Source organism: Saccoglossus kowalevskii, chromosome 12 (genome assembly GCF_978046115.1).
Source record: "Saccoglossus kowalevskii chromosome 12, keSacKowa6.1, whole genome shotgun sequence".
NCBI lineage: Eukaryota > Metazoa > Hemichordata > Enteropneusta > Harrimaniidae > Saccoglossus > Saccoglossus kowalevskii.
The window spans coordinates 20,909,432-20,966,976 of record NC_140652.1 but is presented as its reverse complement, the minus strand read 5'-3'; the positions used below and the strand labels follow the sequence as shown (position 1 = coordinate 20,966,976).

The 57,545-nt window shown below is 37.0% G+C and overlaps 4 protein-coding genes and 1 long non-coding RNA gene across 7 annotated transcripts in view; 4 read left to right on the top strand and 1 right to left on the bottom strand.

The window, feature by feature from the left end:
• The first annotated feature begins 6,365 nt into the window (after nucleotides 1-6,365).
• Nucleotides 6,366-10,804, top strand: LOC102803458 (BMP-binding endothelial regulator protein-like). Its single transcript, XM_006819625.3, has 5 exons — nucleotides 6,366-6,486; nucleotides 7,274-7,540; nucleotides 8,725-8,972; nucleotides 9,765-10,057; nucleotides 10,427-10,804. Exons 1-5 carry the CDS (start codon nucleotides 6,408-6,410, stop codon nucleotides 10,434-10,436), a joined length of 897 nt encoding a protein of 298 aa, XP_006819688.2. The 5' UTR covers nucleotides 6,366-6,407; the 3' UTR covers nucleotides 10,437-10,804.
• Nucleotides 10,805-15,589: 4,785 nt separating this feature from the next.
• On the top strand, nucleotides 15,590-23,633 carry LOC144356721 (uncharacterized). 2 transcript variants are annotated; one of them, XM_085506177.1, is made up of 2 exons: nucleotides 15,590-15,685; nucleotides 21,726-23,633. In XM_085506177.1, the coding sequence occupies exon 2, from the start codon at nucleotides 21,780-21,782 to the stop codon at nucleotides 23,289-23,291; it is 1,512 nt and encodes a 503-aa protein (XP_085362303.1). In that variant the 5' UTR covers nucleotides 15,590-15,685; nucleotides 21,726-21,779; the 3' UTR covers nucleotides 23,292-23,633. The 2 variants fall into 2 exon arrangements, with proteins under 2 accessions (XP_085362303.1, XP_085362304.1); XM_085506178.1 differs by lacking the exon at nucleotides 15,590-15,685 and adding an exon at nucleotides 18,440-18,735.
• Nucleotides 23,634-32,129: 8,496 nt separating this feature from the next.
• Nucleotides 32,130-42,121, bottom strand: LOC146735621 (uncharacterized). The gene is made up of 3 exons (XR_014931142.1): nucleotides 41,981-42,121; nucleotides 36,063-36,195; nucleotides 32,130-32,451 (listed from the first exon to the last, which is right to left on the bottom strand). It is a non-coding gene; the product is annotated as an uncharacterized LOC146735621 (long non-coding RNA).
• On the top strand, nucleotides 34,760-47,655 carry LOC144356720 (uncharacterized). The gene is made up of 2 exons (XM_085506176.1): nucleotides 34,760-34,828; nucleotides 45,246-47,655. Exon 2 carries the CDS (start codon nucleotides 45,259-45,261, stop codon nucleotides 46,810-46,812), a length of 1,554 nt encoding a protein of 517 aa, XP_085362302.1. The 5' UTR covers nucleotides 34,760-34,828; nucleotides 45,246-45,258; the 3' UTR covers nucleotides 46,813-47,655.
• Nucleotides 47,656-57,370: 9,715 nt separating this feature from the next.
• LOC102803933 (uncharacterized) overlaps nucleotides 57,371-57,545 on the top strand; it is a 15,955-nt gene continuing 15,780 nt past the window's right edge. For both annotated transcript variants that reach the window (XR_013421499.2, XM_006819628.3), the window contains exon 1: nucleotides 57,371-57,477. The gene's annotated coding sequence lies outside the window, so the exon portion shown is untranslated. The remainder of the gene's footprint in view (nucleotides 57,478-57,545) is intronic.

The window sequence follows — 57,545 nt, the reverse complement described above, 5'->3', positions numbered from 1 at the left end:
AAAAACGAGACCAAAAACGAATGAAAATGTTAGAAAATCACATTGGCAATTACACTCTTAGGCTAGATGCTGGCTGGAGTTTCTGGTCTAATCCAAAAAATTATTTATTATTTCGATGTCGAAAACATATATAAAATATCCCCTTTTTCACATATATGTCAATGAAACATACTGAATTTTATTTTGTAAAACTATGGAATTTTCTTTTGTTTGCTACATTTGCCGGTCGGCAAACACTGCAACAAGCGCGCGTCTGTCTTCATTTACTTGTGTATAGAATGGAACGCCGGATTAAACAATCATTGGGCCAAACTGACTTTGAACAGGTCACTGCTGGCCATTGGCAAAACATGCCACGACGCAAAACTAGCCAAACTATCCCCGAAACGAGTCAAATAAATCGATAAATAGATAACAATCTCATGATAATATGAGTAAGTAAATAATTATAATATAATAAACAAATTAATACATAATAATCATAAGGTAAAAATAATAACAAAATAAACACTAAGCTACATAATTAATAAAAATAAAGCATCCCAATAATTAAATAAATACATAAATAAAATGTGAACCTATTATTTCCACGCTGTGTTAAAAATGGGAAAACAACAAAAAAATGTATCAAAGACACAAGACATTTTTTTTGGTAAGATTGAAACAAAACAACTGTATAATTAATTGAACTGGCGAGGGCGCCATTTAGCATTTTGCTTGGTATCGCTTGACGGGAATTTCTGGCAGAGAGTATCGTTTCTAGTTGCACTTCTTCCTCTTGTCACGTTTTTATAAAGTCAGTCCACATAATTCTCATTTTAATAGTGTCAGAAAGCAAAAATTCAGTCTTTAAATACACTCAAACTACAAAATTTCTCATTGCATTATAAGTGTTATAAATTGTATATATCGATGGGAAACGATTTTAAAGTCTCTTAGCCACCCGCCATTTTAGATTTTGTGCACAGTCAACTAGGATATACCCATAATGCTCTGTCTTTTTTTAATTTTTTTACCATTTTTTGTATTTATTGTAGAATATCTGTGAACATATTCCCCCATTTGTGCATTTGTTCGAACGGTGTTGGTTGGTTCAGTAAGTTATTTTGTTTGTTTGTTTGCTCATAGTATTATAATGCTGGACATTGTCTTTAAGTCAACATCTCACGTGGGCTTCTCTTAGGACTTCCGGAGTGTCTGTATAGAAATATTATACTGGAAGTTGACATTTTCTAGGCAGAGGCGGAGCACGAAATTTTGCTTGGGTTGGTTTCCCCTTATCCTTGGGTAAAATGCTAGTCGTCTATATCTGGCAGTGTAGTGCCTATTTCACTGTCAGTGTATATATTCCAATATATTACAAAGAATACCAAAGTATCCTAGTGTGGGATTCAAACCTAAAATCTTCAGTAGGGATCGAACTGAAATGATAACCATTGTACCGATAAGATAACTCAATAGGATATTGGGACTAGGGTATATGGGCTTACAGTTAGACTAAAAAACGATAATTGTAGATGAATGAACAGTCCATTGTACAAGTGTTGAATGGTGACACCAAAAGGTTATGAGAGAAAAGACGGTGAGTAAAATTGCGTCCCATGTTTAAACGGCAAGATTTAAATATTCATTTATTCAATCGGATGATCTAAAGGACGAAATCCCCAATTACATGATCCAAAAAATATAGAAATACACACAAAATTAGTTAAACAAACCTTACATTACACACAAATAAAGAAAAACAACAAGATTACTTGTTAAAAAAACTTCAATACACTACTCTTAAAAACGTTAAATCTATTAAAAATACCAATTGATGGTGACTCATTAATAATTTCATTACAAAGCGATAGGACTTGCGGGAAAAAGGAATATTTCTTTTACACTAGTCGTTAGATTATCACTGTAATTGATGTACAAAAAAATTTGTCTCTGCGGAGCGCTTACTTTTCTTGAATGCCATATGCCATATGGAAATGATAGTGAAGAACAGTTTTAAAAGATGTCAGATCGCCTCTCACACACTTCTTCACTTTTTAATCAGCTCCATGTACTAGATATCTATAAACAATATGATTTGCAAATGTCTTTGTTTGTTCATGATAATCTCAGTGGCAAGTTACCACCAGGATTTCCTCAATAATTCGTTTCTATCCAACACTCTTATCACACAAAATCAAAAGCATTAGGTAATCTTATTATTCCAAAATACCATACTAATTCGGGATAACATTCAATCAAATATGATAGGGCTAAACTCTGGAATAAACTCCCAGAAGAAATTCGTTCTATGAGCTCAAGAAATTCAATCAAAAATAGAAATGACAAGGTTTTTACACCATGCTTAAAAAAAAATTTTTTTTTAGCATCCACTTATTATTGTAGTTTGTATTTCACCTAGAAAAGGGGGTGGACTCAACTAGTGTTTTACACTATTTTCCAGCTTCCTATTCACTATGTATGTCAGTGTTGTTTGTATTGTATTCTTTTATCAATATTGCCTGTAAATTAAGTGAATAAATTCAATAAATTCAATTCAATAATATAAATCGAAATACAATGAATGAGGCATAATATTTGTATGTGGTTATATGGTGCGAGTGTGATTCCATTATCAGCAGCAATTTATGCTATCATGCTCGTGCAGCTGCAGAGGATAATAGTATCCGGGAAAAATATTTAAATTGGGTTGAGAATAAAGGAAAATGCCCTAATATAGCCTCTCTATAAACACATTTAATGCCGAGGAGAACAGTTGGAAAGAAGCTAAAAAAAAGGTATGCATTCCAGGCCAACAGAAAACATAAATGTGGAAGAAGTCCATCAACTTTACACTCAATATTATTAGAATGACAATACACTGTATATGGGAACTTTTTTTTGTAAAAAAAGTACTCAAAAGAAATATGTCCATCATACAATAATGGTTTTACCCCTAGGATGAGAATATCGATATTTGATGCAGCTTTGAAACATGGTGTATCCTAACACATCTTGGGAATGGGTATACATAAAGCATTTACTACTATTGCAAATTGAGTCAAAAACCGCCACCTATTCTACACAAAAGACTATGTGACAATGAAAGATGATGTCAAAGCTTCTTTGAATGAAAGTAAAATGTGTTGAACATGGTATGTACACTGTGTTCCATCGTGTGGTATATGTTAAATAAATGTATATTTAACATTAAAAATTGTTTTTTTCTTGCATCATTAATATAATCTGGTTATTAATACCTAATTTGCATATTGAAGTCAAACTAAGTTTTGATTTTGCATGGTCCAATATACCATTGCAGTCACTATTATGCACTTGCCACACAACAAATATAGTAACACGTTTCAACTAATAATCATTTTTGTCATTGATGATTTTTAATGAATAAGAATAGCTTCTATGCAGATCAGACAATTACACAACACTCCATGTTGCCCTAAAATAATTGATGTGAATTCATATAATTTAGTTTCAGGCTCACGAAAACTACAGGAGCTCTTTGGTGTTTTGCTTTGATACTACTTGATCATGAAAGTCAGTTTATAACATTTTTAGTTGTATATATAATTTGTTCTTGCAATATATATATATACAAACGTTTTGATGATTTTAAAAGTACAGTTTTACATTGAACATTCTAGGAATTCTAACCTCGATTGACATTTACCTGATATGATAACAGAAATGTTGGCAACCAAATAGAAAACCCGAAAAACTCGCCAAAAACAGAGAATTTGAAATGTTGGCAACCAAATAGAAAACCTAAACAACTCGCCAAAAACAGAAAATTTGAAATGTTGGCAACCAAATAAAAAACTCTGTATCGACTGCCCGCAGCGGAGGTTGATGCGACGGCGTACTGTCTGGGTGCATACTTTGAGGTATCCTCGTAATGACCTTATTGTTATACATCTTTTCCTTCCAAGGATACATCATGGGAATGCCGAAATCCGCAAAGTTTAGAACAGAATCAGTGAACTTCTTTGTGTGGAGTCCGGTCAAACCCTGGTGGCAGCCAACTCTACGTTATATTAAATACAATATATATACTTCGTTTGTAAGTGAATGTTAGATTTTGCAGGAGTGGAGAATACATTAGTGAAAAACCAAATCATATTAATTCCGCTTTAAATAGTGTTATATCCCGAATTATTCTGAATGTTAGTTTCGCATTAGCTTTCTTATCTTTAATTTCACATATACATTGTAATTAATTCAAAAAAATTGCAGTAATGCACTGTTTTATGCCACAATTATATATAGGGTTTGGAAGCACATAAATTATTTACAACAGGAAGAAGAATATCAAAAAAGAATATCATCGGGATGTGATTCGGGGAGCCTGCTTCATATCACTTTCTATGGGTAAGACTAGAAACTCTGATACAAAAAAGGTATTGGCGTTGAAAATCAGATTTGTGTTTCGCGTAACAAATGTTCTATGAATTTTGACTACTTACCAAATCACAAAAAAAAAAATCAGCCACAACAAATTACGAGAAAATATTGTTCATAATCGACTGACCACCTACCAGGTGCATGTCTTTATTGTATTATTATTTTGCCAAACTGGGGGTTGGTGTAGGTGAGTTTACTTCGCCAGTTTGAATATTTCACTCTTAACTACTTATTATGTTAACAATGTTCCAAATCATCGCGATATTCAACTAAAGTCCTTGAAATATATAGACCACTAAACAACACTACCATAACTTCTCTCCAAATTCTGATTAACTCATAGCTCCTACAATTAAAAATTGCGTTTCTAATACAGTACTATTACGCACCCTCATACTACACATATCGACTGACCCCCCATTCCCAGTTTTATTCACGGAGCAAATTCATTGTAGCAGCAATGCATTCCCAATGTGGTCAAACTTGGTATCCCTGTACTATACACATCACGGTATGAAACTTACTGTGTCAGAATAGCCTACTCGGGATAAATAAAATGTTGTCACTGATTCAAAACACCAGAGACATGACATAAGTCAATGTAATTACTCTGCAATACGAGCCTGAATCTATATCAACAGGGGGGTAATCCAGTCGGTCAAATTTGTGAGTAGGAAGTCAGTGCTATTCGTGAGGTTTCTCACACATAACTGAAATTGTTGGTTAACACACGCCTTCTACGTTGTTATGATCAGATAATTTTGTTTTTGTTGTTTTTGTATTCATTTTAAACATTTAGGCTTACGAACTAAATATACCAAGTATGTACATCATTCTCCGACGCCGTTCCCTGTTATGTCACACATAATGCCTAATAAATAATTGATATACTACAGATAAAGGCTCTCTCTATTTCCGAGCCGTCGGTCGGTATAATTTCAAAAAAAATGTGTAGACTTGTATGTCGTATGGCACTCTGTATCTGAAATAGCGGCTGTTCAGTTAGTACGTTTCTAGTACAACATTGAGGGAAACTGTCTGCGTTTTTCACATTTGCTTCATATTTTAATCATGTGATAGCGAGCCACAAAATCAGTGATATATCTTGGATACAAATTGTGCTATATATTGTAACAACGTCTGAGTCAACCGAAATGTAACTGTCCAGTTGTCTGTGAGCTGTTTGAGTGCATGTATTGAACATTTGCATATTGTAAGACATATGTATTCATTTGGTAGCCACATGCGTTTCTTGAACAATATGAAATATGTAGCTCATGTCTTTTCACATATAGTCCAACGTGAACGTATCCACCCCTAATGTGACACACATTAACATGTCAATAGCAGTAGAATATGGCATCAGATTAATATAATCATAAAATCAGCTAATAATCAATTGTAGGATTTATGGAAATAATACGCATTAAATCCGATATAGTGTATGATTTTATTGAACATCGTTTTCCGTTACGGCTGTTGTCCAATAAAATATTACACACCCTTTCTAATCAACAACATATTAAATGTTTTCGTGGAAATTAAACGCCTCAAAATAATACTGCCATATGTTCCACACTATTTTAAACATCGTCTGATCGCCGGTTAAATATCGCGTCGAGAAAGTGTACTTCAATGGTATTATTCGATTTTGAAAAACAGTCGAGGTCAACTAAATTCAAATTATAATATCTGTTCAATAAACTGGACCGGTCCAATTAGTTATGCAGGTTTATCAAGAATACAGTAATATGGATGACACATACTTCGCTGATTAATGTTGCGTATCCCGTACGGGCCCCCATATTCCATTATAATCTTATTGGTTTTGTATAGTGACGCAGGGTCCGGTGTTCCACCCAGTTAGCCGAACGGTCATCCGTAACATATCGCCCACCTACTGCGTTCAATCACTGTAATGTGACATGTTAACGAAGGTAATGTATATTCGGTAATTGTGACACATTCACAATTTTGTTTACCTCGTTGAGAGAAAGTCCTGACTGATGCTGAGTAGAGCCTCAACGATGTATACACGTATTGTTATTGCCATTGCCCTATTGATGTGCGGAATATCAGGTGCAAGTAAGTACAACATCATTATTTTCTACATATAATGTAATTAAATCAAAGTAGGAATATACTTCTGTGACTGGAAATCAATTTGAAATAATTAGCAAGGACAAAAGCGTGAATGTAAGAATAAATTCGTGATAAGTCAGAAGATGTTTGTAGATCTTGGCGACGTTAGAAAGCAAAGCAAAGCACCGTTTCTGTGAGGATGATGATAACATGAAACCAGCAATATAGTTCGGAGCAAATTATCAGATCAAGGCAATCCATAGTAAATGATCCATGAAAGAACATTTAAATGAATGACAATTTTTGCAATATTTTCATACTAAGTATGAAAAATGATCACGTCTGTATCCCTATTTTTCTTCTAAATGTAAAATATTTTTATTATTAATTTGTTATTTATATTGACTTTTGGCTAAACTGTTAAGCAAAAATTAAGCAACAACGCAATATCTCTCTTGTTTCATTCCGCTAACTACCAACGTAGCCCAGTCAATAACCTGACTAGGACCACGACCATCGATTGAAAAGCCGCGTTTCTTCGCCAGGGTGTTGCTGGTAGAAACTAACATATCATATATAATGTTAGATGGAAGTACTTTCTACTTCCATCACTAGAGCACAGATTGTTTTTCCTGCAAAAATTATAACTATTCGCTTCCTTCGTATGCCGGTTGGTCAACATAAATATAAATATAAACTACTAGAAATACGTTGTCAAACAATGTTATTGGTGTAGCGAATATATTGCGTGATCATTACCAAGCACTCACTGTGTTCTTTTTGTTCATAGGTGGTTACTCAGTTTACGCGTTTTGGGACACGTGCGAAGCGAAACAATTAAGAGTCGCCATCAGCGGTATCAGTGCACCGGTTACAATTGATCTGGCCATTGTTGCTGTCAATGATCCGATTCCAAATGCTTACACTGATCAAATGACGGTACAAAATCCCTCGGGTTCGCAATTATTTCCTCTTTCACCAAACACCATAGACCATGTTATTTACTGGACTGACGCAAACAGTCCTACACCCAGCAAAATACTCCGTGTTGACAAGTGTAAGTATGTTTCTTTAAAAGTTCCTTTTATTTAACATTTATTTAACATTTAGCTTTCTTGTTGGTAATACTCTAGTTCTACAAATTGTAGTCCCTAAAACCCCTTCGCAAATGTTATTAACATGAATTCCGTTTGTTATTAACCATCTCTTTCATCACGCAATTAATGACAAATACAGGGCCATGTAAACATCTCCAGTTACATGCATCTAGTAGTTTTCGAAGGTACTAATGCAGATCGCTTATACAAATTAGAAAGTGAAATGACGTTAAATATGTCGGCACTTTGCAAGCAATATACGACTTATCAGTACGTTAAATCAACATAATTTTTAAGAGCGGAGTTTTGATTTTCACAGACGTTACACTATGCCACTAAACAAAACTCACGGTGTGTTGAGTTGAATTTAGGAGAATGGAATTGGCCGCTCGAGGATTTGACGACCTTTAAAACATTTAGATAACTTCAAAAAACAATATTTAATATACATATTCAAATGTATGTGATTCCCCCACAATTATTGACGCATTCTGAGATTGTCATTAAAATGAAGGTAAATTCAAAATCTTTAGGTATTGACCACTAAGATTACCCATAATAGTATTACATAGTATGGTGATATAGACAATAATTAAATTACATATAGATATATAGAGAAAACATTTAAAAGTCAGCATGAATCATTTAGCTTATTAAATAAATTACATTTCGTGTTTCGCCTTGCCGTAAGGACATAATTACAGTATTTTTGTTTGAGCTAACTTATACCAAAGGTCGGCGGTTTCAATACCCATTGGTTGCCATTCATTTATTTAGTACATTCGGTTCAGAACCGTGTGAACTGTTCTATTATTCATAATACATCGGGCGCACTAAGGGAATAAGTGTGCTGACGCGCTGGTAACAGATGACAAATGTGTTTTTTTAATATTACATGTTTCGCATCTACATAAACGATAAATTCAATGTTTAATTGTTATATATATTTGATATGTATCCTGATAAAAATAGCTACAATAATAAAACTGATATCACCTAGCTTCACAATGCCGACAGTGTCAGCGTTGTACTGCAGTATTTCAAGAATGCTCGCATCTCGCCATCGACCATACATCACGCCATACTCCGTATGTCAGTAATCAAAAACCAAGAAAAAATAAATCGTATTGCTCATTTTATGCAGGTGCTTTCATCGAAGGAGACCCACATTTGCTTACATTCGATGGTTACAAATTTGACTACCAAGGCGTCTGTGCTTACATTCTTGTTCAAGACTGTGTGCAACAAAGTAAGCCCTCTTTCGCCATCACTGGGTACTTTCGAAGCAACAAAGAGAAGTCGCCGTATAAAGGTCGCACACGCATGGTTTCAATAAGTCTGTACATTGAAGGTGAACTCACGGTCACGTTGCTGGAAGATAACACATTCGAGGTAAAGTTGCAGAGAATGTCTTTCATTGAAGAATTTCTTTTCTCTTTTCGCTTAATCTCTCGCCGTATGCGGACTCGGATGCATAAAAAAACGTTTGTATCCACGAATGTCGACGAACCATTTTGGTTGGAGACCTGAAACATCATTTTGATCAATTTTCAAACATACGCTTTTATTTTTTACAGCTCAGTGCTTATCCATTATGCTTGATTTGACCAACATTCAGAGAGATTGTTCTAGTTTAAGACTTGCATTCATTCCGATCGTGTTGTTTGTTAGAAATTACTTTAATCCCAAACCATATTCCGCCATACCAATTCCTCATGACGATATGACCAAATTTGAGAAGCGTGCATTGACATTGAAATTGGATTGTTCTCGGTATTTTTGTTATAATGATCAGTGGTGCGAATGTGCCAATACGCTAAATTTCAACTAAAATTTAAAAAGTAAGTATTCAATTTTCAAACCAACGTTCGAGATAAATCAAGCAACTGCGCATGTCATATCATATCATATCACTCAAACCCGTCTATGGGAATTTAGTGTTAGTGCTCGTAAACTTACCCATGTATTACCTCAAGACAAAACTTTGCTGAGGTGTTAAGGGTCTGCATATAACAGCATTCAAAATTACTCGTGGTGGATATATAGTTTGTAACAGTCGTTGGTGAATATATGAAAACCCGATAGGTAGGTTATTCATTTTCATAAAGCTGCATTTTTAAATAGTCAGGGACCAATTTATATACATAATTCAATAATCTAACTCGTGTGGGGTTACTTTCACAGATTCGAGGACATCGTGTGTTTGATACGTCCGCAACAATTGGACACAAGATTGGTAATGTATATTCCGCCAATGGTACGACAGTGGTGCGACTGCGCAAACCATTCTTGACGATCACGTGGAATGGGAAACCACATAAAAATATGATTGCCATTAATGACGACAGTCTACGCGGTAAAGTGTGTGGCTTGTTGGGAAATGCTGATGGTATTCCAGACAACGATTTCGTCAAACCGAATGGCACCCCAGCCCACGACTCGGAGGAGTTTGGTAAAAGTTGGCAAGTCCCATATAGGTATTAGTTTATTTATTTATTTATTTATTTATTTATTTATTTATTTATTTATTTATTTATTTATTTATTTATTTATTTATTTATTTATTTATTTATTTATTTATTTATTTATTTATTTATTTATTTATTTATTTATTTATTTATTTATTTATTTATTTATTTATTTATTTATTTATTTATTTATTTATTTATTTATTTATTTATTTATTTATTTATTTATTTATATATATATTTATTTATTTATTTATTTATTTATTTGTTTATTTATTTATTTATTTATTTATTTATTTATTTATTTATTTATTTATTTACGTAGGAAATATAAATATCAAAAAATGAAATTTACATCATACTTGTATTTTTTTTCAGTTGCTTGTAACTAACGCCAGCATATAATTATGGTTGCTGAAGTGATTTTGACGTTGAAACGAATACCACCTTGGATAATATTGTGAATTTGAGTATAACAGTTGTCGACAAATTACGATCATATATTTATATATTTCGTTATGAAAATAATATTTCAACAAATTATATCAATTTCACTTATTTATACAATTAATCAACAACTTGACAAAAATGTTATGACGATCACGTTTAAAATTGAAAAAAAAAATAATGCCATATACATGCATATCAGTTATGAGAATTACATATATTATAGTTTAGTTTAGTTTAAATTTTAGTTTACGCATCTGTGCGTTATGTAGCTTAACAACTGCAAATTAAACACCTTACAAAAGGTAACTTATGTATGTTGAGTGTTTGTTGTGTTATATGTACGACCGTCCACTGAAATCTACGTGCATGTTGGATATATTGTATATTGTGTCATATAAGATAGTTAATAGTATATGTAGTCAGCATCTGGTGTGCTGATGTTTGATGTAAAACAATAGGTACTGAATTTGACATCCATGTTTATAATGATAGCAAGAATAAACATCTGCTTTAGGCAACAAGATGAACTTACACTACTTGTGTGAAGATGGACAACAACTGCCAAATTCTGTGTTTGTTCAAAATAATAAAGCTCGGATGCGCGCAACAACTAATAATTATATCACCTACAATTCAAGTGTGCCTTAATTAAAGAGCGGTGGTCGTCGCGCCACACATTCGCGGGATTTGATTTAATAAACGGTGATTTTCTCACAATTCAATGCGTTCTCATAGTGATAAGCATGAATGCGAACTTTGACCTGGCTGCGATATCGACAAAATGCCGACTTTGACTTCTTAGTGTCTTTTAATGCCTTCCAATCATCCCAGAAACTACCTAGTTAAATCAAATTCGACATCTTTGTTAATACGAGATCTTATCTCACGTGTTCGCTTGAATTGAATAAGGGAGGATGCCCTGCCCATTATTGTGCATGAACGGGGATATGCGCAATAATGAACGCGACACGAACAACATTCGTGCAGATGGATGAAATCGACAGTGTGGCAAGTGTGTCCATGATGCGTTGTAGACTCATCGCAGATTTCAGTTACGATCAGGACGTCCAAGCACATACAGCAAGCGAAAACACTTAATAGGTAATTTTCTAGATGAAAATAATGAATGTTTCTGGAGGATTTGTTGTTTCAACGACCCACACAAATGTGGTAAATCACAAATATGACCGAGTCAATCGCAACCTTGCCTGTATGTTTGTTTATTTTTCGCATGCCCAACTCTAAGAGAAAGCAGACAGAAATTGGCTGAACGCTGGTGGGGAGAAACAGCATCACAATTACACTTCTGAAATCTACAACATTGGATGTATAAAATACGACCCCGACATATATCGTCCCACATTGACAATTACTAACACAGTAACTGTTGTTTGTGCGGTTTGATAATCATAGCCAGACAGTCAACATGATACACTTCTGTTTCGGGAGTATTCATGAAACAAGTAATTGCCATCCATACCAATTAAACGTCCATACTATAAACTTATTTAGGCAGGCTAATAGAAAATCTCCTATTGCCAAGTCTGCATAACGTTCGCGATTTCCTGCCGTGGAGAGAAAGCTGTTTCTCGATGGTAATATTATATTTTTATAGCATATATCAACAACATAGATTTTGTGTCTGATTCAGTGATGGTGCCTTCGACCTTACGTTACATTCGCATTCAAATAATGACAACGCAGTTTCTACATCGAAAACGACTAAAAACTAAATCTACAGAGATGATCTAGAGGGATAACTATTCAGAGTGACAGCTTAGCGGTCTGGAACCAAGACAATATGTCAACCAGTTGCGTTGACGATAACATTAATAATAAATGTGCATTCGTCACTGGTGACGTCATTGGCTGTATACTTTTCACTCATCTTCTGTTCACTCTTGTTAAACGGCTCTTCGAACAATTGAGGTGATAAACTCATATTATTTTCATCTAAAAAGTGAAACGAGCATTCACGTAAATATCATGAGAAGCGCCACTACAACGATAATCAGCTGGGGAATCACACATATTAATATAACGTCTCGTAAACAAGAATGATCTGGCGTACACTTAATTTAACGACCACACGACTCATCAATCAGTGTTGTCGTAAAATTAATACTATGTCCGTAAAATATAAGATGTGTATGACTGACATTAAACGCTTATGTAAATGTAGTTACGTCAAAGGTTATCTTCCAGTCAGTCGCGTGGTTACCAGCAAGCAATGAATTGAATATAATGTGTTTATAAATGTTACCAAGAGTGATGACAATATTGTGATGACATGAACTGAGCACAGATGTTTTACTACGTCGTTGCTGGGATGTATAATAGCGCAGGACTATGCATTCGATGTATGACGATTACAGTGCCCGACAGCGGCTATTACTTCTCTTACTGTTGTGTATTAAATAATTTCATATACGGTAACTCTTCGCTAAGTCGCGCCTCCATTAGTCGCGGTTTCGGTTAAGTCGCGGGTAGTAGCCGCGGATGGCTGTCGGAAATTCTATTGTGTTTTGCTGGCAATTTTGAAGTAAAAGAACTAAAGTTTCGTCGCATCGGATATTTAATTGGCCGTAAACGAGCTGCCATTGGGGGAGACAACTTAACACCTACTGGTCATCAATTTCTGAGATACAACGGGTGGCGGCGGCCTGATTCAAGGTGTCGACGGGGGTATGGAGTCGTGACTTTACGTACTTATCGGCCGGTTCCCTTTAATAAAGTTCTATGAAACTCATTACAATGAAAACTGTGTTTTCAATAAACGTGTTCTTTCTTTTCGTAAATGTGCCCGTCAATTTACAACTTAGTCAGTTCCTTTGAACGACCTAACCTGAGAATTAGCTTCCCAGTGTGAAGAACAATCAGATGATTATATTGGTTCAGGTCACAGTAAAGACGTGGTTGATTATCGATTATCGATTCCCAATTATTTGAAGAAATTCTCCAACAACTAGTCTTCAGTATTCAACATCGTCAAAGCTATGCTCCGATACACAGTTCTGTTTTCAAGATATTGTGTTAATTTGGTCATTTTAATTGACTCTGTTAGATAAGAAATAAATTGTTTCTAATGAGTTGGAATAATTTAGTGATTGGATGAATGATACCACGTGACGTATTGGCTTTTACAGTATATTCATTTACTCCATGAGCTTCGTATCCTGTACAATATGACAAGAGATAGCAAACTACTTTATTCACGTATACACTACTCATGCTCTGAAGTTGTCATTAAGACTGCGTTAGAGGTACAGGTAACCGCGAAGTGCCAAAAGCGCCCTCAAGATCGGACTACGAGTAATTGTAGCGCCCTCACTGATTGGAAGCCAACTGACTCACTGCCTCGCAGCCAACTGCCTCTGTAAATTTGTCCTTGTAAATAGGTGCATTTATGAATAGTTGAGTTTTTCATAGTGACAACACTAATTGGCAAGTCGAGAAGATTATTTAGCAAATGCATTCACTTCAGAGGCGTCCTATAACACATAGCGGCGGCTATATAGATTTTGAGTAGTTAAAACAGTGTTTATAATATCTATAAAAACACCGTTAGTTGCCATGCATGCAGAAGCACAAGAAGCGCTATTATTTTGTTCTTGTATGTTTTACCACATACAAGGGCTTGTATGTGATTATCGATCGAGCGCCCTCTGTGTCGGAATTTGCTATTTTGAAAGCAACACCTCGTTTTTATCACGCAAAGAATGAGACACGCAGCGAAAAAAAAAAACGAAATCAAAAAGTTTGGCAGCTCAGTCAAATTATTAAACGACAAGAATTTTATCTACAACACTACATATTTCTGACAGTCTACGTGAATTCACGTGTATTCTATCTGTGTACACAGGTCTGTATTTACCTAATATACACATCAGTGATGAACGTTGAAAAACACACTGTGAACGAGGATGTGCCTGTTTGGCACCACATGTTAGATGATAAGGTGTTTTGTGTTTCTTATCGATTTTGTCTATAATTAAATTATCAAATTTTGCTAGTTTTCATTATCGCTAACTCGTGTAGGATATTGACTGTCCGTCGGCGGTGCTGTGCGAATACCAGAGTTGTCAAGAACGTTAACGTACGTCGTAGAAGCTGGTATCTGATTTATACTACAATGGAATGTACGAGGCCGTAGGTGGGCTGATTTTCGGTTTGTTGTTTCGTGGTTATTGTCCAAATGTTCTGGTGTAAGGTGTTAACGTAGACAATCACAATTTGAGATAAAAACCTGATTTATGTCCAAAAGTAGCTTTATGTCCGCTTATTAACTGTGAAAACGCCACGGTTAACTAACAGGTCTGACAAGTGTCCATCAATCACCGCTTAAATGCTTAGTTACAATATGCCGAGACAGTCACATTAGATCAGTCGGCTGGTCAACTAAGTCAAAAATGACGTCATGTTGGAAAACAGTTTGTAATCCGAATGGCAATCTATTTTTGAAAATTATGTTGTAGTAGTGAAAATGTCATTGGGGTCCTAAAGCCAGAGCGACTTCCGCAAAGTGTAACCTTTACGAATACGATTAAATCAGTAACAATTAAGTTTGTCTTGGTAGGAAAAGACGTTTTCCGCAGTCTTTGAACACGATTGGGCACGCTTTAATTTAGCTGTAGTACATGATTGGCAGCGTAGAGTCACGAAATCAGGGTCAAAAGTATTAGAAGTACGACAACCTCCTTTAAATATGGTGACCCATAAATGCTATTGACGTCTCTTTCATTTAAAGTCTCCCGGGGTAGACTGTTTAATAACGATGTAACGTGTTCAGAATCAAGCGATTCCATTCAGGCTCGATTCACCTGTTGTTGAGATCAGAGGTCGCACCATGCAGGGGGTCGCGGATATGATGAGAATGTCTTTCTTGAAAAGGCAGTTCGCGACACTTTTAATCTCTGAGGGGATTGTATTGAAGTTTGTAATCAATGATCGTGCCAAGCATTGTTGGCAACAACGTGGTTAATGTATCCTCGGTATTTTATGCATAACAAACAAGTCGATACCTGTCTAACTTGGATGTTTACAACTCACGGCGATATTTTTTGTTCCCGGATGTCTCATTGTCTCCGAGTTTTGTTCATCTATATGTCTCTATTTACACTCGCTAGTTTTAAACATGTGACTAATCAAAGATGAAATCGCAGCTAAAGAGTATATTGCTTCAGTGTCGTGAGTATTTTTCATAGATTATTCACATGCATGACGTCTATCGTGTCACATTGTTGGAAACTTGTACGAGTTGTCTAAGATTGGCACCGTAAAACACTCACCATTTATGATCACGCGAGACCGTAACTGCAAAACACTCATTCATGATAACGCGGAATTGTCATGGTAAACCTCTAATTTAGGATAACTTCAAATTGTCGCTGTAGAACATTCATTTATGATTACGCGAGATTGTCATTATAACCCTGTCATATTTGACATACAAATTCGTGATGAACGTTAAAGGTATTGTCTGGCATGACAATGTACATCCCCCTGAACTAAAATATTAAACGGTTACAGTGAAGGAGATTACATTTCCCCTATCACAAGTGAATTACAGAAACATCCCTACTCACCATTGGGTGGAGAAAATATTTTTTTTAATTGAAAATTACACCACTGTTTTTTTTAAATCGTCCCGACTGGAGTCAGTCTACGCATGTTCCTACATTTACAAATATTATTTGCTACAAATTTCTTCAGCGCTCTAGAAGTTTAGCTTGAGCCGTATTTTAAACGTTATCAATGAAACTTAGCATGTTGGCAAAATTTTATCTTGTTCTATAGATATTAGAAGATTATAGAAGTTTATTTTGAAGCGAGGATGGAAGATCATTTTAAAATGTTTAAGTCACACATCAATTTGAAGTTTGTGTTAGATACCTGGAAAATACTCTTAAGTCATTTAACTATTTTCTCTGTTATGAATATCATATTATGAATATTTGTGAATGTAACATATGTGTTAACATATACGCTTACTACTGCATCTTTACCGAACGGTGTTGTTTGGTTCAGTGGATTATATTTGAGGGATGTGTGTTGCATGAATCGCCACGTGTGTTGCTAGCTGCCCTGACATTGTATGACTGTGATTGTTGGTTCAGTGGATGCGTCGAGCCGTGCACGATGAAACTTAACAATCCATGTACTTGGTTGTATATTTAACACGTATAAAACTAATTTTTCTACCGCTTATGTGAGTGGGAAGTGGGAACGCTTTGCTGCGTTGTGCAGCCACATTGTTAGGCTGATTATGTCATTGTATGAAATTCTCTATTTCCAATTCACTAAAATTTAAAAACATTTTCAGCGTGTTTTATAAGATGTGGCGAATACATTATTATTTGATTAATCAGAACATTTGTACATACTAACTTCAAATTTTAAAATATGACGTCAGCTTCATTCTTGCACACATTATTTTACATCTTTTAATCTTAAATTTATAATTAAATGCGTTTTCTGAAGCAACGCTCCGTTGTATATGGTGTGTCATGTGCCACTAGTTGTCCAGTTACCATAGCGACCTGTGACTGGTAATCAATCGCTATTAATTCATAGCAGTGTGGTTACACTGAAGACTGGCGTATAGAAAACTCTCGGGAAATAGTGTCCCGTCACCAGCGGGCGTGTGAAGATCGTTGGATGGCGCTGTGTTTTCGATACTTGTCAGCGATAATGCGCATATTTTGTACCCCATATCAACATGTAGACATACTGCAAAGCCATTTATTTTCATGTTTTGAAAAGTTTCACTGGGATTTCAGTTCACGAACTTTGCAGAAAAACAATGAGTTGTATTGTAATTTTATATGTTCACGTAGGTTTAATTTAACGGGTTTTACTTTTCTGCGAAAATAGCAAAAATTATATGAAACCGGCGAACAACTAGTGTGTCTAGTTAACAGTAGTAAGACAGATGTGAAAAACATGAACCATTAACACGACCATGGTAACCTAAACTTTGTGACCACATACTAAATTTGTTTTAGTTCGCGCTATTTCGTTTCTCGTTGAAATACCCTAAGGTGTATGTGTACATTTCTAAATGGCGATGTCTGTAGCGACGCAAGCATGTGGTCCGACATTTATTGATTTCAGACTCATAACACGTAGTTAAAACTGACCCGTTTTATAATAAATGTCAAAGTTTCAAACAAAACTAACCCACCGCACTTCAAATAAGACAAATAATATATATTTAAAGCGTCATTTAAACAACAAATCGTGTTAGTTCTATTCTAACAGATCGATCATACAATAACGTGGTCTTGCGATTTTTAAGTCGATCACTGTGACGTAACATATATTTCTATTCCAATATATGATAATTGTTTTATGTTAATTGCTTGAAAACAGGTGTCGTAGTCGAGTCAGTTTTGGAGAAAATCCAAAATGTTTAATTTACGCTTAATTGGTTTACCTTTTTAGGATTAGTTCCCCCCACGAACGAAGTAAAATAGGTGTCTTGCAATTCATAAAACGTGACGGGGTAAAAAGAAGCCAACCATAATCTGAACAATGTAACTTCACCGCCGGTAGTCATAGCAACACATAATACATTCAAAAGAAAATGTCACCTCTGTCCGATGTTATTTAAAAGATACGACAACAAGGTGACAAATTATCGCAGTGATCTCAGCGAACTTTGACACTATAAATTATTATTTAAAAAACTAGTAACGATCGTTTTAGCTCAGTTACAGCGAATTTAACGAGTAAGACGTATTTACAACCCCGACCGAAGTTCATAATCTGATCGCAAATTCAACTCACGTCAAAAAATCAATAAAAGTCACAGCGTCGACAAGAAATGTGACGTTGTTGTTCTCCCAGTGTCAACATTTTAAGTACTAAGTTGGTAAACAGCAGACGAATGTCGATTACACTGTTAATGTTCAACTAGACACGATCATGTAGTCCAGTCAGTTGTCCAGCACGCAATGGTTGATTAACACTGTCGCTTTGTACGGTCATGCACGAGTACAGCTACTCAACAGACTGAGAACCATTTCTCGAGCTGTTGACGGAAGAGAGGACTGAATCAGAAAATTATTGCGTGTTGACTATCACGGAGCAACGCGATTGTAATGTGTTACTCGGATAAACGTAACAACACCGGCTGCCATAGCTTGATTGTTCCGAGTTGAGGATGTCACTCGTTCCACTTTTTGGTTTTACCAACTTACAGAGGCGTTGAGCAGGTATTCAACTCAAGCGTATCGGTATGTATTTTGTTTTGATCTGTTTTATCAGTTATTTGAAAACCGTTTTCATTGTTGAAGAAATGCATTGCTATAGGTTTGGCGAATTTCCGATAGAGGAACGTCGCGCCTAGAAGGCGACAGCCATGACTATGTGTGATCAGATCGCTGCTGCATACAGAGTTGCCACCGGGACGTGAAAAGTATCTCGGTTAAACACACTGTAACATGGGCCCTGAGGAATACATACTACGACCTTTGTTATGGCATATCCAAATTAGCTTCGCGGGTACACAACGTAAATTTGTAATTACTTTGCTGTGTCGTCCATTTAATGTGCAAATAATGGGCGACAAAATGACTAAAACCGAAAAAAACACACGGTCGTGTTCATTGTCCATTCTGAGTGCCTCGTCGATTTTGGGGGATACCATTGAACGAGAACAATAGCCTGTGTCCATCTAGTATGTATATATGAGTGTGCGGTTCGTGAAATATATATCAATTGTGCCGCCGCTGCGTGCTAGAGGCGCCAGTTCCGAACTTCCACGTACGTAACGCCATGATCTCCACACGGGGTTTTGTGAAACAGCGACGCAGGCTGTATAGTGTCATGGTCACGGGCTATGAGGTAGGTTAGTCTCTTGGCTGGTAGTTCCAACTAATTAAACGGGCGCTGGAACCATGTAAGTGGCATCTATTCCCGTAATTTGTGGATTTTCTACTTGACCGTCCGACACTATATCACCGTGACATAATCCGGGTTTACTATTTGAGTGGAATCACTGTTTAAGGTCGTTTGTGCGCATTTGATCCGTTAGACGAGATCAACACAATTATCCCGTTTTGTTATTTTTGTTTTTTGCTTTAAATTTTACATATCTTTCGATTCAAAAATAAGTCATTGATTTGGGGGATTGTACGCCGTGTATGAACTATTTTTGTTTTTGTTGAAAAGAGCTGTCTATGAAACATTACACCTGTTAAAATGTACCAATATCTTGGGACAACCTTAAGTACTTATCTCATATAACTACATATAATTGTTTTCAACATACATAACCGAAAATTTAAGTTATGGTAAAATATTGTTACTATAGGAACCAATTGCAAACTTCATGAATATTTGACACAATTGTGCAAAAAAATAATTCGATGACCATACTTTCATGTGGATTTATTAGGAGCGACATAAATTCATATGGTAAGAATCAAGGAAATCTGGCGATTACCTAAATAAACACATTTTGATCGTCCAATGCTTTACCAAGCTTCTTGATGCTTAAACTTGAATGCACAGTCGTAAAAGATGAAGTTCGAGTCGTGTAATGCGGAATATACGTCACAAATACAAATATTGACTAAGGTTATTGATTAACCGCGCATAAAAGAAAAACAAGTGGAAAATCAACAAGTGTTCCTCACAGCAAACTGAAGATCGAACTTTTTTCTCACTTCGACTGAATCAATATACTTCCCCGTGTACACGTAGACCACTGTTTCCACCACTATTATTCGATATGTTAAAAAAGGAGAAAAGCATTTCAATGAAATGATTGATTGGTCTTTTTTTTTACTTAACCGTGGAAATTAACATCTGTCTTGTCTGCTACCGATGCCACATTTCATCAGCAACTAGTAGCGAGTACGTTGTCAAGTTTGTGAAATGTCCGTAATAAAAAATTGCTGTGAACATGCGACAGTTTCTCTATTGTCCTTGGTTGACAGTAGGGGTATAGCTGGGTTGTTCTATTGTGCTATGATACGGTACTTATTATATAGTAAAGGCTCTGTTCAAGTTTGATTTTAATTTCTGTTGCCGGTGCACATCGCCTTCAAATCGCGCCCAAGTCTCGTGTGATACCACTATCTAGTACGGCGCTCTCTGCTTGGTTGGCAAATCCTGCGAGAACGCAAATCGGATGATCATTTGGGTAGATGATGAGAAGTGCGCCGATGACTGCGTGAACTAGGCTTCTGCCTACATAATCCGAGCAATATCTTGCTACTTCCAAAATCAAACGTATGTGAACCGTGTTAAAAACTCGATTTTTGTAGAATGTGAACTCCAATGTTACTATCGTTGTAAACAAACTTATTGTTCATAAATGTGCGGTACTGAGATTAACGTTAGATTGACGTTAACTTTGTATTCGATCGGAAATGCAATTTGTGGTGACACTCCGCTGGGACATAATGGCTTGGGATTTTAAGATCGAAACTGAATTTTAAGAGCGCAAACAAAGTGTGATTTTATCACGAGTACCGGTACTTCTAGTCGAAATGATGAGTCATCCATCTTTTTATTGTCACGGGCAATATTGAGGTCCAACCATGCGAGACGATCCTCGGCCCACCACCGCATCCTCTTTCGCGCATCGCGATGCATGTTTTGAGATCTAAAAAGAAATATCCACAGCCAAGGGACATACGATTCCCAGTGGGATATCTCCAAGTTTATACGCTGACCTACACGCTAGTAGCTATTCGGCAATGACTCGTGAGTATCCGAGCAACAAATCACTTGAACCCGTGTTGGAAGTGATTTAATGATGTATGTAATTGTGTTCGTATTGACTGTATATATGTGATTGTGAGTGTTGTCGTTCACTGAAATCTATGGTACTGCGCCTATGGTTGAGTTTACCGACGTTCGTTTCTAAGTGTTTACATTGTGTTTTTTTTGTACACAAACTGTTTGGAAGAAACAAAACGATGAATAGATTTAGCGCATGTTTCAATTTAAACCGATATCATTTTTCACCCCCCCCCCAGAAAATTACAGTCACACAGAATTCATTTTTTAATATGTAGTATCTCCCATTTCCCGTTACTCTAGAGGAAATGTTGCATATTACGAAATACAACGCGTGGCGTTTAAAATTAACCGTGAATGATTCCTTAGCATCATGCATAACAATACAGAAAACCAATACTAAGAAATATTATTGGGAAACCATAAATTATGTTTTCAAACAAAACTAACCACATGTATATTGTTTTTTTTTCAGGGTTCAGTATCTGAGCAGCTTTGAAATAAAACTGTAACACACGTATGCTGCAAAATGATGGTAACAAGTAGTGTTTTGTCTTCGCGAACGAGGTTGAAGAATGACTTAAGTCCAAGACGCATCGCTGGTGTCAGCAGCGCCCCGAGACGACGATATTGTGAAAGGATTCAAAGTTATCCTGGACGCGTTGAAGTGCGGTTTATCGACGGAAACAAAGCACGTGCGTGTGGCAGTGGGCAGCAAGGTTTCACGCCAAACACAAGCGGGAAGTTTCATTTTCCACAAGTTGTTATCGCCACGGAAGACGAAGAAGTGAGACCAATAACGGTGCCTTTAGTGCAAAATCCACACCACCGTGATATAGATATCAATATTATTGATCTGGTTGCCTTGGCGACAGATGCCCATCGAAGCAGTTCGTCTATGACGCGTCACAAAGTCATAGAGAGGGTAGTTGAAAGGGATTACCCTAGTCCACGTAGACCACACACTGTACCAAATAAGGATACGAACACTATGGCAAACATGTATGTTAACCCTTGTATTAGTGTGGCAAGTTCCGTGTTCGATGATAGCCAATCAACGGCGATAAACGTGTCACGTGAAGAATTTCATTTAATCGACGCATGCGTGAACACAGTTAATGGGACAGATAAGCAACAAAAACGAACTGTGTCGCATTTTCCCGATATTGATAAACCATCAATTAAAAATGTCACGTCGTCTACTGCGCATGTGCAGATACCAGATAATCCGCCAATGCATTTTCAACAGGTGGCCCGGGAAGCTAACACTGGCGGACTTTCATCCCATTATACACTCGCCGAGTATACCCGAAAGGAGAACAGATGGAAAGGCAACGCGTGGGGTCCTGCCGATAAGGAAACTTATTTCATGAATATTGATCACCTGAGAGCACGAATCGTGAGGACTCGAGTACAAGCAAGCAGGAGAGGTAAACGCGGACGGCACTTTAATTCCCGTGAAGGCGAGGTATATTTACATATTCCGAAAGAAATAGATATTGAACCGACCCTTGCGGAACTGAGGGAGGGAGATCGGGTGGTAGAACCGCCTATCATGTCGGGCGATGAAATGCGATTACAGCATCTCCAGCCTCGTTTTTACGCAGGCACAGAATTTAAGTATGAGATACCAAAAACTCCCTCGATAGTGGAAGTTGCTCAGAGGGCAGCGGCAATGCTAAATAAAGTAGAAAAAACTAGTCATGTCCAGCTTCGGGGGATTGAGGCAGTTGCGGACTACCCGGAGATCGTGGCATGGAGAAAAGCGCGGGATAGTTATGAGAATGAGAAAAGGGCAAAGTGGGAGCTGGCGGCAAAACGGGTAACCGAGGCGAGAATCGAGGACTGCGAAAGAAAAGGAGACGCGTTCGAAATTCATATGGGTGGTAACAATGAGAACAAGAGCAATACGAATAAAGAAATCCGCAAGAAATCTAAACCGAGGAAATTGCGCCGAGTTTCAAATTTTGGTCTCCAGAACGGGTTGAATTCACCGTCGGTGGTTTTCAAATTAGAACACCCGAAAGCAATGATTAAATAAAAATGAATATGAGACTGAGAATACAGAACATGGGTTATGCCATATTGTCATAGAAACACACAAATGACACGTGCAATGTTGATTGTGCAGTATTGTACGTTCAACTTGACTACCAATGGGGCCAAAGTCAACTTTTGTCAGCATTCACGTATAAATCCCATGATATCATTTTTGGAGGTAATTATGTCTAAAAAAAAACACAGAAATTGTGATGTATGAATGATGACGTTCGAAGGGCTAATGACCTAATATCGATATAATAGCATAATAATTGTGTTCATAATAATATTCATATGGAATAATGGGTTATCAGTAAATAAAATCGGTGACGTGTTCGATCAAGTTTCACATGAGCATTGCAATTGCTGGTACGCACCATTAAATAAGTGAATGCCCGTTTCAGCTTGAGTGCGTTAACTATTTAATCGAATGAATACAATTGGAAAAACAACGTTATTGGCTTGCAGCAAATCACAAACAAGTGTATATATACATAATACAAACACATACGGCAGTGGTGTATATGTCACATGGGACTCGTATCAATCACAACACAGAACGACGACCTCTGCCCTTTAACTGATGCGTGATCAACGGAAGAGCTACTAAGTCGAATGTTTAGGATCGCAATAGATCAATTTGCATAAATGTCACGTGATATGTTCTGTCTGAGTACGCTATCAACTCCGCCATCATTTAGTATCTCGTCATGTGATATAGTCACGTGTACTGCAGTGATCTGCCACGTGTTTTCACGTGCTCCTCTCGCAGTTCTACTTGGCAGGTCAATGTTTCATTTGGAAAAAATGAATATAATTATATTATTTATATTGGCCACAGATCAATATTTTAGAAAAACATATGTTTAGGTTTTTTTGTGAAAGTTAAAAAAATATTGTGTTTTGAGACAAATGACTTAAATGATCCTGTGCGTTGGTGACGCAATTGATCAAAATATGACAATCAATTACGTGACGAGGCTCGTGTGTAGTATTGTGTCGTCACGATTGACATACTACGTCGATGCTTATTGGTTTTAAAAACAACAATACCATGGGTAAGGTCATATAAAGTTATATGATGTACTACTTGATGTAAAATTTGGCTTTCGTCATTCAAGTTTATTACAGGCACATGATTTGACCCGCCGTACTGTATTATCCGACGTCTAAGCATGCAACAAGGACGTAACAAATATTCTCTTTTAATTTGGTTGTTTGGTATTGCATGGTGTTGCCTTTTCAGGATTGTAATTCATGGTAAATAAAAATATTACCTTTATAGCAAACTACATAATGCACATTCTAACACAAATGCAAATGTACTAGTATTAGTGGATATCATCGAAGAAATTCTTATTTGTGCTACAAAAACATGATAAATATTAATCATAAGTGTTCACCTACATGCAATATGAAACAACAGTATTCCAAACTACTTGTTCCATGTATGTTTCTAGTATGGTCTCTGAGGTCACGAGTGCAGTTTTATTAAGATCTTGGGACTATAGATGACATGAATAAGCGCGAATTGTGGGAAATATTTACTAAGGCCTCGCAAAAAATTGTTTTTTTTTTTTCAAAAATGAACCAGTGTGGCGAATTATTTTTCTTTTTTTCATTTGTTTGCCAAACCATTTGACAGCGAACACTTTTTGTGGGTGTAATTTCGTAGCAGAGGGCGCTGTATTGTGGTGAAATGAGCGTGAAAAAGGACCAGGCAACGCGGACCAATAAGAAAACCTTCTTTTTACACGCAATTGTTTTTCAGCAATTGTATTTGGTTTCTCATTATTTTGCTAGTTCGATTTTATTTTCTGACGATTTTAATAGTGTTTCACCGCGCCTGGTTTGCGATGATTCGTCTTTTTCCCGAATCAGTACTTCGGCTCAAAGTATTCCTTGCATATGAATAGCACCAAATATCTCAAATATCCCAAGACCATATAAACGATCTCAGAGTGCGAAAAATAGTAGCGAAATGTTTGGCTAATGAATTCTATTAGTTGTCACCCTCTTAGTTTATATCTTGCATTGGTTCATTGGGCCATTCATTGCGTGACCACTAGTTGGCGCTGTTCGAGGTTCATTTCTTATGCTTCTGATGATATACATATTTGACCGACAGAGGGCGTGAATTACACATATATTTTGAGAAGGTAAGTCCCGGAGACACGTGTTATTGTTTTGTGAAGTATAATTAAATACGTTAAATTGGTTGATGGATATCGAACTATTTATGTCACATACATATTCATTGAAAATTGGAGAAAGCAACACAAACTCAACTTTAAAGTAATCCTGAACAACCAAATTTATATATGTTACACACATAAGGCTAATTTTGTTACACTGTTCAGAGGAGTCTCATTAATCATCCCAAAGTACCGTTTTCTGCGAGTTTTTTACCTTTGTCTTCACCGCAAGGGTTGCCGGGCGGTGAAAATGCCCGGATGTCCTCCCCGAGGATATATTCTGTATTAGCAAATAGTGTGACTCTACTTTCCTCTATTACGTAATCAGCACGTATGAATTAAAAAGAAAACTGCTTTTATATTTGATTGTCTGTGTCACAGTCGTATCGCCGCCCCTTGCTTGGTGTGGGACCCATGCAACGTTATTGCGCGTGTAAAACTTTTTGTTTTAAAGTTGTTTTCACACTGCTTGACGATGGTGATATTTTAACATTACATTTGAATTGATCTTCCCAATAACATACAAATCTTTTCACAAATTTAAAATAACCAGTGAGTTCAAGGTAAAATAAGTCAATGTCAAATTCTGACCCACACAGACGATTTAATAGTTCCCGTACCATACCATATACAATATTTAAGTTGAAGGATCAACGATTCGGGTCACATCGGGTCAGTTAAATGTCCTACTCGGAAATGGGTATGCAGTGGTGGACAAACAAATAGCGCCCCTGGGACCTTCGTGATACGTATCCCATAATGCAATGCGGAAATGACTTCATGGCCCTCAACAGTCAACAAATCAGGGAGCCGAGACATGGGGAAATAAAGATGCATATTTATAATGCTGCTGTTCGATACTGTCTACTGTAGATCAAACTTAACTACAGAACTAAAAACATGTTACGTTTACAGAACAATATTCATTAAAAAAATCAAAACCATTAATGTATGTGCAGTAATTGTTATTGTGCGTATCAAATCAATTCGTGCACCAGAGAATCTTATTGTTTTCTCAAACAAAAACTTGACCTGTGCTGCAAAAACATTATTTTCAGATCAAGATAAAACAAAGTCCAATTTAGTCATCAATATTGAATACCTAAGAATCATTTTGAAAATTTCTTGTTTTCGTCCATGTTGCATCTTTAAGGTACTGGAACGTGATATAAGCTGCTTGCAAAGTTACGAAAGGCTTCGGTATTTCACGTGCAAGCTGTGCATGTAAAAACCTCCAACAACGTTCGATATCGTTGTCGTATTTGTTTGTTGACGTTCCCCATTCGTTGTGTCACAGTCATAGTGTAGAAACACATTGTCGGCTCGTTTCATCCCAATACTGTTGAGGACGCACTAACTAGTAATGTGCCACGTACACACGTAAAAGTGCTCGAACAGTTTGTTTTTTTCATCTAAAATACCATAATGATTATATTGAATACAAATCCCCGATTAATCATTGTTTCAGCGTATACTCAATTGAGTGCACAGTTTGCCTGAATTATTTATTCGCGGCTTTTGAAAACTTCCTTACAAGCCTGACATTCAAATTGGACAATGTGACTAGTTTAAATTGTCCGGATTAATACTAGATTTCACCATGGAACTAACATTTAGTTCCATCATAGACGTTAAAAGATTCCCTGACTTAACAGTATGTATGTAGCCATTGACGTCTTCTGTGTCATTGCTGGAACAAACGCTGAGCTTGACTGATTAGAACTCGTATGTCTCGTCGCATTCGGGCTCTCAAATTTGACCATCATTAGGCACCGACCTAGAAAATTATTCTTATATAATGTCTTTCCTTAAAATGCAATGATTGATCAGCGTCTGGCATCATACTAGAGGCTAATTTAATCGCGTAACTTGGGTAGATACTCCGTCATTCCCATAATGCAAAGTTAGTATACGTGATAGGAATTCGAATTGCGGAGATGCTGTAATACATTTCATGTAGAATAATATAATATTACGTGTGTGTGGGGGGGGGCATTCAATAACTGTAATAGCGTGAATTTTTCACTGGGTTTTAATTTAGCTGTTTTCACTGATAAGCTAAATCTGTTAAATTCAGTTTAACATGTAAAATTACAATACAACTTGCAGGACATTTCGCAGGAATGTCAGTAAATTTAAAACCCAGATGGGCTCAAAATATCAAACCAACAAATATAAATACCGGTAATACATTGTGTTGCTGAAAAGTTACAAATAATTACCTCAGTGTCAGTTAATATTCAGTTTTAATGACCTAAAAGATCAAATCATTGAATATAAGCTAGAATAAATTTAACACGGTTTCAATGGCCTTTCGTTAAAACGCCAATGTTTTCTAATACGCGTGTACAATACTGTACTTAAAGGGGAACCGCTCAATCCCATGGATTGCACCAAAGAATCATGGGACACTATTGTTTATGTTGTTTACAATGTTAATCTATCTTTTGTTATCCATTGTTATTTTAATCCAGAAAGTAAATTTGTTGTGAAATTAATCTTAACTGGAAGGTGCCCCTTTAAGTTTTCTATTACGCGTGTACGATAGTGTACGTAAAATAACAAACACGACCGCACATGTCTATTGGTATTTTTCATCGAACGAACACAGCATTATATATATCAGAAAATAACATTTTTAGTTTGCGTTAAATCATAAGTATTGTATTCCAAGTACACAGTGTAAAACAGCACTATTACAATACATATTGCATGATATCTGTAAAGTGAAGATGACGTATTTCTTGCACATACCTTAAAACCGTGGTCAATATCAAACACCGTTTCATGCTCAACACCCCCGCCACCTACCCAACCATTAAACGGCAAACATTGGCAGAATGTAAAATTAGTTCTTCAGTTTTCTGTATTACAAACCAAAAAGGTTGGTGTTGAGGTTTTGAAAAACATTTCTGAAATCAAACACTAAATTCAAACAAAATCTTTTATTTATAGAAACTAAACCACGAAGAAAACAAATCTCTTCGTTTTTAATCGAATCTAAGATCTACTGAGTTCAAAGCACTAATCTAATCTGCGGCTTAGATCTATAATGTCTACTAATCTCTCTTCAAAATACTTAATAACATATAATTTATAAGATGCGTAATTTGAAAGATCTGAAATGCTTTAAACATCAGCTGAACGTTATTTTGTATTTATCTGTTTTTTTATATAAGTTCACAGTACTGTTAACGCCCTGGTACGTAAAAATAATTTACACATTTCGGATTTATATCAATCAATAAATCAATTAATCAATCAGCAATAAGCCGTACTTTGTTACCAAGATGTCGTACAATTGCTTGCCCATCCCCCAATAAACCAACTTGAGCTAATGTCGTTTGAGTTTAGTTTCCCACTTTCCTGAAACCAACCACACCTATATGAACATAATTGCCACGTGTGTATTGCAGAACAGGATATTGACATCATCATCGTCCGCATTGTGTTCATTTCATTCCAAATCGTCGAGGCATTGTATTAAACGAACGGGGCATTGTTATCGCGATTCATATCAGCTCAACAGTCTTACCCGACGCGTCAGTTCAGAAGATTAAGAACGACTGCACTCAACCGTCAATACAATTGGAAGATTTTACATCGCCGTGAGACAGGTTAGTTTTATCTTAGCTACTCTTAAACATCTCGTATCGCTCTACTGTTTATCTGGCAACGTTTCTTTATGTGTGTGTGTGTGTCGAGGGCGGGGGGGGGGTACTGGTGTGTATTAGCGGCCGCACGTTACATACACGAACAACACATGCGACGTTTTAAACCAGTGGTTCAAACATCATTTTGTGTTCCGGTTATCTCACTGTGATCAAATAACGTCCAAGCTCAAGTTGCGGTTACCAAACGCTAGCTACTAAGTATATGATCTTTGTCCATGAGACTGGCCCAGTTTAACGACACTCCGACAACACGAAACGACAACCGCCCGTTTTACAATGATCCGACGTGATCCCGTTGGGTACTGGGTGACTAAGTTTTGTAGTTCGCATTCCATACAACATGTATTACCCTATGTTAATCCTGCCAATGAAGTGATAGATACTATCTAGCAACTAATGTGTATTGTGTGCTTTACTGTGGGTGGGATCCGTCGTGAGGTGAAGTCTGCATGCATCTGAATTGGGGAAAATATAAATTTGTTACGTTCTTGAATCTCAGATTTTTTGAACAGCGACTCAACTCCAATTGATTTTAATGCAATCTGTATATTCAGCTAAGTAGCAGGTCCAAAATATAAAAAAAAAAAAAACACATAAATGTCACTAAAATTGTTTAATGTGTGTACCAAGCTTTTTTCCATAGAAAAAAGGGATTCTATCATTATAATGGCATGACTGAAAGAAACGGCTGTAATTTTATGGGGAAAAAGGGTAAAACCTTAAACTTTAGAAATAGTAGGTTGAAATCAAATCTTAGGATCATTAACTATAAAATAGAAACAATAATTATAAAATGGAAACACGTATTCGATATTTTCTGGATTCCGTATCCGAGGACAATTTTTATATTGCATGATTCATTTGAATAGTAGTTACTCTATTACCGTCGAACAGCCAACCTTCGTCAAACAGGAACGCACTGAACAAGCCAGGACCCGGTGAATTTAATTATCTCATGGGCTATACTATCTGTGTAGCTATGCGACGTATTGACATTCAGTTTGTTTATCTATATCATTATTAAAACGGCATATTATCAGAGATAGCGGAGTCAATCGACCGCTGAACACCCATGTTAGGTCTTCGAGTCTACATGAGAGCTGGTACGGAATGTATACGTTGCCAACAAGAAAATGTTATATTCAGATACGGCGGTGTATCTTTCAAATAAACACAACTATTTTGAGAATTCTACTCCCTATTTCGAGTTGTTACATATTATATTACTAAATCATGCTAGAAAATGGCTTCTTTTCCACAAGAAATTTCTAAAACGTCGGGGGTCGTCCGAGTCGTGCAGCGCGTGTTCGTATTCCATGTACTAAACAAAACTATATTTTACACGCGTAAAACGAGACGCAGCGCATACATATATTCTACATTACGTATAGGGTTGCTGAACAATGCGCTTGAGTGAGTTTATCAGAACAAATACCATGTCCATTCTCGAATATTTCACAAATATAATTCTCTCGAAAACAGTTTGAGACAAATATTTGCAAACTCGTCACACAAAATATAGATTTTATAAATTTTGAAAGGTTGTATATACTGACGGCAGCGGTGAACATGCCTGGATAACATGATGGAGAATGGTCGGTCGTAAATCAAGAGTAAAGAAGGCGAAGTCATTCCGAACACACAAACGTACACGGCGATTTTCTTTTAATCCTATAGATTTGTATGCTGAGCTCAAAATCTCAAACAAATCACAAAAGCTATGAATAACGACTCAGTCGCGGACAGGCTTAATTGGAAAGAAGCGCCACGTCTGCTATAAGAGATTTTTCTTCGATATTGGAAAGGAAGCGTAGTCATGGAAACTGATACATGCAGGCAATCAGTCTGATCCATAAGTGTGGAAAATGACTCGATAGGGTGGCGGTCAATCTCCGACTCAAAAGTATTTATTGCAAACAAGTATTTTGAGCATATCTTTGGGGATATAAATAACGTGCTGCGAATTCGAAGCCTGGCGTGTCATCTTAAAAATCACCACCGTATTCGACAGAATGATGTTAGTTTTACGTTATATGTCAAAAAATAAGAAAAAGAACTGAATTCATACGTTGGTTATAATCACGTGACTTCCACAACGAAGATCACTAATTAACATAAAAACACACAAACATCACATGTTTACTCTTCTAATTCCGCTCCAAATTGGAATTATGTAACACTTGTGCACAAAGCAAAAAAAATAATTCTGACAGGTGTCTGGTCATATTCAATAGACGGTGTCCAATGCTATCGGTAAAAACATCACGGTAGTAATATAAATAATCTTCATTTTAATTATTCTGTTCGGTATTTCTGTGGTTCTTCTTTCCCATTGTTATAAAATCATCGCATTTATTCTACAGGTCTTTTCATTGTCACTGATCTACAGATTTTAAATTGGAAAAATCCCGAATAAAAGAAATAACACTCTGCGCGCAAAGCTGCCAAATACGAGTAATAGATGTATCCATGGAAACGAATTATACTATGACTGAAGATGAATTTCCTATTCTAAAGTAAATTGAAGAAGGGACAGTTTAATTTAAAAGTATGATGTGATAACATCGAGTCTTTTAGCAAAATAGAAACGTAACACGTTACTATGGCAACCAATTACTGGCTCATACAAGATGAAATTCTCATATATGAGATGAGGCGCCGAATAAATTGAAGATGAGGTTATTTCTCATTTCGAGGGGTGAAAATAAAACACTCGAAATTTGCTAAATTGAGAATTGATTTCCGTTACAAGATGCGTAAGATGATCTGCCGTAAACGTAAAAGCCATTATTTAGATTCTTTTTTGATAGTGCACTATAGTGCGTGTTTTGATTGCAGAAGATTTTCCGCCGGCCACCTTGCATTTTGAATTCAGCTTTCTGCATTCGTGTTGGTGATTATTGTTTATCTATCCCCTAAACACAAACTGAACGTAAGTCATGCGTGTTTTCATTAATAACAATATACATGTTTGAAGTGGCAAGGAATTATTGTTTTCCTGTTTATTGAATTCAAATTGGTAAGTTCACATCTTGGGAAAATGCGATGTTGTCTCCCATTGGATGCCTAATACTGTTAGCAGAACATATGTCCATTCATGGATTGTGTTGCTTTCATCGTCCGTCGTGTTGAATAAAAACAAGAAATCCGAATGTACCTCAGAAAATTGGATATGTCTTTCAAACTCTGTAGCGATAAATCATATGCAATGTACATACATTGCAACACTGCCATGTTGCCAACCAAATTGGATCACCAATACGTAATCACCGATACCTTCCAGCGCACCCACCTTCAATGAAATCATTTCAACCAAGCATTAGTATGTGTGTAATTTGTTTTGATATCAAAACCTCGCCATAATGGTATATGCACTTTCAGTCTCTATGGATGATTCATTATGAAGAGAATACATGTTTAACATATTTAAAATTAGAAATATCAAATGTTTTTTTTTATCATAACAATGTTTAATGAATAACGACGGATTACTTAGTAGTAAATAAAGTGCATGTTACGACAATTTTCTTGGATGAAAAGGCTGTTTTTGTCGGGGAGTTGTTTTTTGTCAGAATTTGGATAGGCTATAGCCTCCGAGATTCTATATCACATATCAATATATCACGATTTAAGGAAAATCGGTTACGGTGCGTGGTTGTTGTGTTCGACATAGTTATTTTATAAAAAGAAATATGGCCGCCACAGCTAGCCCTGTCATACAGTAGTCTTACATATAGATATCATTGGTTTCCGAGGCACAATGAACAATATGTTAGCAACCATACATTCAACGACAAGAACAATTCAGGACAGACCGTGACAGTATTGGCATTCAGTGTTCATCACTGTCCCTGGATTCAAACAATCAAAACAAATGTTAATTACGAGCGAGTATTTAAATTAGGCAAATGTTGCTATTTTATTGAATGTCTCCATGGAATACAGCGTTGTAGGTTTGTTAAATTCTAACTTATCGTTGATAAACAAATGTCAAATTTATAAATATTGTTTATAAATTTATAAATATCGTTTATAAAAAAATAGTTTGATGATCGTAGGATCCGTATGTTAACTCAGATTACAGTAGTCGTAAATCTCTGTATTTTTATTTGTGATTACTGATAACTGGAATGAAAATATACGGGTACAGTTTGGCAATCTAAAAATAAAGTACCCATGTTGCATTAATATCAATATTTTTCACTTTATATCAATTATTTTGCTGCGTGTGTCAGCCACGTGGTCTATCGTTGACAGTAGATTTGCTATTTCGTTTAAAGGGCGCTGGTCGTCGCGCAACGCGTGTTCGAATTTTATGTAAACAAACCATGTATTTTACACGCGTTGTGTATGTCGCTAAGTGTACCATATCGAACAGAACGCGTCGCGACGACCGCCGTCTTTTAAAGTTTGAATTGTTGAAAATATATTGATCATGCTGGAATGCGTTCGCAATCATGCTTGACACTGCCATGGCCAAATGAAATTGTATTCATTGCGTGTGAACCCATCTTGTTATACCAAGACGTTGTCCATTTATTCATTCGGTAAAAAACACGAACAATAAGCCTTAAATGCAAATGGACGCCGAGATCTCATTGAGAGCGAGAAAGAACGAGACTTGTTTTGTCCCATTCTTTCCTTTCATCGGGTCCACTGTTCACCTGATCTATGTAATATTGTTTGTTTGTTTTTTGGAACGGTGTACGAAACGATGGGAGAGACTGTAACACTATTTGGGGACTAAATACGAGTTTCCTGACAGAAATGGCCTCGCGGCCAGTTTCTTCAAAGGTGACATGCGTGGTACTAACAAATATTACACGTAATGTACATTTCTTTATGGTTTATGCATATTTATTCATACGTAAATTGAATACTGACTTGTCTGTTTTAATTATAACTTTCTGATAGTCATTATGCTCAATCGTTCATGCGTTTCGTTTCAAAATTTAATTCATTTTTTAATCACCTTGAACGCTGAATATGCTATAGTGATGTGAGCCACTGATCGGATGGTCCTCACGTCTCCACACTGTCCCCACGAGAGATGCAGAATCGTCGCTATGGCAACGCTTCTTTATTTATTTGTCCGACACACGGTTTTCACTGGAGATCGGGACGAAGTTTTAATAAATCATATTCGATTTCCATAGTAACGTGATTAATCACCCGCCATAATATATACATATACTGCATTGTTGCCGAAAAATGAGTTTTGAGCAAAAAATATACAATCGCTGACATTTTATTTCAAGGTATTTTGTTCGCTCTTCCTCGGACTAATTGTAGGCGACAGTTAAACTGGTTTCCATGACAACGTATAATTATTTACCCACGTGTACGTATTATCTGTTGACATGATAGTCGATTAATTGGATGACATCCACGGCAACGCGTCATAGTAGTGAACTGCTGCCTACTTACTATAACATATTACCCAGTACTGCCGACGCATACGACGCGGAAAAATACATGTATACCCACGTGATATGGTGTCATCATCACTAAGCAACGTGCGCATGTTCCTTCATTATGCGGCTTCCTTTTCCTAATAGTCATATCGAGTGTCGACACAGGAAATCATTAGCGCTTTGCTTGTTCGGATGTCGAGATCTCCTTGTTTAAACAAATATATTGTGACGGAGACTGGGGAGATCGGGCTACAGGTACGATATCATTTCATCTACTAGTATATCCTGTGTCTCAATATGATATGTTGCCTTATATGTAAGACGAGGGCTCAGATAGATTTTCAATGAAAAAATCGTCATTTTATTCGTATATGTGTGTGTGTGCCGTGTGTTTAAATAATGACGACACCCTGATATTATTGTCGTCTTCGCAAATATATTTCGAAAGACGTTCACCATTTTTTAATTAATTAAATTGAATTTCAGACATGAATTTTTAGTGACATTCTGGCTGATTGGAATAGTTTACACATGCAAATTTTTTTTAAAGTTAACAATGTACTAGACATGTAAACACACAAGTGGTCAACTGACATCGATATTACTAATGTTGCTTTACATACGGTGTCATTTTGTTTTTAATAACGCATATAATAACAGTGCCAAGTTAAACCCAATCGTTAATACTAATCAATTTATCGCCTAACAATATATTGAAAATTAAAAAGTATGAACTTATGGAATTATTTTATTTGTTTCCAATTGCAATACGCATGTCACATTTGTTCAATTCTTCGGTATAACTATTAAATGTTAAAAGAGTTGAACTCGAAACGTCTGTCTTTTTTATCTCTTGTAGTATTTTACCATTTTCCCGCTGGTCGGTTATATTTTGTTCATTCTGCATTATTAAATGTCGCTCCCCCCGTACACGCAACTCGATCATGATATTTTTTTCAGAGAATAGCCCGTTAAAAAGAAACGGAGAGTCGTAGCCTTGATTCTGATAATGCCAACAGTGACGTCGGAGATGCGAGTAAACTGTCGGTTTTAACATTTTTGTATCAAAATGTATGATCGTAATCACCGTGATGGTGGCTTCCTTCACACACTTGCCCGTGTTAGGCCATTTTATGAAAGACAAAAGACGGCCTTTAAGTAGATAACAATACCCCTATATACATGGTTCGATAGACAGCGACAATCTGTGATTGAATGGGTGTGCTCTCTATTCCCTGGCTTGAATTTGTGAATAATTTATGACAATTCATGTTTCGAATTCAGTAGCTCGGATGTTATTTATCATATAAGCAAACACATTGTAAACAAGTGTAAGTGACCGTCATTGGAAAACCTTTTATCTGTCCGATACCCATCTCGCCACAGGTACGCATATCGGTAGAAATAATTTTGCAAAAACAATCAGATCCACACATATCAGAACCGTTTGAAATGTTGTACTGAAAGTAGTTAGAGAGTAGTTGTATACCTTTACAACAGTTTCTCAGATTTCCTTGAATGTTATGTAATTTTCATTTTGTGCACGTTGTGTTGTTGTGGCTGTTGTTGTTTGTGCTCTTTGTTAAAAAGGTCTCATCGTATCTCAAAATGTGCCCAGTTACCTATTAAAAAGTGAAAAAAAAAATCATATATAATTAGAACATATGTACTAATTATTAGAGAATTCTGATTAATTAATATCATTCGATATATTGAATAGAATACAATCGAAGTAGGTCAATTTAATGATTTGCTTTATCAGACAGTTTTTGTCCTGTATAAAATACATTATCTATTTCGTTGTTTCATTCAAAAACGTTTTTGAAACACAAAATGTGTCGCCGCTCATGTATACAGTAGGTCAAATGTCGGCGAAGTATCTATCTATCTATCTTTATTAAAGGGCAGTGGTCGCGCGAGATATATGGGTCTCATATAAACACAAATGGCGACTTTGATTGTTGCGCAAATCAACAAGTACAGACTCGTTTTAAATTTGGTATTTTTTAGGTGATTGGAAGGTGTCGAAACAGTCGCCGGTGGTAATTATTGCAAGTCGCGCCCAGGTGAAATCTCGCACTTGTGATTTCAATTAGAGAAGCGCATTGGATTGTAGGGAAATCAATGCTTATCAACACAAATGTCGCACATGCACAGCGCGACGACCACACCCTTTAACAAAAAATATTTAAAACTGTGCTTGTTTCTCAACATTTCTAATAATAATTTTACATCGACTTGACATTATACATTGTGTAAATTCAATATGTAATCGCATGACGCAACCAGACTGCATACAAACAAACAAACACTCAAATAATTACATCATCTATTGTCCGTTACCTTCAACGTTTTTACAGTTTGAGCAGACGTATCCTTTTTAACACTGCTGTTATACAAACGTTCGTCACATTAAAATTAATCGGGCAGCAGATGGACCGTTATAATTAACCTGTCACTTTAATAGCCAACTCGTTACCGTCAAATTCACCCGAAAGCCAGTCTCGTTAAACAGCGGGATCAGAGTTTATCCCCGATTATCAAAATACTGAACGGTTTAATCAATGTTCCGGCGATTGCAGCGATATGTGATCAGACAGCGATGTAATTCAACATACAGCATGTACGTGTCATACTTCTCTATGGCAAACTTAATTTTCCACGTCATCGACCACTTGTTTTCACCTTCCGTTAGCAAAATCTTTTTTTATACAATTATGCTCACAATTATACATGTGAATATTTCTTCTAATCGCCCGAGTGCCAAAATCGAGTTTTCACAAATTTCACAAAATAAACTATGTTTTTGTTCAGAAAGTTTTATCAAGAAATCTAAACATTACGATGAAATGTTGCCTCAAAAGTTATGCTGTTGAAAGGGAATAAATATCGGTAAGTTCGAAATATTGGTCTTAATCGTTGCTATAGTTACGTTTTTGCGCCAAACCAAAGATTTAATTTTGAATACGTTACGCCGCAATAGTTCTCTCGAATCAGTATTCATGCTTTCCTATCAATTTTGAGAAGACTTTGCTATTACTGATCGAAAGTTAACAATTTCTAATATAAAATAAAAAACTACACTTGATAATAATAAACTTTTAAAATGCAAATCCACTTCATATAGCCAATTTATTCAAAGTAATTTACACACGTGCTCTTTTCAATATAGTAAGTGTCAAAAAACACGAATAATTGAAATCGATTGATTAACGTAAACAGTAAGGTATTATTGTCTGTAATGACTAAGCCAGAAAATCAATTATTTTTTCGCGTTTGTGTATATGCTTTAATGGAACGTTACATTGATTGCAATACATATATACATTTGTATTTGGAAAAAATAAATATTACAGCCAATAGCAATATTAAAATGTCGATATTGTTTCTATTTTAAAGCGGGAGGGTCGTTGAGTCCCAAGCGACGATAACAACCCATGCTAATAACGCAACGGATCATGGGTAGACGCTTGTTTGTAAACAAAGACACGCTATGGCCGTCTGACGCATGCGCAGGTGGCGACTCCCCCGATTTAAAGTATACGCACAAAAAACAATGCTTATATAGTATGAAGTGAGGATTCGCTGTTGAGTCGAAAGCATATATACAAAACTGAATTTAATACGTCGAAGAAAATAAGCTGATTTTGGATTGGTCTAAAACAAGCTGATTTCTGATTGGTCTAAAACAAGCTGATTTCTGATTGGTATGTTAGATGTCATGGTTGAATAGCCCGTTGAATCAGGCGAAATCTAGTAGGCAGCTGCGCATTGACTTACGAAATTGACTGTGGCGAAGTGGGAATTTTATTGTATTACCACAGTCCCTCTGTATTACATTCAATTTCAGTTAACGCTGATTTTTAAAATTTTTAAAACGCTAATTTTTTTAGCTTAATCGTGCGCTAACCGCACCCCGACCGCAATTTGCAATTTGTTAGTAAGACTAGTAGACGCTTCTGTATACGATACTGATTTCACTATATTAAGGCTCAGGAAAAGGAAATCGACGTTGAGCGATTGGGTGTATTAAACAGCCGCTGTATTGAAATTATGCATACACAACTGTGTACCTGTGTTTTTGAACCGAACAAATTACCAGTCGCATGTATTCAACGTCACTACAGACAGTATTCAACAACCTGGCATAGTTGTCATGGTAATAGATCGTATAATGCCAAACGTATGTTGTATATATAATTGGAGCAGCGTGTGACGGGTAATATTATTTTCCAATTATTTGAAGTCTCCGTGCAAAAAATCTCCGTAATATACCGCAAAACAGTCAGAATTAATAACCATTAAACGAGGCATGCGCCTTATTTGAATTCACCGGTGATTACGTTATCTGCATACTAATACACATTTAACCGATCGGCAGCTGTTGTATGTGAGTGTTTTAATTCCCAGGGCCGTAAAATGTAAGAACTAATCGGGTTGTATTATTACAGTGGTGTACACTGAAGCATAAAAATAGCATACTATAGGAATTAAGGTGTGTACGCGACGAGAAGCCAATTCTAACTCCTAATTCAGATTAAAATTATCTGTCTCATCTCAGAAAGATATTCGAATATATACAGAACGTAAATGATTAATTTATGTATTAGAAAAATAAATTTGATATTCCAGATTAAGTATCTATGTATGACAACTTAGCGAGATTGCACAGATGTACGAGATTTAAGTTTGAACCCATATGAACCACTGTGAGCAGAATCTGTATGTATTGTCACAGCGAAGTTTCTTCTAATATTCTGAAACAAGTTCAATGTTAAACTCATTTTGATATTTTCATAGAATCTCAACTCGTCGCACCAAAACCGTGCAGCGCGTTCAAGTTTCACACACGTTGTATATTCTGCATGGGTTCAACCTCGAAAACGGCGCGGTATGACGACTGTGGCGCATTAAATACCATTCTCATAAATCGCGCCCTCTAGTGACAGAGCGCTTCTGTGACGTCAGAATGACATACATGGTTGACAGCAATGCCGTTTAAATCAAACACTGAGTTTTGTTGTGTAGTCGTTCGTCATCTGGAATATAGTCAATTATTCATTGATGTACGACTATAGATCAATATGATATTGACGCTTCGAGCAGAACCATTTACGTCATATATGTGTTTCGCCACTAGATGGCGCAATTTAAATGAAAGATTATATTACTGAACTCGTTCGGATTCTCTCCACCTCTAACCATTTCGACATATCGCTAGTATGCATGCGCCATTGGCGACAAAGTTGTCTAGAAACTGCATTCTAGTACAAATTCGCCAAATAAAAGATTAGCTGCTGGAATACGAATTAGATATGAAATTAATACTAATCATCGTCGCTTTCGGTTAAAAAACATAGAGTCTGCATCATTCAGCGGATCGGGGGAATATTCAACAATATAATAAGACTGGCTCGTGACTTCCGGGCTTCTTCTCATTCCGAAACTGCTATAATGTAAAAATGGATAACACCCTTAACAAACAAATGGTGAGAAAAATCTTAACCACGTTACAAATTGTGTTATTTGTAAGAGATATGTTTCACCAGGGACGTTTTAAAACTGTTTTTTTGCTCAGGCTAATTTCCACAACCTGCGATTTGTATTATAATGTTTTTTGTCGATGTTCTAGAATTATTATCCACGAGGTGCTAAATGTTTCCAGACTCTGTGGCTCACTCAACACACTCACATATATCATTTTCACAAGAAGACCCCCCTCCTGCTTGTACAAAAGTGATTAATTTTTCATATGCTTGTCGCTTTTAAGCGCAACGGACAAAAAAAACAGGTTGGCATCTTAAAGCGCGGTGGTCGTCGCGCAGCGCGTGTTCGGATTTCATGTAAATAAACAATGTATTTTACACGCGTTGTATACGTCGCTATGAACCCCATATCGAACAGGACGCGGCGTGACGACTGCCGCCCTTTAAATCTAAGCCGCTAGTGGTTATATATAAATGGTATAATACCACCAGAGTCTCGCACGCTTATCACAGAGGTATAGCCATGTATATGTCGTATATAACTAATAGTTATAATAATTACGTCTGAACTGCCCTAAAGCAAATGATCGATGAGAAAATGTATATATAATCTAAGAGCGTAAAAGAGCATTTTGTATAGCAATGCGGAATATATGACTAAGATTTCATAAGGACAGCTTCAATCTGTTGTGTAAACAATATTAAATTACAGTAAAGTTGTACGCCTCTTAGCAGATGATTTAATAAATGAAATATTTGATTCTACACATCAAGTGAGTCTGAAACGGTTATCTTTTTACAATCACTGTACAGTGTAATTGAAGTTGGATTTATTTAAGAAATTATTCATTTGTTTGTAAATAAATATTGATTTATCTTCTGACATTTATATCTTAATTTCAAATGTTGTATTTTTGTAGTGTTAAAATGTGTTTTAATGTTATTTTGTCAGTGGTGGATAATAAAAAAACAGCACAATGTGTACCAACGCTAACACGCTGAAATATACACTGCTTCGTCACAAGATAAACAAACTAATCTGGGTTTGTTGTTTGCGTTAGCTTTTTAATCAACGGGTACGAAAGATTACAATTCCGATTTCAGTTATTTTCTAAATGCATGTTTTCGAAAGCTCATGCAGACAACATAATGCCGTAGAATGTTTATTAGAATATCACCTGATACAGTAAAGACCTACCACGAGTATTCGTCGTACCGTAGCGAAGCACAGACAGCCTGAGAAACAATAATTTGTGTTGTTGATGATGAAGATATATTTATATATATGACAAAGAAATATTCTGACAAACTGGTTTAGTTAAATATTTTGCAATTTTCCGTGTATGCTACTTTAAGGAAGCGATGATCAGTATTCCTAAAATTATTATTTCTATGTGTGTATGTATGTAAACTTACATATATCGCAACGTGTTTAGAATGCAATTGGCCTAAAACTAACACGCGTGTGTATTGCATCCCCGTTGGAAATTTCGAAATGAACGTATTGTTTCAATTGTTAAATTGAAAAGTTGTTTTACTCAGACACGTCAAGGGGTCGCCATTACACGTGCATTCGTTACAACTGAGTACTGTCCATTATACCATCCATCAATCAATACATGCATTGTTGCTGAAGGTAATTTATTCAATCTATCTCGTTAAAAACGAATCTGCTAATAAGTACATGTAAACGACGTGGACCTGTAACAATCAAAAATCGACAATGGGTATCAAATAATCCGGCGTTGAGCGAGTCGTAACTATACAGTGTACCAGGGGATCTAACGTATACAACGTCGGCTTACCGTTGCCAGCTACCAGTTTCCGTCAAGATGGGCACGTCCCCGTATCAGGTAATACATACAGTGGGTGTCAATCAAAACACTCAATATCTCTCTACTAAAGTATACAACTCACTAACCTGTTGAAGGACGGGCAAATATCGGACGGCAGCCAGGAGGAGTGCTCGGTCCAGTTATGATTGAAACTCTGCGCTAAATAGTGGATGCAGTCCCTGAAGGAGTAGACATTTGCTCGACCCGATCGTGTCGCGTTTTAGTTTCTTTCTACCTGCTTGGGACTTTGACCAGGAGGGGTCGAAATGTGAAAAGTCATCGTGTTGTTTAGCGTGTTGTTTATGTGTTGTTATACAGGTACCGTGACACCCATATAAAGCCATGGATTCCCCGGTATGTTATTTCACATGTACGGTGCGTTCTGTTGCTCTTATCATTTGACCATGTAAAACGCGTGTTCACGCACACGCTCTGACATTGCCCGACAAACTACCGTCGTCTTACTTAGAGTACCGACAGACTCGTCGGAAAATTCACCTGTTTCAACGTCATGACAGGGCCTCTTTGTCCTCGTTACTTATCGACCCATTGTTAAACATAACATTACGTGCGCTGTGTGTTCAACGCGTTGCCCCATGTAGTGTCTTCGAACAAAGCAGTTGTTAGAAATCCACAGTGTTTCAAAAACTCGTTACAGATATTAACCAGGGCAAACTTTCGTTTCTGAAGTTTATAATCAGAGTTAGGTCACGCAGTGACGGTATGTGAACATTGAGTCTATTATTCTGGTCGTCAGTCTCACCATGTCTATATAAGTAGCTATTGAGTACGATACAGACGATTAAGTCACTGTATTAAGTCATAATAATATGTCGACATCGGTTGATCCATTTATATCCGCCATAATCGCAGGGTGACCCTAGGTTACGATAGACACGAGGGTTGAAGTAAGTTGTTTTTTTCAAAGAGTGAGCATTGTCAAAGAGTATTTTTAATTGCACGTCTCTCGTGTTGGGGGTGTTTTTAGACTTGACCCGAATCCCACCAAAATCAACGGAGTGTTTCGTTTTACGACCACTTTGCTTTGTTTTTGTCTTGACAGTTGTTGAAAAATATGGCACTTAAAAAATCTAGTACAAGTGTTGTATGGCCCCCAAAGTAGGAGCCCTGCGGCAATTACCGAGTAGTGATGAAAAACACACGTACACAAATAACCCCTACTAAATTAAATGTATTGCAAACAGTCGGGACTGTGAATTGCTGGTGCTTGAATCAGTGCAAATATCTTTGAGGGAAAAATACTTCAAAAGCTTTATTCTGAGTGAGCAGCAATACGCCACGCAGCATCCCAGTAGGAACTACGACGTTGAATCGTTGAATCTGGCGTTATTCATATGCAGTTCTCGTGACGGGGGGGGGGGGGTAAAATCGCCAACAAACAAGCCATGTATATCTGGGAAGAGGTAACAAAAACACTGTCAAAAAGAATTGTGGAATTATTTCATCCGAACATGCACGCAGATGACATTGAAGTTCAAAAGCAGTTAAACATAGAAAACAATTTACGCATCAAATTAGAAATGTTTACTGTTATGAGGCAGCAATACCCCACAAGTTACTGTGACCTTAACAGGTTATACTTAAAGCGGGAGGGTCGTCACCTGCGCACGCGCGGGAATTGAGTCCCAAGCGACGATAACAACACACGATAAAAATGCAAAGGCTCATGTATATAGATAGGTACACGCTTGTCTGTAGCAATGACACGCTATGGCCACCTGACGCATACACAGGTGACGACTCCCCCGCTTTAAATCATATTGGAAATCGACGAATATTTCTGTCAAACATTCGAGTATTTTGATGTATACGTATAGTTATGAGTACGTAATTGTTAATGGTTCATAATGTGTATGTATTTATAAAACGTTACTATCATTTCAATATGTATGCACGCTGAAAAAAAAAACGGAATAGTACAATCATCTCAAAACAATGCTCTCACTGAAAATTCGGTACGCACGGTCATTTTTGTGCTTTAGAATGTGCGCGTATTTTTAATGTGCTTGTTGTTTTGGAAGTTTTTTTTTATTTCATCTGTGGGTTCGGATCAACAGGTGTGTGTTTGTCAACTCGCCGTGTCAAGTTATCAAGTTAAAGGTTTAAAATCGTCCCGAGTTATGAGTAATCATAATCAACACATTTGGTCGATGACAGTGCCATGTATATAGTACACAATACAAAACTGTGCCCGATGACGTATCATGTGAAAGATACTGTGGAATACTTTATTTTCGCTTGTAATTATTTTTCGCCATTTTCGCTGAAGGAATGATTCAGTGAAAAAAATCCATTGAATATATCTTTTTTCCTATATTTTACATTCAACTCGACAAAAAATCACTGAAAATAAATTTCATACAAAACACCCCCAAAATCTCCTTTTCAGTGAAAATTAATTCCAGTAAAAAATATTTTACAGTAGTAGCGTGCTTCAAATACACATACACCTAGATTTTATACCGCACGAACTGATCGAACATTTGCTATTTTTCTGACTTCATTTTTAATTTAAAACCCGACAGATTAATGTTATTAAATCGACGATTTAAAATTTACATTAACATATTTTTCCTTTTTAAAGAAGTGAGTAGGTTTCGTAATGAGAAATGTATTTTCCCTGAAGAGAACGCGTAAATTAATCGTACACGTATGCTGCTTATTCACGCTGAATAACATACTAATAGTTAATAACGATGAAGATGATCCAAACGCTGTTGCATACGAAATATTTCGATAAAATACAGTCATATTCGAAATAGGCACGCTTCCGTATACAAATGTAAAACACCCCGCGACTGTACTTTATACATCGAATACATTCCAGTGCACGTTTCGCTTACGAGACTGAGTATATCGCAGAATTAATAGCATTTCCATTTCAAATCGCACTGTGAAACAACACATTGTGTTACGTGCCACACCATACTACCCGTTGGTTTTAATTGATCACTTTAGCTGATCAACAACATTATTCACATCAACTTAATAATGTATGTTTCCTCCCCCTCTGTTAATAATGGGATCGCCCGGTAGTGGCCACTCGTGCTGTAACCTAGTCCATGAAGTCAATACACAGCAACCATCATGATGTATGTTCATATGTCGTACTATTGACCTCAGTAATTATTATCAAATTTGACTAGTAAACGGACAACCTTTGCGTTAAAGTTCAACGCACCGGGTCCCTTTACGACGGTCTGCCCGTTACTGTCTCACGCTCACCTAACCGGAACGCAGCTGTGTACATCGTTCTGATTCAAGTGCAGGTGTAAGTCATCCAAAAGCAGTACAGTTACTAACAGGTTTACTCTTTTTTACATGTTACAGACACGTGGAGATTATGACAGACGTGCTTGGGATATCTCCCGTGGTGGTCTATGAACAGCCATTGCTAATAACAAGGTTACGACCAGAATCGGCGAAATCACTGCCGGCTTCAGCTACACCGCGGGATATACTCCAGTATTGCTCACCTAGCTGTGAAATTTGTTGCGAAAGCGCTCCCAGTACCAGTAGCATGAATACGGAGCGATCATACCCGACGTTGGCTGTGACGCGCCATCATAACCACGCCACAAAGGGGGCACCGCAGTTCGAGGATGTGGTGACTAAGCTTCAGCTTAGACGGGAAATGGAACATTTCTTGCAATACAAATCGCAACACAGGGGGAAGGTGCACCAACGCGTACACCATAGACAGGCTTGGAAGGACGCACCGAAGCTGCAGAAACCCTCATGGGACCACCAACGAAAAAGTACAAATGAACTTAAACTTGATTGCGGCTGGAAACAGGGTCAGTTTACCGGGGCTACTAAAAAACACGGCACGCGTAACGGGTTTTGGAAATCGATGACATCGCCGACTCCAGGGGAACAGAATTTGAAACAACAACAGTTGAAACAGTCGACATATCATAAAAAAACAGTTGACCCTGACAAAATAAACATGTCCAACGTGATGAAACAACTGCACATTAAAGGGACGCTCAGCGCCAGGGAGCACAGTCGCAAAGATTTTCACGTCACTGATCCTAAACGAAGCTCTTCGACGAGCGCCATTGACTTCAAGTCATATTCAGGCGGACAGTTCCGACGTAGCAGTAATGGCGATAGAATACTCGGCTGTCAAAGGAACAAAAATGGACTTATCGAGCGAGGAACCGATGGTCGATCGACCAGTAAGAAACCTTGTCAAAGATTACCGTTGCTGGCATCCCCAGTATCAGATGAGAAAGAGGTGTTTGGATTGGATGACAGACACGTCGACTTGAAACATTTGTGCAAATCGCCGCGTCCAATAACCGATGTCACGTCGTCCCGGAAATCTTCAACAGCGTCCGACACGCTAGAAATCCAGAGCAAGGCTGTATCTGTGCTGCCACATCAACACAGGGGTGCGAATGTCTCTCTGTATGAGTTCCACCTGCAGGGTGACCGTGACACAGTAGTAACGAACAGGTACACTGGAAGTCATTTTAAATACGATAACAATAACAGCAGTAAGAATAAATCGACCAAAAATGTACACGCGCAAGCCGAGACACAAGGCGAACAAAGTGTTAGCGTGCAGACCCTTTCACCATTCGACAAATCTTCAGAAGACTCCGAGTTACTTTATTCACAGACTCACAAAACGCCGAGGCTGGTATTACGTCAGAACTCGGGCATCAGTCGTCAAAATTCGTATCTGCTCGATTCGGAACAAAATCGGCTGTGCAACACACCGGCGAACACCCCGACACTTGATTTTAACAAATACAACTTAATGTTGGAGCCAACAGAAATGGACGAGCCAAAATGCACTTGTAAACACCGCGAAGACTCAAAGGATTTCGACACTCAGAGCCCAGAACCCAGAACTAAAATTGAAGTGTTCATGCCAACAGCGACATAGGGACAAAATAGCTTGTATAATAACGTACATAACTACTGGGTTTTCAACGAGGTCTAACGAAATGAAACTGGCGTTGTCAGCGAATATTCGAGGTGGTAGCATCCGCCGTTATAGAAACTACGATAATATATTTAAAAAAAATACAAAATTCAAACTGACATTTACCAAATATTTAATTGAACGTTATTAGTAATTATTCCAGTCCGTCCGTTCTAATTTGACAATTCGACAAATGCTGAGATGGTAATTATTCGAAATGTCATAAGCAGTGCTCCTCGTAGTACAGTGGTATGTCATATTACGAGTATACAGCTCGCGGGGGCGCCAGCTCGTTGCTTAGAAACGTGTGGACGGTGTAGATTACTTTAGTTTATAACTCAGACGAGATGTCCGATACTATTTCTATGTCACGGATAGCATCAGTGAAAAAAAAACAGTAATCACAAAGTTAGACCAAGTGCAGCAACCATGTGCCATGCTGTTAAACCGGGCTGCGTCACGGTCCCGTTTCTTCCAATGATTTTTAAAATCAAGAAAGTGAATAGAACTTGAAAGTCAGGAATAGGAACATTAATGTCCACCTTTGACATAGATCTGAAACAATGTCCGAAGATGTAGTTGTCGTATCCGCGACTGAAAATATCAAATACAAATTAGACGAGCGAAAATGAAGACAGTTTTAATTTAATTTAATTTAATTTAATTGAACCTAATTTACATTATTACCGCTATTCTTGTATGAATTTGCATGGAAGCAGAAGAGTCCACTCATTTCCTTCCATGCATATTTGCTTTGCTCCGTGAACGAGGATTTAGCTGAAAATTAAACATTGTGAAATAGTATCATGTGTTCTAGATTGTTTTTCCTCCCACTTGGTATAATGACGAAATCTTTTTTTAGTTATATCCGCTTACGTGATGAGTGATAATACGCATGCGTGTCACTGCCATTATTGTTTAAATAAGTTGACCATATTTACGTATTAGTTTCAAAGAGCTTGCCTACGTAGATGACACATCCCGTCCATGTGCTTTCTTAAGCTCAGAGTCACTACATTATGTGATTTTCTGTTCAGTGCGATATCTCGCGTAATGTGCGAAAAACGAAGACCAAACGTCTGCCGCAAAAACCGAATGATTTGATTTTGAACTTGAACTTCTTTTGTATACCTTATTTTCGATTGATCGTTCGGGGGGGGGGGTATGGTGTTGAGACACCGTACCTTTACTTCATCAAGAATGACCATCATCAAATGTGTCAAATTCCCGATGTTTTGACGAGATACTCAATTTGTCGAGTTACGGACATCGAGTTACGAACATTGAGTTACAAAAACATTTTAGAAACCACGCCCACTTTTGCGAAACCACACCCAAATTGTAATTAACAGTTAATTAACAAAACTTCAAGTTACTAAGTACGGGCAACATATTTTTTTGTTTTGTTTAACGTTGTATATTTTCCGTAATTCGAAGTTCATTTAACTGATATTTAAAATTTTATTTACTTAATTTGAACGTTAAACAAAACAAAAAAATATATGTTGCCCGTAACTTCGGTTAACAATTTAGGCGTGGTTTCGCAAAAGTGGGCGTGGTTCCTGATATATGGGCGTGGCTATTTTTGTAACTCGATGTTTGTAACTCGATGTCCGTAACTCGAACAATTCAGCATCTCTGTTTTGACGCCACTACGACGGTATGACCTTTGTTTGTCCAGCTTTACGTTCGATTTCACGCGGATGACGTGAGATCTCGCGGTGAACGGAAAATGGTTAGGGAGCGTTTCACCTTGGTCTGACGCTAGATTTACAAGTAATTTCGCAGCGTAACGTAATTGGTAGTCTAGTTAGAATAGTGTTAATGAATTAAATCAATATCAATTTCCGTAATGTTTTTAAGTCTGCAAGTGGGTTAAGTTGCCCATTTGAAAACTGGGAATGACGCTGTTAGTAGTAATATTACGTTCACATTCTGCCTAACAACGGCTATATCTTGTCCACGTTGAACATGGTGTACTTGGCGGCTTTTCAGCTTCGCGTGCTTATGCTTCTCAAATTCCTCCACACATGTTACAGATGTTGTTGTTTTTTTGATATGTTGGCGAACACTTTTGCTCCCTGGCATGATTTGTCGTAAAATAAAATTGTCAGATAAAAATTGAACTTGAAAAAACAACAACAACAACACAAGTTTACGATGAATCACAATCAAATGTAATCAAATCAATAATCAATATTATGATTAATTACGTATCGTCGACCATACTTCATCTTTAAGGCCTCAAAATAGTACCGGCAGATGATACGAAAGAACAATTGCGTATTGTAAACACCAATTTAAAGTGCCATTTTCGTCGCTCCACGTTCTATATTGGTCCCATGTTATGCACACAAAGCTTTTTGAAATACATTGGAAATCGAGTGCGCGCTGTACGACGTCTGGAACGTTTTGCATGAGCGCAAATACCACCAAAGATAAATTTTCTACATAAAAGCAAAATTGGATCAACTACTACAATACAGTCGCATGTTGAGATAAGAAATTTCAATTTGATATTCTGAAAACAATGGGCGTGGTTTCTCAAAAATGAGCGTGGTTTCTAAAATATAAGCGTGGTCATTTTTGTAACTTGATGTGCTCGTAACTCGGTGATCGTAACTCGATGTCCGTAACTCGATGTCCGTTACTTGAATAACTCATCATCTCCCACGAAGCATGGGTCTGGCATATTTTAATTTTCAACGTCTGCATGCTCAACTTGAACTTCGGATTTGCTTTATTTACAATTGTAATATTTGGGAATGTAATCAATCTTACCTCATTCATTCATTCATTCATTCATTAATTCATTCAGGCTTTACTTATAGAAGATATCTACTTACGTCGATGTACTTGTTTCTATCTGGAGATGTCAAATTCGAATTTTGAATTTATTTACGGAAGAGATGATATGTATATAGCAACTGAATTATGTCCCGTCCCAGAGAGTCCAGTTTGTTCCAGAGAAGCCCCAACAAACACACGGTGATCCTAGACTTTGCGGAAACGGCAATGTTTCCCGAGGATCGTAACAGCCAACGTACAATTTATGCCCCGCCGATTGAACACGTTGGCCACCCACGACACGTTTGTATGATTAGCTGTGTCGTTTCTGCTGATAGCCAGACAAGCTAATCACAAGACGCCACAATTCGGATAAATATAGTGATACCACAACAGAGAAATGACAGTTACTCCCTGGCATATGTGTTTTATATTCGTTACCAAGACAACACAGTTATGTATACATACTACACTTGAAAATCTATCTAGATATGTGTTCATGATTATGGGGAATGCGCGTTTAATACATTTACACCACACATGTACGTATTCGTATCGTCCTCTTAACAGAGACTATGAAAGAGTGTGGAAATACTAGTGGTATTCTCGAATCGCATTCTACCATTATTTCGCTTGCGAATGGTAAACAGAAAACGGATAACTAGTAATCGCCATATTGTTCCGCTGGGCCGGGATTCCGGCCCAAATACACGTGACTAAGTGACGTAATTCGAAAACATTCCAAGTTCCGTTCTGCGTAAACGTGTCTGTGATACTGCGATAAAACCATGCCCATTCACACTGAATGCTTAGACATCCTCCTAGTATATGAGACGGTTTTGTTGCTTCTCGCCAATTGTGTAATAAGAGAAACAGTTTTATATTCACGAGAATAAAAGAAAGACCCTGCTTTGTATACAGAACTACCGCGAGAACAAAGAATGAGAACTTGATGGACCAATCGGAAGGCCGTAACCATTACTAGTTAGCGGCATCTTGTGGCTTGGTGTGCCATGACACTTGAGGCGGAAACCAACCAATACAAATTGTCGGGGGGGGGGGGGGGGCGAAGGGCGCCCTCCAAACTGTCGCAATTGTACATATGTATCCCACAATGCATTGACGTCAAGATCCCCCCTCTTAACCGAATATTCTACATCCGTCCCTGGCGAGGACAAAGGATGAATTATTAAAAAATGTTATGTGTATCTCTCTTGTCCTGTCTGGTATGTCAGCAGGTGTTGACGGTGTTACGTTACTAGTAAGGATAATAGGAAGATTTAATCTGAAAACAATCAGCCGAGAGACTGGTGTTGGACGAAAAAGAGCTATCGCAATGTTCGATCAGCTGAGTATGTGATGGCATAATTGTTGGCTGAGTGCTTGTATCGCCACCTGACTCCGTTCGGAACTGATTCATGTGCCAAAGAGATTGTTTTGAAGTGCCTGTCTAGCTTTCCCTTGACGTTGACTTTGATATAAATACACAATCGAACCCATATACACTGTAGCCTCGTTATAACGAACTCTTTGGGGGACATACAATTAGTTTGTTATAGTGAAATGTTCACTATAATGAAGCACATAATACATTGGGTTTGTTGTGAGCGGGAGACATGCTATGTGTTCATTATATCAGGAAATTCATTATAATGGTGTTCATTATATTGAGGTTACAGTGTACTATGCACAGACAACGCAACAATGCGTCACAACTGAGGGTTAACTTGCTAATCTAGGTGAAAATAGTTCATCGAAGAAGTACGGCAAATTGTTTTTGTGTGGTGTTTTTCTAATGGGCTTAATATATCTTATAAATGACCTGAGGCTGATAGTGACAGTGACACTAGTGTTTTCTTAAAATGAGTGTGAACCAGTCTCTGAAGAGTCAGGACACCATATTTCCCAGAATTCAGTCCTGTAATTTGCAACCCTCCCAGATGAATATGACGATAACCTATGTAAATACTTAAATGTTTATAAGTTAGTTAAATCGTGTCTATTACAACACGCAATGATACAGAAACATGCGTCATGAATCATAATAAAGTCTCCTTCGTACGTGTTGTGTGTTTATTGCGATCTTTGTTGGCGTTGTGGTCAAATCTAGAAATTTTACCCCAGTCGTGATTTTTTCCTCCTTTTTGTCATTGATCTAAGAAGTGGTTAATATCGGGCTTCTTCTTGAAAAACAAACAAACAAGCAAAAAAATAAATAAATAATAATAATAATAAAGCCACCTTCTAGGAAGGTGTATTTGTATGTATTTTCTGTATTAGAATATGACCGATTGGTGGCGCTGTTCTGTGCTGCTGTTTGGTGCATATAAACGGTTTCATATATCCGCCCTCATATGGTTAGGTGCCTGCGGTACCTTGCCGACCATTGTCGCGGGACTAGCACGGTTGACCATGTCGTGACAAGAGCTGGTAAATGTTAATGAAACATCAAAAGTGGTGTGTTCACGACATCGTTTTACGTCATAATATTGAAAACTGTTACTCTCACTTGGTTTTGACATTCGAAAAAGGTGGTTTAATCTTCGTGTATATTTAAATAATAACACATGCTGATGAGCGTAATATCACGATTTGTTGCCTGCCCAAGGGATGGTGGTCATGAAGGCGAGGACATCATCAATATTATAGTCATGACCAACAGCCCTAATCAAATCAAAACCTTAAAAACAACCCCGAAAACAAACAAAGGATAATGTAGTTTGTATACAGGGACAAGGATATACTGTGATACTTTTAGTTCTCAATATCACTAAGAATTATGAAATTGACGCATAAATTTGACATCATGACTCTCACATTTCTGAACAGCATTTGATTTGAAAACTGTCAGACAATGTAATGGCGTCTCTGGATACACTGATACACGTCAGTGTGCCTGTGCGTTTTACATGCTCTTACATGCGATTTGGTTAGATTTGGTAGACAGTACAAATAGATTTGAACTCCGTTAAAGCAAAGGGACTGTGGTTAAAGTGTAAAACATTTGATATGTACTGTAAAATAATTTTTCTCCATTTTTGGTCATATAAGGGTTACGTTAAACTATAATCATAGTGTAGAGGGATTATGGTTAATCACATGTCCAAAGTGCTTCTGGGGGAAGTGAAGTGCGCCCTCACCGACTATTGGGAATAACATTGTCAATTTTCGTAAAACTCATTGAAGTAACTGAAAACTTCGAGTACCGTCCTTGTAGGGCGGTATTTTATTCATATTTAGAATTATTGGTAATTTATCACTATTGTTTAAATTCTATTTGCATAAACGAAACCAGAGAGTAATCAGAGAGTCTCTGATTGGTGCGGAGTTTCTTCTAGGGGTCACAGTCCCCAGGGTCATCGTTGGAGCCTCCGTACGTAAACGAATTTCCAAACTGCGCAGTCACTCTAATATTTTTATGCTGATGATTCTACTCTGTAAACATGCAAAATAAGTGCATGTTAAGCTGATGATGTCAGCTTTAACTTAGCAGAGTCGTGCTTATACGTGATTCATTGGATGTAAACTCCAATTTAGTAGTAATCACAATAACGCTTGTATAAGCAAATATTTTATAATGTTTTCTCAAACGAACATGTGAATGAATACCGTGACAGTGTATCGTTCTGTAATATGAGCACTTACACGGGTTTAATAGAAATTTAAAATTTTTTCATGCACAAAAACAAATTATTATTTTCTTTCGAGTCAATTGATTATGTATCACTTCGCGCAACCATTTTTGAACTTTTGGAATTACGTAGACAAATTTATTTATTTATTTATTTATTTATTTATTTATTTATTTATTTATTTATTTATTTATTTATTTATTTATTTATTTATTTATTTATTTATTTATTTATTTATTTATTTATTTATTTATTTATTTATTTATTTATTTATTTATTTATTTATTTATTTATTTATTTATTTATTTATTTATTTATTTATTTATTTATTTATTTATTTATCTATCATTAGATCACATGACCACCGTGTATTTGCGCTTCTACTTTATAACGTCGTGATCGAATGTTGTGTCGTCCAGTCAACTTACGCTAATCAATTTTATAGAGTGTACAAATTAGACTAGGAGTATATGTTGGCTGAGTAGATTCAAGGTTAATGGCATTCTCTGCTGCTGCTGCTTCTATTCTTATAATTCCCTTGTTAGAGAATCAACATATCATGTATTGGGTGTTCGTGTGGGTTTTCCCTCGCTCTCTGTCGAAGCATCAGGTTCGATGATTCTGTGGAAATGAGATTGCATGGTCTGTCGATTTCACTGCAGCAATCGGTCTAGTAATTTCTACAGCGAATTCATAATTCGGCCATTGCAGTATTACATTTTACATCTGTGTGGACCAACAAATAAATTTGATTTGTAAACAAGCATTAGCGTACTGGGGCCCCACTTTGTCCGTCCAACTTTTTTTATGCATGATGTAGTTGAATAGTTTCTATAAATTAAAAAAAATGTTACGTTATAAACAAAGGAAGGTAATATCATATTACTACAAGTCTCAACAATTTATCAACAATGTTGAGAAAAGAAAACATCAAATTTATTTGATGAAAGAGGACAAAAATTGATTTTGGTGTCTATGACAACAGTTTACGTAGTGTTGTTGTGTAAAAGGCGAGTATCCAAGTACCAATGAAAATAGTCGTATAAGGTGACCTGTAGAGTCAACTATCCAATACAGCGTAGTCAACATAGTATACCATGGTACGTGGTCTGCGTTTATGGTCTCGGTGGAAGGAAAGGAAGGGTTCAGTAGATGTCAGGACTATTCAGAATAACAATAGAGTATTCTCTGGAGTCACGTGATACGAACTTAAGCCAGCCATCGTAATATCTCCGTGAATTGAAACGCAATTATCACAAATAACTAACATAATAGAGAACGAACAAACATACTGATATCGTTCTGTTATAGTTCGTTTATATTCACTCAGGAATGGTAGATCAGATTATTCTCCGAGGAGAAAACCACCCTAGGTTCCTTTTTTCAGAGACTAAGACTGCCTAAGAAGTAATTCTCACTAAGAGTACTACCATCTAGTATAAAATGTGTGCGGTTGTATTTATTATAAGCCCAGAATCATTAATTTGTAAGTTTCTTGTTAAAGGGCGGTAGCCGTCGCGCCACGCATGCGCGAGATTTATAGGTCTCATATAAACAAATACTTTTGATTGTTGCGCAGATAAATGAGTACAAACTGAGACGTTACCAAGCTTTAGTTTGGTATTTTTTAGGTGTTTGGAAGGCATCTAAGGAGTCACTGGTGGAAATTAGTGCAAGTCGAGCCCAGGTCAAACCTCATACTTGTGATTTCCATTAGAAGAGCGCATTGGATTGTGGGAAAATCAATGTTTATCAACACAAATGTCGCACATGCGCAGCTAGACGACTGCCGCCCTTTAAATATTTTTAAAATAACGCAAAATGGAAACTTGACATCCAGTATCCAGTGTGTATTTACCAGAGCTATGTTTCACAGCAGGGGACAGTGCGGAATGCATACTTTGTTGAAACGTTCTTTTCATGCATCACACATGGGACTATTCAGCAACGGAATGATATACATTTATTATCCTCGCCTGAAGACGTTGTCAACTTAATTAAAAAACACCTAGTGATTATCGACCAATCACATTCATCGCCGTACTTTTTGTACACTAAATCTCCTGTTGTAAGTCAAATCACTTTGAAGACTTGAATACATATTCAGAAATATCAATAACATCAATGATGAAACACTGATCAAGTTTTACGCTGTTAAGAATAAAGTGGGTTCTGAGCTCAGATCATGATAACGGCGGTCTGACAGACACGCTGCTCGTCATTATGGAATGAAATATTTTGCGAGGTAGATCATGAATATTCATAATTTACCATTATGCATATTTTGCATATACGGTGCACCTGCCACAGTTACAGTATGCAAATTATTTGAGAACAGTGACTATAAATTCAGATTGAAGGCTGTGGCCAATAACAGCCACTTTGGGAGGATAATTCTTGATATTGACCGAAACCAACGAAAATATAACTGTTTAATTATTCTTATTATTATTTAATTATTTATTTTATTATTAAATAGAATGAGGCAGTAAGCGAGGTTAATCTGAGCGCCAACTTGAAAAACAAACTTTACGTGTTGAAATTATAATTTGCTCTCTAAATGCATTCAAAAGTGTCTTCCATCCTTTCATCGTCTTCAAAAATATAACGTCTCGGATGTTATGACATCAGAGACCAGTAACAGAAAATGACACCAGAGGCAAATCTACCGTGACCGTGACGCTGGGAGAGGCCAATATCAATATTTATCAAATTATCATGTGGCCCTCTTAACATTGACTGTCTTATACTTGTGGGATGATAATAAGCGAATATTTCACATGGCTGCTGAGCACAATGTACGAGTCAACAACCCGGTCACGGGGTCAGGTAGAAACGGTAGAAAGTTCAGAGTGTTTTTAAGCGGTTCATCATTATGTGCCGATATATTACAACAAAATAAACAAAATTAAAATATGCGTGACCATCATTTCCGCATCTATATTTTAATTACACAAACCCACAAAATCCACTGAGAGGAAATGTTTCTGACAGTTTACGGCAAGAATTCCTTACCCAGTAACTTACCCAATAATGCACGATAAGACATACCGACACAAACTGAAACTGAATTAGCAATTGCTGAAACTTTGCTTCCGCCATGTAACACGTCGAAAAAAACAACGAAATATCGTATTACTAAATCGTCTTCATCCATATGTCATAATTGGACAAAGAGAAAAGACGTATTATATCAATCCAACAGAACGATCGCGTAATGCTTCATTGGATCCTGCCGGTGTGATGGTTTAAAATTACTGGTATTCATCGCTAAGCACAAGAGCACCGAACGTACTCGGGTCACCCCACTACTAAAAGTGGAAGCCATTTAGTACGATCTTTTAAAAGACGACCAACCGCAGTGTAAGAAGACGAGCATTGCTATCCTCGCTACGTATTTTATTAGAAAAAGCCAGGATGGTTAAATAAAATAAACACGATAATATGGAAATATTCTTAGTATGACTATTCATATATGTAGTGAAAGCGCAAAGAGAATAATTTATTAGTTAATTTATCAAATAATCGGTCAATCAATTAATATTTCATGTAATTAATGACGTATAAATATAAGGCAAATACACATTGTTAATTTCACTCCGCTTTGTAAAATTCACACAAGCTAAGCTGCGAGAAGCTGACTACAGCAGACATCATTCATTGAAGTAAATGTCGATATTTCTTTGGGGTTGGAAAATACAGCCATTGAATCTATAATTCAAAAGAAGGCTCATTGTTGCTTGGCACAATACATGCAATGGTTCTTGTTACTTCTCTGTGAGGACGGAGCTATTATATTTACCTGTTCAGTGTCGCTAACGCCAGAATAAAAAAAAAACATCAAAAACACACCTGGGCGATTCCATTCAACAAAGGAGTCTCGGGTTATGGATTTGAGAGACGAAACAGTATGTAAGTTCCTGTGATCGTTGAAACGCGTACGTTCCCGGTATAATGCTGATATATCTAGTTTTCAATTCTCTCACAGTGACGACAAGGCCCCTAATCGCTTTACTCGACCCTGCTCGAGACCCCCTCCCCCCCGAGGACGGAATGGATTCTGCGAATGTATGTGTACACTCACTTGTTAAATCGCCATATCACCGGGTATAGTGGGGGAAACTAGATCTCGCGGCAGGAAGGGAAGGATTTTTATAGACCACGCTACAGTATATACCGCCATGTCGTAGGGAAACACATACCTTAGGTACGTATTGTTAAATTGATTATCGATTGATCAATAATAAAACTCAATTGTTATTCTGTTTACATACG

Excerpts from the sequence above, each read along its gene's own strand:
- LOC102803458 (XM_006819625.3), top strand. The coding sequence starts at position 6,408 with ATGCTGAGTAGAGCCTCAACGATGTATACACGTATTGTTATTGCCATT. Across the intron at positions 6,487-7,273 it reads GTGCGGAATATCAGGTGCAA|GTGGTTACTCAGTTTACGCG; the intron begins GTAAGTACAACA and ends TTTTGTTCATAG. Across the intron at positions 8,973-9,764 it reads TGGAAGATAACACATTCGAG|ATTCGAGGACATCGTGTGTT; the intron begins GTAAAGTTGCAG and ends TTACTTTCACAG.
- LOC144356721 (XM_085506177.1), top strand. The coding sequence starts at position 21,780 with ATGATGGTAACAAGTAGTGTTTTGTCTTCGCGAACGAGGTTGAAGAAT.
- LOC144356720 (XM_085506176.1), top strand. The coding sequence starts at position 45,259 with ATGACAGACGTGCTTGGGATATCTCCCGTGGTGGTCTATGAACAGCCA.